The 72,089-nt window shown below is 35.8% G+C and overlaps 4 protein-coding genes across 5 annotated transcripts in view; 2 read left to right on the forward strand and 2 right to left on the reverse strand.

Moving 5' to 3' along the window:
• Positions 1-8,241: 8,241 nt before the first annotated feature.
• mblac2 (metallo-beta-lactamase domain containing 2) lies at positions 8,242-14,789 on the reverse strand. Its single transcript, XM_073840595.1, has 2 exons — positions 14,250-14,789; positions 8,242-11,465 (listed from the first exon to the last, which is right to left on the reverse strand). Exons 1-2 carry the CDS (start codon positions 14,689-14,691, stop codon positions 11,080-11,082), a joined length of 828 nt encoding a protein of 275 aa, XP_073696696.1. The 5' UTR covers positions 14,692-14,789; the 3' UTR covers positions 8,242-11,079.
• Positions 14,790-17,334: 2,545 nt separating this feature from the next.
• On the forward strand, positions 17,335-20,788 carry polr3g (polymerase (RNA) III (DNA directed) polypeptide G). Its single transcript, XM_073839328.1, has 7 exons — positions 17,335-17,445; positions 17,594-17,723; positions 18,062-18,130; positions 18,655-18,714; positions 18,794-18,855; positions 18,973-19,101; positions 20,702-20,788. The coding sequence occupies exons 1-7, from the start codon at positions 17,335-17,337 to the stop codon at positions 20,786-20,788; spliced, it is 648 nt and encodes a 215-aa protein (XP_073695429.1).
• A 1,126-nt stretch (positions 20,789-21,914) lies between these two features.
• Positions 21,915-31,442, reverse strand: lysmd3 (LysM, putative peptidoglycan-binding, domain containing 3). Its single transcript, XM_073841086.1, has 3 exons — positions 31,334-31,442; positions 30,233-30,502; positions 21,915-23,198 (listed from the first exon to the last, which is right to left on the reverse strand). Exons 2-3 carry the CDS (start codon positions 30,494-30,496, stop codon positions 22,548-22,550), a joined length of 915 nt encoding a protein of 304 aa, XP_073697187.1. The 5' UTR covers positions 30,497-30,502; positions 31,334-31,442; the 3' UTR covers positions 21,915-22,547.
• A 38,635-nt stretch (positions 31,443-70,077) lies between these two features.
• adgrv1 (adhesion G protein-coupled receptor V1) overlaps positions 70,078-72,089 on the forward strand; it is a 153,736-nt gene continuing 151,724 nt past the window's right edge. For both annotated transcript variants that reach the window (XM_073839689.1, XM_073839690.1), the window contains exon 1: positions 70,078-70,263. In XM_073839689.1, the coding sequence (XP_073695790.1) occupies positions 70,078-70,263 (186 nt within the window). The remainder of the gene's footprint in view (positions 70,264-72,089) is intronic.

The following is a 72,089-nucleotide window of genomic DNA, read 5'->3' on the forward strand; positions in this document are numbered from 1 at the left end:
GGTGACAGAAAATTTACTTGCGATCGCTGTTTGTGGCAAAACATAAGCGTAGTTGCGGCAGAGAGTGCGACCTGGACACGTCAGTGAATGGTGAGATATTTTACCAAATAAAATGATCCTGCCAGAAGAGGCTGTGTAGACATGCACAGTAAAGAGAATTCAACGTTTTCTGACGTTTCAGTGTGGATGAGAAACTTTCGGAAAACGCTTGAAAATGTTAGTGTGGATGGAGAGCTTTTTAAACGAAAATGCTGTTTTCAAAAGTATCCAGACATAACCAAAGGGAAAAATCTGTAAAAGATCTAACTGGGCACTTCATGTACTTTTACAGTAAAATACTGTTAAAAAGGCAAATCAAATGAGATTTTACAGTGGAAAAACTGCAAACTGTCAAACCCACCGGACATAACAAGTTTGCTCAGAAGCTGTCAGCATAGAATAGGACTTAGGATGCAGAATTCCTGGGGTTTATTCCCACTTGAAAAACATGACTCACGATTAAAGAGCTGAAAGATGAGAGATTGAAAAACTAGCTAAAACGGCATTCTTGCGATGGCGATTTTATCACATTCACTTTTGTTTATATTATTTAGGTACAATGCAGATGATATGTTGTTTTAAAACGTCACAGAGAATTACAGTTATAGCGCCACTCAATGGACATTTCAGAACTGCAGTGACACGTACAAAACCAAAGTCACATAAAACGTACCATATCTACGTTCATCTGTTCCGGGGGGAAAATACTAACACTCTTTTAGCACCACTTAGTGGACAATTCACATCGAATATGCCACGAAACACTACGTTTTCGTCATGAGATTTTCTTATTTATTTATTTTTTTAAATGTAAGGGATATTTTCAGTTGTAGTAGTTATTAAAAATGTAAACATGGGAAATAGTCTCTTCTTAACTCTGCCTGAATCTCAGTGTCAGTAGTTCCAGGCTTTACTAAATAAATATTGTGGTAACCCAATGGAAATAAAACAGCAAATTGTTATTTAGACTCCACAGGGCATTGACCAAAGGAACTTTTTTTATTCTTACTTGTCATGTCCCAAATGATGTCCCAAATGATCCATTTGGGCTGTTATGTAGCCAGACTGTACCAGACTCAAAGCAAATATTGTACTTCTCTCCTCTTTTTTCTTTTCTTTTAGGAAATCTTCTAAAGAGAAAAAGGCAAAATGTACTCAAATTAGCAACTTCTAACATTCCCCTGTGGTTTCCAAATGTGAAGATCCATCCACAATAAAGCAAAGATTTAATCAGAAGAGGGAATCAGACACATTTAATCAGAAGAGGGGAAAAAAAGGTTTTGTGCTCCAGAAACAAGATGACGTGATGTCTGATGGCGACAGTAGAACTGGTATCTTGAAAGAAAAATCCCCCCTTATGGAAATCATGTCAGAAAAATCCACAAAATGAAATTGTGGGCAGCTTAAACAAACCATATTTCCCTTCTTCCCTTTGTTCTTCACTCCAAGAGAGAATGACTGTTTAATCCTCTAGTCTCATTGTTCAGCTGTGTCTGGGTGGTTGAGGGAAATTACTTTTTCACGGTGATGGTATAGAGTGTGATTTGCCAGAGAATGTTTCAGAACTTATTGCCTCGGAATTTAATGTTCATAATGAGGCTCGTCTCTTTTGTCACGCCACTTTGTCATTTCACTTTCAGTTAATATCGTCTCATCAATAAATACGCTATAAATTGTAAGACAACACTAATAAATCTGTTCATAAAAAAAAAAGATTTAGAGGGATCAGTTTGCTACGGTAAGCTGCCAAAACTTGGAAGGACTTTGAGTTTCAGTTCACTGGGTTGTTCAATGATTTGGTCCAATGGCAATAATGCCACTTGGCATTCTTAATAAAATCACTAATGTATTAATGTAGACAACAAAAGCATAGAGACTATTCAATTTCCCATTCCAGGCGTTCAAAAGCAAAAATGCTATTTAATCAGTTCAGGACAAAAAGTCCTAGTTCACTGCAGGAAATTGTTGGTGAGAGATCTACACTGAGAGGTACAAGTGTAAGTCCAACAGCATGAAGCAGGATTCCTTGTACCCTTTTCATGACATGTTCACACTCCTAACTTCTGGAGCGAAGCTAAAGAGAATCCAGGCTAAAACCACCAGACTATGGAAGTTTCTTGTCACAAGCTGTCAGACTACTCAAGTCCGCCTGACAGAAATCCTCCCGTCACCCAATACCCGACTTTCCAAATCTGCTGCCTGAACCCAAGGCTCTGTTTAACCACATCAACAGTTTATGCTTCACTAGAGTCACACAAGAGAGGGGAAGCCATTCCATTCCAGGATAGCCCGTCTACTGCAGTGACTAGTGTCTGGCATTGTTCGCTCTGTAGGTTTTCTGCATGTTCCTGCTGGAAACTGGGCTTATTGGGCATGCTTTCCTTGCATATCTATATCTCAGTATCTTGATATTAGTGAAGGCCAGTTGAAAGATTCCTATTTGATTCACCAAAAGCAACATTAGTCTAACTTATCCCAGCTTTCATCTTGACTTTGGAAAGAGAAACGGCACTGTTTTTCTCAGTGAATTATTCTGGACAGCTCTGCAGGCAGATCAGACACAACAAGCCATATCCCAAATCCCATTCAATTGTTCTTTGACATAATGCCACATACTACAGGGTATCAGTCCAGTGCAAAACAATTTTCATAAATCAACTTTTGAGGAAGGCCTTTATAATTAGGTTGTATGAAGTCCAATTAACCCCCATCAGACATGTTTCTTCAAAATATGGATGCAAAGTATGGGTAACTAACATATAACATAAAAATAAATAAACTGCAAGACTCCAATTCAGAGCACAAAACTGCTTATGCTCTTTAGTGTATCCAAAGATCTTTGACTTACAGGACGATTCCTTCCGGTGCGCGTTCTGTCTCACAGTGAAAAAACAAAACAAAATTTAAAGAATATGGGTGATGAATTCTGTTTTCGTGGCATTTTTGTGGCTGTCAAGTTTCAGCTATAGAAGCACGCAACATCTGGTAAGTGGCGCTTGCTCGCTCTCATTGGCTATCGCAGGCATCACGTCAGAGGCAGCCCGATCAAAAATCATAAATAACAATCAAAAATGTTTGATATTTACAATCTGAGTTCGGGAACGCTCTTGATCGGGAGCAGTTAAATAATTGTAATGACACGACACAACAGAGGATTTTTTGGACCAAAAACCTTTTGCGACAAGCCACGATCCCCCAATAGTTCAAGGATGCAAATCAGGCTTAAAATCGGGCTTAAAATCGTCTAGTGTGCAGCCAGCTTTATCCACCAGGACTGGTGCCAGAGCCCAATTGGGAATCAGGCTGCGCTTTTCCACTCCAAAAAATCCTGGGACGTACCCAGATGCAGGTTTCAAACCAGCCCTGAAACCTGGTCTTAAGAGAACCTAAGACGTCCATAGGAGCTTCCGCTACATTTTAAAAAAGTACAGGTAAATTAACAACATTAACAACAATTAAATCAGTTCAGCAGTGGTCAGTAGAAGAGTTCAACGCTCTCTTTCTACAAGAGAAAACAAACAATTTCACCACCTCCATCTCAGTCACCAGATCCGATGGAAAAGCGGTAGCAGACATCCAGAGCAAGTATCACACCATATAGCAGGGGTGGGCATCTTTGGTCCTGGAGGGCGACTGTCCTGCAGAGTTTAGCTCCAACTCTAATCAAATACACCTGCCTGTAGCTTTCTTGTGATCTGACTGGAAGACATTGATTAGCTTGTTCAGGTGTGTTTAATTAGGGTTTGAATCTAAACTGTGCAGGACAGTCCCTGCGTTCCATTCGGAAGGGCTCATCCCTGTGCCCTAATCCCTTCAAAGGGTTTACTCTGGTTGAAGGGTTGAAGGGTGTAGGAGACCAAACAACTGTTTCTTAAAGCGCCCTTCTGCATCATCATCCTGTGACCACATGGAGGCGCCGTCACACATCATGTTTTCACACAGTCAAAAATACATTTTAAAGAGTAAACAGACAACAAGCTGACAGACAAGACTATTACATCTGGTATAAAACAAAGTCTTAAATTTTGTAATTTAAAAAAAAAAAAATTAAACAATACATAGCGTTTTGTGGCTCTTTCATGTGTCGTGACAGACTGCTGTAGCACCTCAGTTCAAGTGGCACGTGAACCAATCGTCTCTTCTGCTTTTTTAGTTATAGCATGAACATGAACATGAATAAACACCAGAAGGTATCTTGTTTCAACTGCAGAAACATGTCAGTACACATAATTTTCAGGTTAAAGTCCAGCAATGTTAATCTACTCCCCTGTCTGGTTTGTTGGACAAAAATGGCAGATTCTGCTTTATGATTGGTCAGATTGCCCGTCAATCAAACTCTCTGTGAAGGGTCAATTGTGTCACTGCTAAACTTTATTAAACTAAATATTTAAGGACACTACTCAAACAGTCAAGCATCCTTACCTCAATGCAAGAGCACACAACAGTCACAAAGAGGGTGATCACAAGCAATAAAAGGAAAGTGACTTGTGACACAGGCCTATAGTTGAGGTCAAAAGTTTACACCCCCCTTTCAGAATCTGCTAAATGTTAATTATTCTACCAAAATAAAAGGGATTGTGTAAACTGCATGTTATTGTATATTAGTACTGACTTGAATAAGATATTTCACATTAAAAATATTTACATGTAGTAATAATAGTTGAAATTATAAAAATGACCCTGTTCAAAAGTTTACATACACTTGATTCTTAATACTGTGTTCTTACCTGAATGATCCACAGCTGTGTTGTTGTTGTTGTTGCTGTCATGAGTCCCTTGTTTGTTCCGAACAAATTGCCCGCTGTTCTTCAGAAAAATCCTTCAGGTCCCACAAATTCTTTGGTTTTCCAGCATTTTTTTAATTTGAACCCTTTCCAACAATGACAATATGATTTTGAGATCCATCTCCTCACATTGAGGACAACTATTGCAAAAGGTTCAAATGCTAACTGATACTTCAAAAGGAAAAATAATGCATTATAAAACTTTGAATTTAAAGATCAGGGGAAATTTTACTTCTTTCGTCTTCTGGGAAACATGTAACTACTCTTCTGTAGCCTCTGAAGGGCAGTACTAAATAAAAAAATATGATGATACACGTCTTCATTCTGTTCAAAAGTTTAAACCCCCACCTCTTAATGCATCGTTTTTCCTTCTGAAGCATCAGTGAGCATTTAAACCTTCTGTAATAGTTGCATTTGAGTCCCTCAGTTGTCCTCGGTGTGAAAAGATGGATCTCAAAATCATAGTCATTGCTTGAAAGGGTTCAAATACACAAAAATGCTGGAAAACCAAAGAATTTGTGGGACCTGAAGGATGTTTCTGAAGAACACCAGCCAGTTTGTTCAGGACAAACAAAGCACCCATGAACAACTATCACTAAACAACCAAAATAAAACACAGCTGTGGATCACTCAGGTAAGAACACAGTATTTAGAATCAGTATTTTGAACAGGGTAATTTTTATAAATTCAACAATTATTTTCTCTTGTGGACTATATGAAAACATCTTTTATGTGAAATATCTTAATCAGGTCAGTACTAAATGTACAATAACATGCATTTTGTATGATCCTTCTAATTTTGGTAAAATATTAACATTTTGATTGACTCTGAAAGGGTAAATTAAAAGTAAATTTTTTACCTCAACTGTATATCCGAGTAAAACAGAATATAAATAAATATATATTTAGCTGGCAAACAATTGTAAGAAAGGGATGGTTTTAAGCAGTCTAAATGACTGAAGTCTGCCATACATCACCAGAGAGAAGTTTTATAAAAAGGTTTAAAAGATAAAACATTTGCATAGAGGAACCGTTTGCAATTAAGACCATGCATTTTAAAATAGACTGCAATTTTTGATTTCATGCTGACTTTAAAATGACAAACAGAACACCTTATGGTCTTGTAGACCTTAAAGACATGTGAATGAGAAGGCCATCACACATCTAAAAGCCAAAACACAATGAGTTTCAATGAGTATTTGTGTAGTAATTTAGAAGAAGAGGTCATCACACTGGTGCTGTTGCACCGCCAACCATTAACCCACAAAACCTGCAGCAGCCAGGTCATATTAAGGCTCCGTTACCACCCTTTCGCTCTGATAATCTGTGGGTGATTGGCACTTCCCTATTCTCCCCTCACCTCGGCCCTTCCCACACGTGTCATCTTGGCTCGCCGGAGGGCAGATAGGGGCTGTCAATTAGCAGATAATGTAGGGAGCAGCTGAATGTCAAACAACGCTTCCCCGGCGGCGACCACGCATCAAATGTCCGTCTGGCTGCCTGCGGGATACAATGTCTTGTTACTGAAGTGGGGTTAGAGGGAAAAACAGCCAGCGGGAGGGGAGAAAAGTTGACGAAATCTGGCACGTTAGTTACAGGCTCTCTATCACTTTCACTAATGCAAGACGACATTATAGTTCAATTGTAGGTCCACGAAGAGACGTGTAAAAAACAATGTGGCATTTGTTTGGGTTTTCCTTCCCATATTTACAGTTTCGGTTCTTTCTCATCAACACTTTTCATTATTTTCGAGCCTACATACATAAACCATGCGAGAAGCCTGCTGTGACTATTCCTCTCAAAATCAGTAACTACGCTGATATATTACAGCAAATCTTGACCAGCTTTAATATAAACCACGTCAAACATCCACATTATGAGAATTCAAGCCAAGAGGACATTTTTCTTTCTATGTCCGTCATGTAGGCCGACCAAAATCTAATCAAGTCTATTCCCGTTTTCTCATGGAAACTCCTTCATCATTTCATTTTGAGCCCTATCACCTTTAAAAATAACAGTAACCACCTCTTGTAGGTCAAGTCAGACAAATAGTCCCCTGGATATAATTAGCCATCTGTCAACAACCATCAATTCGCCCTGACTGAAAGCCGTGTCAAACAGTACTTTGGAATTTCAACCAGATCCATGACTGCCAAACGTATGTATTTCAAAAGACACACTGCCAGCACAAAACTTGGCCCAAAAAATATTTCAAGAGATTTGTAAGGAAATTAATGTCACATCTAATCCATCAGGACTCGCCTGTGGGGATAAGGCTTGCGGTTGGTGATATGTGAGAAAATGTCAAGTTTTCAAAAAGAAGGAAGTGCCAACTTATTTGGGGAATTTTAAAATGGAGGGTTTGCTGCCAAATATCACTGACTTTCGTTGGATGCTCATCTACTTCAGCTCTCCGTTTCCAAAGCCAATGGAAATGTGCCGGCATAACAGGGTCAATGTCTCCATCTTGTGGTCACACCACTTTTGCTCAAATGGGTAAAAAACCAACATCACAGTGAAATTCTCCAGTCAAAAGTTTTTGAACAGTAAGATTTTAAATTCTCATCAAGCCTGCATTTATTTGATCCAAAATACAGCAAAAGCAGTACTACTATTGCGAAATATTTTAATTATTTAAAATAACTGCTTTCTATTTGAATGTATTTTAAAAATGTAATTTATTCCTGTGATCAAAGCTACATTTTCTACATCATTACTGCAGTTGTCAGTGTCATATGATCATTCAGAAATCATTCTAATATCCTGATTTGCTGTTTAAGAAACATTTATTATTATTATTATCAATATTTAAAACAGTTAAGTGCACATAGGATTATTTGATGAATAGAAAGATCCAAAGATCAGCATTTATCTGAAATAAAAAGCTTTTGTAACATTATGCACTATACCATTCAAAAGTTTGGAGTCAGTTTATATAGAAATTAATACTTTTATTTAGCAAGGATGCTTTAAATTGATCAAAAGTGATGTTAAAGATATTTATAATATCACAAAAAAAATCTATTTCAGATATGTTCTTCTGAACTTTCTATTAATCAAAGAAACCTGGAAAATTTCTACTCAGCTGTTTTCAACACAATAATAATAAGAAATTTTTTTAAACAGCAAATCAGAATATTAGAATGATTTCTGAAGGATCATGTGACTGGAGTAATGATGCTAAAAATTCAGCTTTGAAATCAGGAGTAAATTACATTTTTAAAAAGTTAACTTAAATAGTAAAAATATATCAGAATTTTGCTATTTTTGCTGTACTTTGAATCAAATAAATGCAGGTTTTGTGAGCAGAACAGACTTCTTTAAAAAAAACTGTTCAAAAACTATTGACTGTACATTTTTTATCATAAATAATAGCAACAAACACAGAAAGAGAAGAATAACACAGAAACCCAATGTATACAGAATCGAAAGTGAGTATATTGTTAAACAGGTGCCTGGGTATTACAACAGCTGTTGTCACTGCGGCATTGCGAGGTATTGGTTTGTTTACTCTCCAAGAGGCACTAAATATAGTGTTGCAAGTATAGCTCTGCTCATTTTGCCTGGATTCAAGAGATCCCTGAGCAGAAACAGTGCACATATACTGTACAAGCTCACTTTAACTGTAGATCCATAATACATATATTATATCTTTGTCCATCACATTCACACAAACACATTCTAGTCTCCCATTTATGATGTGAAAATGACATGTCAGCATTATGAAAATTACATCAAAAAAGTCAAGCAGCATATTTGTAGTTTGGCAACATAAATGAGTGACTTAATGTCAGTCATTCTTATCACTCCAACAACATCTCATTTCATTTCATACACTCACAAAATGTGGCATTTTCACATTTAAACACTAGAGAAGAGGCCCTTACAATTATGTCAGATTAAACTAAGGCAGTGAATTACTAAGAGGGAAAAACAGCCTTTGGCCTTCCACGAACTACCCACCATCACCCACATTGACTCATGTGCTTTAATATAGAAATTACTAATACAAATAAATCATTGTGCAGTTTGCAAATAAGCACACAGCAAAGATAACTAGTATGGAGGCAGTGTTATGGAACCAAACCAAACCAAAACCACTGTTCAGGCATCTTTCAGTCAAGGCTAGTCATTTTTCCTGCCTTATATGACTGCCGCTGAAAGACTATGATTTTGTTTGTAAGTAATGCACTTGGATCACATACACAACACAATTCACTCAGAGTCTATAGAATAATAGAATGACGCTGCGTCCATGCTGTGCTACATCAACATCTCATGCAGATACTGCCAGTTTGCTACTAATTCGTCTCGTCTCCCATTTTAACTAACACATCGCTCTCTTCAAAGATAATTCATCTGAAAAAGAAACAGATCAGATTACTTTAAGAGGTGACTGGAAGATTATGTCAGCTACAATGTCTCATGTGGGAAGTCTTTAACTTGCATAAACCGTACAGTTACCAAATGTTTATATAATTATATTATTTATTAAAGGTGCAGTGTGTAATTTCTGTATTACTAGTGATACAATTAATTTTTTTTTCCTTCCGAGTTGGCACACCCTCCAACAAAAATAAAATTAGAAAAATAAAATGATAACAATAATATTTAAAAAAAAAATGCTATGATACCACCTAAAATGGAAATAAAAAAATAAATAAATATTTACTATAATAAACATACACACAGTCAAAAGTTTTGAACAGTAAGATTTGTAATGTTTTTAAAGAAATCTTTAACCAAGCCTAAATTTATTTGATATAAATCACAGCAAAAACAGTATGTTTGAAATATTTTTACTATTTAAAATAACTGTTTTCTATTTTAATATATTTTAAAATTTGATCATATTCTTGTGATCAAAGTTAAATTTTCAGCATCATTATTCCAGTCTTCAGTGTCACAATTTTTTATTTTTTTTTGGAAGGAAATTATAGAAATACTTTTATTTAGCAAGGATGCTTTAAATTGATCAAAAGTGATGATAAAGACATTTATAATGTTACAAAAGATTTCTATTTCAGATAAATGTTGTTCTTCATAACTTGAAAACCGGAACAAATTCAACATATTAATACTAATAATAAATGTATTTTGAGCAGCAAATCACAATATTAGAATGATCTCTGAAGGATCATGTGACTAGAATAATGACGCTAAAAATCATTTACAATTACATTTTAAAATATATTAAAATAGAAAACAGTTACTTTGAATAGCAAAAAATATTTCTGTATTTGCTGTACTTTGGATCAAATAAATGCAGGCTTGGTATTAAAAATATTTTGACTCGTAGTGTATATATACAGAGTATAACTAAATACATTAACTATAATAATAATTTAAAAAAAAAACTATAATAGTATCTCTATAATACTAAACACTGCCCACAAGAAATTCATCACGTCAATCACAGTGCTAAATGACTACACAATGCTAAAACAAATGCTAACCCTTAACCTTTTACCCATTTTTACCTTAAATATATAAGACTTTTGTTGTCAGCCACTTTGATTTATTTTTTTAGTACAAAAATGTCAGTTATGCTACTTGTTATTGCAAACTGATATTTGTTATTATTTTAACTATTTAAAATCAATCAAACTGGTATACAGTAGTCAACATTTGAAGTGGATCAAAACCTAAAACTATAAAGAAAACCCGTTCTTGCCTTAGGACTTTAATCACCTTTTTTTTTATCCACTTCAAATGTTGACTACTATATAGAACCAATAGTTTGCTATTCCTCTAGTTATTCTATAGCAGCTAATAAATCAAAAACCTTGGACCTTGACCGGAAATACCTTACCTTGTGCTATAAAATAAGGTGGTAATATCGATTAAACATTCTGATAGATAGCATTACCATTTGTCGCAACCGGATCAATCCATAATTTTTCTTAACTCTAAAATGAATCTGTAAGGTCTGACCTTTTCCTGACAGGTGACTGTGCTGTGGTTCTGGGTTTGCACAAGTTAAATTGCTCAACAATTTAGTTGTTTTTAGTAGTCCTACAGATGCCTCTACACATTAGCGTCAAAAATTACAAACAGCACCTTTAACATGACAATGTCTATTATTCTTCTGGATGCTTTGATGGATACTGTGCAGCATTTTTTTCATTATTTTGAACTGTGAACACAAATAATACTGTATATCATTAGCACACTGTATTGCTCAGTGTTTTCCGTGTGCTCAATAGTGAGGTCTGCGATGACATATGTTGTTGCATAGTAGTCTTTATCATAACTACTAGCAGGCACTTCTTGAGTTGGAGGCTCGAAGTGCCAGGCTGGCAATGGACTTCACCACGCAGGTAGAGGCTCTGTGGCAGGTGCCGGCACTAGCGATGTAGTTGGTGGCTAACCGGTGTAGCCGCTTGCTCCCAAAAGTGTTATAATGGCCAGGCATGACCAGGTCAATCTCATCTTTATCAACCATTTCTACCAGCCTTTCGCAGCTACGGATGTAGTCGCTGATCCGGCTGTAGGGAAGCCAATCGATCATGGAACCATCATAGACCACGTCTCCACTGAACAGCATTTTGCTCTCCTTGTCATGGAGACAAATGCTGCCTCTGGAGTGGCCCGGCATGTGGAGAACACTAAGCTGCCGGTCCCCAAGGTTGATAACGTCCCCTGGAGAAGGAGGAAAAAAAGGAAATGTGGGAACTGGATATTGTCACTGCATTGCAGCACTGACACAGCAGAAGCTGTATCGACTGATGCACAAGTTATGAAACGGAGAGGGATCTGTGAGGAAGATGTAAGGGTTAGTTTACCTTTGCTACCGTTGAGATATCCTGGTCCAGGAACAAAAATGTTGAGTTAAAAGGTTTTAATCACTTGCTTCTACTTTATAAGGCTGCGTTCACACTGCAAGCAAATGTGGCCCAAATCCGATTTTTTTGCTCATGTGTGACTCAGATCTGTTTTTCTCATGACAGTGTGAAAAGCACAAACCACATGGAATCTGATCTTGATTTCAAATCAGATCTGTGCCTCTTCCATATGTGACCCTGGACCACAAAACCAGTCATAAGGTAAAATTTGACAAAACTGAGATTTATACATCATATGAAAGCTCAATAAATAAGCTTTCTATTGATGCATAGTTTGTTAGGATAGAACAATATTTGACCGAGATACATCTATTTGAAAATCAGGAATCTAAGGGTGCAAAAAATCTAAATACTGAGAAAATCACCTTTAAAGTTGTCCAAATTAGGTTCTTAACAATGCGTTTTACAAATCAAAAATTACATTTTGATATATTTACAGTAGGAATTTTACAAAAAATCTTCATGGAACATGATCTATATTTAATTTCCTAATGATTTTTGGCATAAAAGAAAAATCAAAAATTTTGACCCATTGCAATATATTTTTGGCTATTGCTACAAATATACCCCAGCGACTTAAGACTGGTTTTGTGGTCCAGGGTCACATATGTGGTACTAAATCCGATACAGGACAGACTGAACATTCATAATCGGAATTCATGCGACTTTTGCATCACTCTAAATCAATATTCGTCACGATTCTGCACTCATAAGAGTCTCTTCAAAGATTTTACATACACAAAGTTATCAAGAAAGTTGTGAAAGGTAGTCAGAAGTACAGTGATGTGTCAGAACTCATATGTATTACAGGGACAACTCTACAAGCAAAATGAGGGCTTGTATCATGATGAAACCTTCCAAACTCTGCTTTCTTCTGTCACATCCTTGTCTTTATTTTTTTATATTGCCTGCACATCATTTCGCTGGCTTCTGTGGCAGATCACACAATAAATAAATGCAAAAATGCTTACTTTATGTTTTCCGTGTTTACTTCTCCATGCAAGTGTTGCCACAGTTTTCCTGCAGAATTATGCTTCTTTTTTACTGTTGCCGAGGGATGTATTTTTAAGTGACCCCACTAATTTGACATTTGTGTGTGTGCTAATTTTTGACTAGTTTTGAGAAGCAATTAGGCAGATTTGGTTGTAAAGTCCTGGCAACCCTGTTCATATTGTGCTATTGCACATGCAAGTCAGTTCAGAACCATTATCTGTTTACACTGGAAATCTGATATTGGCCACATTTAAAACAATTTGAACAGCTTTACAAAAAAAAATCTGAACGGAACTGAGCACTAAGGCTAAATCACTGCTAAATAAATACAAAACAATAGTCACTATAGACAGTCTGTGTCACCTTCAAGGGAGAATTTTTGTCACCCAAAAATGAAAATTCTGTTGTTAATTACTCACCCTTATGTCGTTCCAAACCTGTAAAACCAGATTAAATCTGAGAGCTTTCTCACCCTGTATAAATAGCAACGCAACTACCATATTCAAGGTCCAGAAAGGTAGTAAGAACATTGTTAAAATAGTCCATGTGACTGGTTCAACCTTAATGTTATGAAGCTATAAGAATACTTTTTTTGCACAACAATTTCTTCTCTTCCATGTCAGTCTTCGCCACGTGTTCATGACAGTAACAGCGTTCTGATGTAGAACCCAGATGTGTCGTGGTACTGTTGTGAATGTGCATCAAAGACTGACAGGAAAAAGAAGAAATTGTTGAATAAAGTTGTTTTTGGTTTCTTCATGCACAAGAAGTATTCTTGTAGCTTCATAAAATTAGTTTAACCACTGATGTCAGGTGGACTATTTTTATGATGTCCTTACTACCTTTCTGGGGCTTTAACTCAGGCGTCTCAGTTGTGTTGCTGTCTATACTCGGATTTCATCAAAAATACCTTAATTTGTGTTCTGAATTGTCTTGACATGAGGGTGAGTAATTAATGACAGAATGTTTTTTTTTTTTTTACTGAATTACCCTTTTAATATCCGAAGACACAGTGAGGTGAAAAAAGCAGGCCTAATTTGTTCACTGACAGAAAATCTATTCATATGCAGCAGTACAACTCACTGCATAGTAGTCCATACAGCAAAAATTATGGGGAGGAGGTCATGTGTGGTTTCCTCAGAGCTTTACTCTGATTCTGTTGGGTTTCCGCCAATGGTCCACTATAATGGTTTATATCTCCACCATCAGGGAGATTATGAGGCCACATTAGACAGCGAACTTGCTTTTCACTAACCACTGACATGCCTCTCGTGAGTCTATCATGATGTGATTTGTTTCGATCTTTCTCTAGAGCTCTTTAAAGACATTATGCAAGGCTGGCCAGAATGAAGTCATGCAATTCAGTGCATTGTTCTACTGTCTTTTGGAGTAGATAATGGAATGGTGTGTGTGTGAAGATAGATAGATAGATAGATAGATAGATAGATAGATAGATAGATAGATAGATAGATAGATAGATAGATAGATAGATAGATAGATAGATAGATAGATAGATAGATAGATAGATAGATAGATAGAGTTGCATGCATAATAGCATTCAAATCCTGCAAAGAGTATAATAGCCCACCTTCTTGTAATATATGTGTTGGCGTAACCGCCTTGACTCTGTACTGTCTTGCTCGCCATCCAGGTGCTGGATTCTCCACGATCTCTCGATCGGATAACCATGTCACGGTCTCGAAGTTGTCACCGTTAGCCAGAGCATCCACCTCCGCCTTGTGCACGCCCACCTGTTGAAACTGATGCAGCCCACCCGAATGATCAAAATGCACATGCGTGCCAATGGCTAACAGCGGGTTCTTGCGCTTCGAACCTTCCCCTAGCAGCTCTTTACTATTGATGTATTCAGGCAGACTTCGTAAACCCAGTCCGGTATCTATAACGACGTCCTGATGGGACCCGCGTATGAGCCAGATATTCGCCCTATTCCCCGATTCATAAAATCGCTCCTGGATCCAGAACACGCCATTTTCCAGCGACTTGTGCGCGTACCAGTCAGTCGCAGACATCTCCAATACATTCAAGAAGATATTATTGCATACAAAGTTAAATGTATGGCTGTTAACCTATAATTTTGGTTGCAAACCCTAGCTGCTGCAGTCGCAGAAAGGACGCTGACACCCTGTTCCGCAAGCGTAGCACGTCATCGAGCGTAACGACATGACGTGCTGGACCGTCGAAATACTATTGGTCAATGCGGTAACAAGCACCACCCAACTCATGCATATTAATAATCTAAAATGGCATTTAATTGCCTACACAGGTACTCATTAATACTCGTTTAAAAGCTGTTACGGAACAAGGTAAGCAGTCACAGCTTAAATAATTGCTGCATTGCGAGCAGTTGCCTTTGTGGTGCATTATTTAAGTTACTCACCCACGTTTCAACGCAGTGGAACTTCATTTTAAATGTTCCAAAAACATATAGAAGTAATCCATACGACAATATTTTGAAACAATCGTTGCGTCCCAATTCGCATACTTATACTATGCCCTAAAAGTATGTACTCTCTTTGTGAGGAAAAAGTACATACTTTGAGTATGTAGCAGAATAGTAGGCAGATTTTTAACGGACGCCCTGTTGCTTAGTTACGTGAATCCTGTCACTGTTTAAACTACCCTGTCAGTTAACATCATCTACATTTCGTTTAATTTTATTTCCTACCATATTAGAGAGAAATGAGGCACTTTCTTTCGGGAGTCTTTCATGCCGGAGAACTCTGCTCGTGTTTGCATAATGATGCATTTAAAAAGTTAATGATCAAACCTATCATTATAAAATTTAATAATGTTGCTGCACATGAAATATAACACGGATACCATTAAATGCAAATTTTTTTATTATGTCACACATTGATTATTTATCACTCAAACCCTTTTCTCTACCTGTCCGTTGGTCGCGCATATCCGCCATGTTTGTAGTTTTTTTAACACTGTTTATGCATGTTTGTAGTTCTAATCGAATTCTGGTTCACCGCAGCAGTGTGCTGTGGGCAATATTTGTGGTTAGAGTGCGCATTGATCCTCACTTCGAATTCTGAAGTAGTAGACCATCCGGGAAACTTACTAATTATATTTTCGAATACTATTTAGGACAGATAGTATGCGAATTGGAACGCTGCACATATGATTGCTTTGTGTGATGACTAGACTGATTTTAGAGTAATTATTCAAAGATAATCGCCCAGGGGAGTTTTTCCTGCAATATCATAAGCAGTGGCGTTTAATGGTTTAACTTAATAAAAAAATGGCGCGATTTAGGTTTAACGCCATTGGTTCTGGCGTGTCACGTGACATATCGTGACATATAGTGACATATCGACCAGTGGTGGACAGTAACGAAGTACTTCATTACTTCGTTACTGTACTTAAGTAAATTTTTCAAGTATCTCACATTCCCCGCTGCTGTAACGCTTTATTAAAATGCCAAGCATTTAGCCCTATGTGACGTCTGTTTTTATATCGTTTATTAACGGTGTCAGTTTTTTTGTTGTTTGGATCAACTAGCCGAGGAGACAGATATGAATGTTTATTCATAACCATACTAAAAATGAGTGAATATTGTTAGCTGATGCTAACTGTCTAGCTAAGAAGCTTGCTGGTGCTAAGTTGAGGTAATTTGCAGATATGAAGTCCAAATGTTTATAGGGGAGAGTGGGGTGAGTTGTGCCAGTTTTTACTCAAAGTGACTTTATAGTGAAGCCATGACAGTAATCCCTCCAATTTAAGCATGTACATACATTTCAGGATGTTGTGCATCCCTGGGAACAATAACATTGGATCTGAAATAAACTGCTTCAGAATTATAGCTTTCAGAAAAAAAGTGGTCTCGTGGCACAACTTGCCCCCGGTGCGGGGTAAGTTCCCCCCTGGCACAAATCACCCCACTCTCCCCTAATCAACCACATCTGAGGAGAGAAAGAAAGGATGTGATGTTCAGAACATGGTAACTACAGTAATTATCAAAGTCAGAAGTGATGCCCTTTTACACCACAGACAATGAAAATATAATTATACTTTCCTTTAAATGTTCTTCCTAACTTCAGGCCTTACTCTCATATCATTTATAACTGCGACGTTCTGCAAAACAACAAGCTTTAAAACACTTTTTTCTTACTGAAAATGAGATGGTCAAATCAGTTTTCTCTCAGGTACATCGCAATGTAAGCTTCACAGTGAACATTACTACATCACTCTCGTCAACGTAGTCCATATCAACAACAAAAATCTATCTTGACTCCATATAGGCTAGTGGTTATTTTGGGAAAATCCAACGCATTTTGAACAGTGAGATTCTAAAAAATATATGCTAATATAAAATTTAATTAAGTAGCGTATATAAAATTGCAAAATAAATCTATCGGTACTTTTTTACTTAAGTACACAAAAAATGTAGTACTTTTGTACTTTCACTCGAGTAAAATTGAAAAAGGAGTACTTTTACTTTTACTGGAGTAATATTTAATTCTACGTATCTGTTCTTTTACTCAAGTGCTTGATTTGTGTACTTCGTCCACCACTGATCACGACGTAATGCGTTTACGACGCAACAGGAAATTATGAATGAAAAATTACTTATATTTTGCTCATTAGATGCTTTATCATATATTCATCCACCCAGGCAATTAGGAATATTTGACTGAGGAAAAAAAATGGCAGGAAAAGGTAGAGGAATAGCAGCATTCTCCTTCAACATAGAGGCCCTCGGTCTCTCCAGAGGGTCCATGCCTGAAACCCAGAGAGGGCCAACTCCACTCTTCCCAGTGAGCTGTTTTCTTCATATTATTCTATTTTCCTTCTCTGTACCTAAAATCTGCTAGATAGTCATTATCCAGAAAGCCCTGACTTCTTTCTTCAGTTTTAGAGAAATGCATTACACCACCTAGGACATAATTCTGTGCTCTTTTTCAGCAAATTGAATATAAGCCAGGGCCTTTGAAAGCTGGAGAGGATGAGGACTATATGAGAGCTTTGAAACAAGAGATGAGAGGACGAATGAAAGACCTCCCATTTAACATAAAACCCCATGCAGGAAAGGGAGGTGAGTGGTAGCCTTATTTAATTTTGGTAACATATAATACCTATTGCTTCCTACTAGGATTTCTGAGATAATCATATTGTAAAAGTAGATGACTGTGAGTAAGAGCACTGAGGGCAATGTTGTGCTTTAACACCGGCCTTAAGACATTATATCTATTTAACTTTATGTTTAAGTGAAATAGTATAACTGATTAGGGATGTAGTTTAAGCTTGAAAAGAGTTGCTATTGTTTTTAATTGATTATTTTATAATTGTTGTTTTTTATTTATGTTACAGTGTTAATTAAAGTAAAAAATGTTTTAAAGTGTTTGCCAATGTGCTCATCAGTATAATTCACAGATGTGGAGAGATACAAGGAAAAATACGCAAAAGAAATTAAAAGAATTGAAGATGAAAACTGGACACCAGGTATTATAGGAATCGCGTATGATGAGTACCATTTAAATTGGCTGATTTCATACAAATATGTGACCCTGGACCACAAAACCAGTCTTAAGTCGCTGGGGTATATTTGTAGCAATAGCCAAAAATACATTGTATGGGTCAAAATTATTGATTTTTCTTTTATGTCAAAAATCATTAGGAAATTAAGTAAAGATCATGTTACATTAAGATTTTTTGTAAAATTCCTACTGTAAACCTATCAAAATGTAATTTTTGATTAGTAATATGCATTGCTAAGAACTTAATTTGGACAACTTTAAACGTGATTTTCTCAGTATTTTGATTTTTTTGGACCCTCAGATTCCAGATTTTCAAATAGATGTATCTCGGCCAAATATTGTCCTATCCTAACAAACTATACATCAATAGAAAGCTTATTTATTGAGCTTTCATATGGTGTATATATCTCAGTTTTGTAAAATTTAACCTTATGACTGGTTTTGTGGTCCATGGTCACATATATAAAAAAACATAAACCTTTTTTGTAGACTGGAACCGAGTTCCAAAGGAGCTGAAGCCACAAAAGAAGATAATTAGGAAGAAACGAGGTAATTTCATAAAATGCTGAATAACTCTTTAAACAAACCGCCTTTTTAAATAACCTGGGAATAATTGTAATATTTACAGATACTAAGAAAAATGCAAAGATCTCAAGTACGGAAAAGGAGGAATTGCTGAACAAACTTGATGTGAGTTTACGTTTTAGGTCATCGCATACTAAACTTGTTAAATTGTCTGCATTACACGTGTATTTGACAGATATATTTTTGGATTGTACCATTGTCTCACTTTTGCTTCTTTTTCAGGCTCTTGAGAAGAAGGGAGATGTCAAATCAGATGAGGAGGATGAAGCAAAGGGAGAGAAGAAAGAAAATAATGAGGAAGGGGAGGAAGAAGAACTTGAAGAAGCATATGATGAAGAAGAGATTGAAGAGGTAAAAGCTTTTTCTAATAGCAATATATAATTCTTCATCAACGGCTTCTGTAGCATGAAGTACATTTCCACAGAAGTTAAAATGTTTCATTTAAACTTAGTCACACTAGTATTTTCACCAGCTAAAAATGACTTTAAGTCAGTTATTTCTGTTTTGGTGTAGTGTGTTAGTGGGAAATATCAGTTTACATTTCCAGATATTAATTTTGCCATTAATTGAAATCATCCAGTGAGAGTTTTGTTTGCACAAAGAGTCTGACAACAGTTAGTGCTCCACACATGAAAGACAAAACAAACTGAGACAAACTAAATCCAGAAGAACTGTGGCAATGTCTCCAAGATCAGCCAAGAGACCTATTTGCAAAGCTACCTGAAAAACAATGCATAAGTGCACCTATTAGAGATGCGCGAATGGGCTCAAACATCACCCGCATCCGCAGCTTCAAATAAATTATCCAACCCGCACCTGATTGCATGTTATACTTTTTATTTTTATTTTTTCATTCTTAGTTTTGCATGATGATATGAGGAATGGATGGTTCATTTTAACATGGTTCAGATTGATTCGTCTGATCTGCACATCGCTGTGCACTCAAATACGTTTAATGAACCTTTGAAGGAATGGTCCTTTGTGGAACCAAAAATGGTTCTTCTATGGCATCACTGTGAAAAACCTTTTAAAGCACCTTTATTTTTAAGAGTGTAGGGCAAAAGCTGCATAAAATACAAAGGATGGTCACACCAAATGGTGATTTAATATAGTTAACATAAATTAATTGATAAATAAAATCTCTTTATAATGACATTATTTTTGAAAGCATCCTCATTTTACAACATTTTTACACAAGTATCTAAAACTTTTAACACTACTGTAGCTTTGCAGGTTTTTTCATGTCATTCCAGACAGACAGGATGACGATGAGATCAGATCTCTGTGAGCACTGGCTGTTTTCAGACTCCTTGTGCACGCAAAAATCACACTGGATTATTACAATTAATGGCAAAATGAATGTTTGGAAATGCTGCTTAAAATACCAGTGTTCTAATAATTTTGGCCACCACTGTACTTAAATAGTGTATGCTTAAGCATGAGATTGGTGTCATAGTATCAAATAGTACCAAATATGCTTGTGCAAAGCTATAAACTGCTTTTCAAATTGCTATTACATTTGTATTTTTTTCCTCTTTTGCTTGTCTTTCAGTTTGTAAAAACAGTTCTAAAAAATCTTTAATCCATGGCACTATATTTTCTTATTTATTTCCTAATATTTGTATCTGATGCACCTCCTATTCAGGTGTGTTAGTGGTGTTTATTTATTCTTCTGTGGTATTCATTTACCAACATAACATAGATGCTTTTAACATGCCTTATGGCATTTCTGTCACGCCATCAGTCAAGTATACACCCAAGTACCTGCTCGCATATATATGTGTATCTGTGGTTTTCAGTTACTGGGAAAACTATTTTAGTGCAACTGTTTTGGCAACACAGAGTATTTTAGAACATGACATGTCTTAATTATCAATAACAAATGTACTTGGAATTCCAGAGCACTAAAAGCACTGAATGCATGATCAGATTGTTTTTTTTTTCTCTATAGGAAAATGACTACATAGCAAGCTACTTTGAAGACGGTGATGACTTCGGGGGAGGAAGTGATGACAATATGGATGAAGCCACTTATTAGCAAAAAAAGGCACTTAACATTTGAAAAAAAATCTATCATGCAAAAGAATTAAAGTGTGTAAATATGCATGTATTATACAAAAGCACTCAATTTTAGTTCATACATGTCTTCAAAGAGCACAGTGTTTCATACAGTTGAGGTCAAAAGTTTACATACACCTTGCAGTATCTGCAAAATGTTCATTATTTTACCAAAATAAGAGGGATCAAACAAAATGCATGTTTTTTTTTTTTTTAGTACTGACTTGAATAAGATATTTTCCATAAAATATTGTTTCATGTAGTCCACAAGAGAAAAACAGCTGATCCACAGCTGTTTTTTTTTTGTTTAGTTGTTCATGAGTCTCTTGTTTGTCCTGAACAGTTAAAATGCCTGCTGTTCTTCAGAAAGTTCCTTGGTTTTTCAGCATTTTTGTGTATTTGAAAGCTTTTCCAACAATGACTGCATGATTTTGAGATCCATCTTTTCACATTGAGGACAACTGAGGGACTCGTATGCAACTATTACTGAAGGTCTAATGCTCACTGATGCTACATAAGGAAACACAGTGCATTAAAAGCAGGGGGTGTAAACTTTTGAACAGAATGGAGAGGTGTACATTTTCTTCATATTTTTTTCATTAGTACTGCCCTTCAGAGGCTACAGAAGCTAGTTAAATGTTTCCCAGAAATTTAAGTTTACACAGATCTTTAAATTTCAGTGAGTGTTTGAACTTTCTGTAATAGTTGCGTATGAGTCCCTCAGTTGTCCTCAGTGTAAAAAAGAGCAGCAAGCATTTTAACTATTCTGAACAAACAAGGGACTCATGAACAACTACTAGTATTAAGAATCAAGCGTTTGTAAACTTTTGAACAGGGTCATTTTTTATAAATTCAACTATTTTCTCTTGTGGACTATTAATATGCAAATGTCTTTTATGTGAAATATCTTATTCAGATCAGTACTAAATAAAAAATAACATGCATTTTGTATGATCCCTTTTATTTTGGTAAAATAACATTTTGCAGATTCTGCAAGGTGTACATAAACTTTTGAACTCAACTGTATAAAGATTGTCTAAACTAGTTTAATTTAACTATTACATCATTTAAATATTAAAAGACTAAAAATAATTAGGAGATTCAGATACTAAAATATAATTCCTTTATTTTCAGCCTGCATCTACAGTCTACAGGATGAAGGCACATACTGTTCAAATGCCAATCACTGTACGCCATGTTTCATAGAAATCCTTACATCTCTGCTACTTAAATGGAATTGAACATATTTGAGAATCTTACAAATCATCCCTGTGCTCTTGCTAGAAGAAAAAACAGGAAGCCATTATGGTTCCATTAGGTTTTGTTTTTCTTTTTACAAGCAATGTTTAAAAATTAAAACCAGCAACCTTATTACCACCAGTTGCAATACTGAATCCGGATTCTACAATTGCTAAAATAAATTACCGTGTTTATTTCCCTGACGACCAGACAGTGGCAGCAAATATCTTAAACAATATATATATCAGCTGTTTGCCATTGATGCAAACTACAAGCTTAATAGAGGTACAGAGATATACACTGGCTCATGAGTGACACACACACAACAAAACCAGCAATCAACTGTGCAAAATGCATCAAGGAAAAATGCTGACAGGATTGGAATCATGTCTTGATTACTCCATCCTCTCACGTTTCAGTTAATCATTTTTAAAATGTGGTTCCGCTTATACCTTCCATTAATGCCTCCGAATTAATTCCCTGGTGATTTAAGTGCCCCTTTATGCGTTCTCTTCGTGATTCGCAAAATGTTGCTGTTTAGCAGCAGCCTGTAGGTGAGAGTCTTGGTGAGAGGCAGCACTAGGTGGTGGTAACCCAAACTTAGGAACAGCTGGCTGTGTTGGTCCAGGCCTGATAGAGTCAATGGTTGTGTGATGGCTAACATCTGCTTTCATCAAAACTTCATAGTACAACAGATAAAAAACAGGTGTAATAATGCCCACGACCAACATGATGGCAACTGCGGTCCACCATCTCATTCCCCAGTCAGCACCATAGTATGGGTCTTTCTTGTGGACTGGTCTGCGCTCAGAATCTCCCAAAAGCGGCTGCTCCAGTGAGGACACAACCTCGCTCAGGCTGCTCCTGGAAGGGGCAGATGACTTGACAAGAAGTTGAATGTCCTTGTCCTTCTCCTGAAGGAAGCACTCCACACTGTCTACAGATGAGGAAGAGGATGAAGAGTCCAAGGAAGCTCCAGAAACGGGGATCTCCGAGATTCTGCGAGTGCCGCCGGGTGAGCTGCTTTTATGGGGAGCAGTGTTGTGAGTTTCTGTGAATGAGCTGAACTTTCTCACAGGGATCCTTATAGACCGCAGCGCAAAGAAGTCCTGTTCAGTTACAAGATTGTTGGCCCGCTTTATGTCTGCAACCTGAAATGAGACGAATGAAGATCAGAACAAGAATAAAATCAATACATTAAGTTCAAGCCCTGACAACAACCTTACATACAACAGATGTACTTGGGCAGCTATAGACCAATTCAGTGTTTGCAAACAGTGATGATTTTTTTTTTTGGTGGGTGGAGCCTATCTGGTGGCAGAAAATTACAGTTTTCAAGTAGTGGTCTATGGAAGCCACGGAATAAAAGAATGAACAACAATAAAGTTTGACTTTATATTTCATAATTCTAACTTTAATTCTCGCAACTTTTTCCCTCAGCTCAGAATCATGAGTTCATTGCCCACGTTTGTTTTTTTCCCCCCCTCAGAATTGACAAACTTGCTAGTGTGGAATTAATTTGAGTTATTAAGTCTGAACTCCTTTTTTTGAAGGAGATATAAGTGTCAGAAGTGTGAGATAAAATAGGTACATGTTATATAAAGTAGTATAGGTTTAAGCAGTATTTTACACTGTAACTGTAATACAATATGTCCCCTATGAACTGCATATGTGAATATTACAAACTAATTGTTTACGTCAAATTTATGCTTTGAAAGAAGGGTAAACATAATAGGTTTCATCCATAGACTGTTCGTTTAAACATCTGCTTTAGCTTCAAATGGCGTCCGTGACGACAGTATTCTATAAAAATTGTTAAAGGCATAACAAAACATTTTTTTTCTCTCATTCCATGGATTTTGCCTGTTTCCCTCCACTTGTTACCAGTGTTTTTCTGCTACCACAATGCACACACAGCTGCCGGTGACGTAACTGTGACGTCTACTCCAAGTTGGTCTATTTGGGGGCAGGACTGCTTTGGGTTTTTACATGTCAATAAATCTAAGAATCATGGAGTACTGGGAAAATACAGAGGTAGATGTGTCCAAAACAAGATCCGGAAGAACTTCTTATTATGATGTGTAATATGAAGCAGAAATTTGTTTACAGCAGCAATGCAACATCATAACTGATGTTAATGTAGAATTTAACTTGTGGGTCGTCACAGGTAAGTCTACAAAGAATATTTTACATCAGCTTTTAAACACATAGTTCACCCAGAAATGAAAATTGTCATTAATTAATAAACCTGTAAGACCTTTGTTGATCTTCAGAACACAATATTTTTGATAAAATCCAAGAGCTTTCTGACCCTACATACACAGCAAGAGCCCTACCATGTTCTAGGCCAAGAAAGTTAGTACGGACATCGACTAAATAATCAATGTGACATCAGTGGTTCAATGGTTATGAAGCTACGAGAATACTTTTTGTGTGCAAAAAAAAAAAAAAGACTTCAACCATTTTTCTTGATATTTGTGGTACCTTTCTGGGCCTTGAAAGTGGTAGGACCCTTGCTGTCTATGAAGGGTCAGAAAGCTGTCAGATTTCATCAAAAATACCTTAATTTGCGTTCTGAAGATGAACGAAGGTCTTACGGGTTTGGAACGACATGAGGATGAGTAATTAATGATAGAATTTTCAACTATCCCTTTAGCGTGGCTCATTAAATCAGAATTTAGAGTGGAAGCTATCCATTGTATAATATTTTTGTTTTGAGACTTATTGTCACATCATGGTAACATGATAGTCATTATAAAACTTTAGTGTATAGTTCACAATAAGACTTATGCATTTAGACTACATATAGGGTGAGTTTTCATTTAATACGGACTGTGGTGAAAATCAAGTTTTTTAATATACTTAATGACAAACCAAATACAAACTCATCAGTAAACCACCAAGGCCAAGTATAACAAACAAGTGGCAGACACAATGAAAATAAGAGATGAATCGTGCAGTGTACAGCTTCACTTATTATAACAGAACTTTGTAAGATCACAATGAACTATATCAGGGGTCCCCAAACTTTTTTCTGAGCGGACTACATCATTTTCTTTTCTTTAATGGGGGGCCGGGTCGGTTTATAAAATAAAATTCCATGGCCCGGCTGACTACTACTATTATTATTATTTTATTATGATTTTACCTGTATTTATTATACCTTTTAATGATAGAATAGTTTATTATTTTTTATGTACCAGACAGACAAATGATCTTTTCTTTTCAAAAGATATACAGGTGCTTCTCAGTAAAAAGAATGTCATGAAAAAGTTCATTTATTTTAGTAATTCAACTAAAATTGTGAAACTTGTCTATTAAATAAATTGAATTCACACAGAGTGAAGTAGTTTAAGTCTTTGGTTCTTTTAATTGTGATGATTTGGCTCATATTTAACAGAAACCCACTAATTCAGTTTCTCAACATAATATAATGACATGCCAATCAGCTAATCAACTCAAAACAACTGCAAAGTTTTCCTGAACCGTCAAAATGGTCTCTCAGTTTGGTTCACTAAGCTACACAATTATGGGGAAGACTGCTGATCTGACAGTTGTCCAGAAGACACAAACATTGATTGCCAAAGAAGCTGGCTGTTCACAGAGTGCTGCATCCAAGCATGTTAACAGTAAGTTGAGTTGAAGAAAAAAAAGTGTGGAAGAAAAAGATGCACACCAACCGAGAAAAACTTTGGGTAACTGGGAGATAGGGCTGCAACTAACGACTATTTTAATAGTCGACTAGTCACCGACTATTGAAACGATTAGTCGACTAATCGGATAATTATTCAATTTTTCTCAAATTTAGCATGAGATTGCTTTAATTATGTGGAAAATTATAGTAAACACAAGAAAGAAGGGGGTACTTCAATAAAAAATGCATATTTTGCTGCTGATAGGCCAATTCATACTAAAAGTAAATAAAAATGCCCTGTCTAAAACCAATTAGGCACAGTGCTCGGTCAGTACAGACATAAATGCATAAATTAAGAAACTCTATAATTTTTTTAATGGACAGGCACATTTTTATAAGAAAAAATAAATTAAAATCAAGTAAACATTTTCTTCCTGTAAACCATCAGCAGCAATAAAACAGTAAACAAAAATGTATATCCAAAACAAAACGTATTGGCTTCCATGTTATTTAAATCTTACCGAGGCCAGCCAAACTCCCTTTCATTCAACTGTCCGACGTGCTTTCGCTTTAAATGTTCGTGCATCACAGAGGTGCTGCCGTGATGCGCAAGGACTGCTTTACAAACCATGCAGGTAATATTTTAATTCGCCGTAGCAGGCTAAAATGCTCCCAAACTTTACTCCTGTTTCATACATACTCAGTCTGCAGTGCGTCTACAGTCCGTGTGCGTTACGTATGCGGTGCAGAAGAAGCACCGACTCGTTTTGCTTTCACACAGAACGCGTTTGCAGTCCGTACATTGTGAACGTTCTAATCCGTTAACATGGGTGTGGAAAAAAAAAACGCACTGCAGACGGAGTATGTGTGAAACGGGCGTGTTTTGGTACGCGCAGCTGCTGCGTTGGACGCCGCCATTTCTGTATGTTATCGCTCAGCATAGAAGCTGCGTATGTGCGACTCTCGGCAGAAAGATGCCTCTCACTCGGTTGTCTGGCGACAACATCGACAATGAAATTCATTGTCGACTATTTCTATTATCGATTTTTGTCGACAACGTCGACGAATCGTTGCAGCCCTACTGGGAGATGAGTGAAGTTTTGCTTTTGCACTTGTCCCACAGCAGTGCTAGTTTCACCTCAAATGCTATTGAGTCATTTTGATTTTTCTAGTTGGCTCGCGCATCACCTGTTCAATTGCAATGACACATTATGTTGAATGTACCATTCTGTTAGTGAATTTAACAAATAATTATACCTAGTATGTTACTAACTAAGGGAAATTTTTGTTTGAAAGCCAACCTTTATTATCAAATACCGACATGATATAAGTAAAACATATTTAAAATTACATTTTCAAAATATGTCTCTGGCATTGTTCAGAGGGCCGGTCCAAATGCGGGGGCGGGCCGCATTCGGCCCCGGGGCCTTAGTTTGGGGACCCCTGAACTATATAAATGACAGCACAACTGTGATTATTAGGGAGTGCCTTTTTTGCACTTCTAGGCTACAATTTAAATACATTTACTCACGGATTAATTCTGAAAACAGCAATGGATTGCATAGCAGTAGCCATTAATCCAAGATTGCCACTGCCACTATGCAGTGTTCACAGCATTTACTTCTGCCAACTAAGGGAAAGTGGAGCAGGTTCAAGCTGGTGTAAATAAGCAGAGGCAGGAAATAATTTGCATATTCATAGACCCACCTATACCCAGTGAGGTAAGGGTGTAGAGTTACAGTTTTGAGACATGAATAAATTGCTTTCATGGGGAAAAGCATTTTAGTATGTCATTTTTAAGGAAGAAAATGTGTGACTGCAGGGGGACCTCAACATTTTAGTAGAGGTCGACCGATATTGGTTTTTACCGATACCGATAGCTAGGTTGGACCACACTGGCCGATACCGATTAATTAACCGATAGTTTTTGAAAATGGATATTGAAGGGCAACTAAAATAGTGCTCTACGATTTAAAAAAATAAATACTAAACCATACTTTGTAAATGAATAAAAATATTAATATTAATTATAAATTGATCATTAAAGTTATTTCATAGTTCATTAATGTTAACAAAATGAACTTCGAAATTTAACAATATATCAGTAAATGTTGAAATTAACACTTCAACAAGGAACAACACTTCTATTCTACAGCTTTCATCAATCTTAGTTGATGTTACAAATGGGCTCATTGTAAAGGGGTGGGAATCTTTAAATTTTAACATTTTTTTATTATATAAGCAGGCTACTTTTTAAAACAATTACTTATTTAAAATTAGTGTTCTTTAAGTGTCGGCAAGTTTACAGAAATAGTTATTGTTTTTTTCTTTTTCGTTTGATTATTACTGATGAGATCAGACAGTGGCTGCTTTAACAGGCTGCATTCAAACGAATGCAGATCTATTTCGATGTATCAGATATTTTGTCCTGCTCTGAAAACATAACTGACTGTGTGTACATCAGTTTCGTATAAAAGTATTTGAAAATCCAAGTGCATTTAACCGCATCTGCAATCAAGCTTTTTAGGACGAACAAACACAAAGAGCAATTGAAAGTCTGTCAGTGCATCTACTGCATTACAAACGGCAGAAATGAAGGCACATGTAAAGTCAAAAACTGCGATTGATAGCTCACACGGTCAAACAATACACACTTATTAGCTCACTGTGGAAATTCTGTGCAATGAAGCCAGCCGCGTTTCTGGCGCGCACGCGTGCCATATGCGGGAAAAACACACGCTCATTGAAGAGAGGATTGAGATGCGTCTGAGAATCTATTTTTCACCCACCCTTAATGAAACCGAACAAAAGTGCAGCGCTGTGTTGCGCGGACAACTTGCAGGTATCACACACACACAGGACGCGTTGTATAGTTCAAGCATAAATCTAAAACAGTTTATTTAATCACCAAACGGGCAAATGTTTACTTCAAGAATGATCAAAAAGCGGCAAAGGTTAGTTTAAACATGAAACGGAAAGAGAAAGTGCGATCTATATTGCAGCCATTTCAGAAACAATTTCTTTTCTGTTTTACATTTATGTTTAAATATGATTTGTTTTTGTTTTGTTTCAGTTTAATATGTTAATTACGAAAGAAGTTTGTGTAATTTGTAAATGTCATAAAGGACGTGGTATGAATTGGACGGCAATACGCCAAGAGAATTGGAGAGGGTCAGACACAATTTTTGACCACTTCGTACGTTTTTATTTGTGGAAAATCCCTTCTTTAACGAATTTCGTTTTGTATTATTTTTATCTTAATTTTTAATAGATATTTTTGTTGATCAGTTATTAAAATCAAATAGGAACAGGAAAATGGCATTGTGAAATAAAGTGCGTAACAAGATGCAAACTCACCATGCTTCAACAGCCTGAAGAAAAGGCTAAAACATAAATTATAGCTCTATATTAAGCATACAGACTTAATTAGAGCTACAGAAATACAAATAGTTTGCTTAAATGCACAATACTTAATTTTCCAGCCCAGGGTCAAGTCTTTATGAACGATGTAGGACAGATGTGTAATGTAAAACTAAGGCGCGCTGTGACTGATTTTGTCGGCTGAATGAACACAGTTTGCTTTCTCATGTCTTTAAATCTGCAACTTTGCTGGCTAAAAATATGAACAGCTGGATATAAATCAATACAAATATATGGTAACAATCCTGGCATTAAACATTGGTCTGGGGCTTAACCTCTCATACTCTATGACAGCAGAGCGTGAGCCGCTTCAGCAAAGAATGCAACCCGGAAAAACCATCGGCAAGGATTTTTGCCGATAACCGATAGTTCGGCCAATCAACTATCGGTGCCGATTAATCGGCAAAACCGATACATCGGTCGACCTCTACATTTTAGATAGTACTTCTATATACAAACATAAAGTTACACTACCAGTCAAAAGTTTTTGAACAGTACGATTTTTAATGTTTTGTGTAAAAAGTCTCTTCTGCTCACCAAGCCTGCATTTATTTGATCCAACGTACACCAAAAAATTAACAATTTTGAAATATTTATACTATTTAAATGAACTGTTTTCTATATGAATATATTTTTAAATGTACTTTTTTACTGTGATTTCAAAGCTGAATTTTTAGCATCATTAACTCCAGTCACATGTTCCTTCAGAATCATTCTAATATTCTGATTTGCTGCTCAAAAAACATTTATTATTATGTGTATATGTTGAAAACAGCCGAGTAGAATTGTTTCCGGGGTTTTTTTTATTAATAGAAAGTTCAGAAGAATATAAAATGCCTTTTATCATCACTTTATCAATTTAAAGCATCCTTGCTAAATAAAATTTCTATAAATTACACCGACTCCAAGCTTTCTAATGGTATAGTGTATAATGTTACAAAAGCTTTTTATTTCAGATAAATGCATATCTTTGGTGAGCAGATAAGACTTAAAATCTTACAGTTTAAAAACATTTGACTGGTAGTGTATACAATATTCTTTATATTCACATAAGGTTTTGGTCATACTAGTCATATTTCTATAAACATACTGAAACCAAAAGCAAGAGTACAAAGGGGAACTCTGACTTACTGTACAGAAATATTGCAGAGAAATACTGATCAGCGTATCTCCGTCTTTTATGTCCCTTATCAAATAGACGATATCATCCTTGCGATCTGTAGATGTGCTCCTGCGAAGCCTTTCCCTGCCTCTGGAACGCAGCTCAAAGGCCTCTCCGTCCTCCTCTGAGTAGTCAGTCTCTGAGTTGTTTCCATAAGCGGACATGTAAGCACCTGTGGGTGGCTGTACTGTGGTTGCAAACTGGAAACCATTGTGCTGGTTCCTTCCAGTCATTTTTCACTGTGAAAAGAACAAAAGGCAGGTGAATTAAGTTTTTGAGTAGTACAATCTACTCTATGTTTGTTGGTTCTGAGCTCACTGGATTATTTTTTCGATGTCAGAATAAAAGAACCCACAGTTCCTGTGTGAAAAAATGGATATCTTAGTAGCCTACTGTACAGACTGCAGTGTACACCAGCTAACACTGCTGATAAGACCAAATTCAACCTTGGCCGACGTTGACAGAAGCTATTTTAGGATTTCCACTAACTAATTTGTGTTGAAACACCAAACAATATTAACTAGTTTTTCGTGTGAACTGCATTGCTTAAATCGCCTGGCACACGTAGGTAAATTACCGTTAGCGCTAACTAGCAGCTACACATGCATTAGCATGTAAACAACTTCACAAGATTTATATACAAGTTGTATATTCAAAAAACGAACAAAGACATCTGTCCAAAGAGCTTTTAAGCACATGAAGTAAACGCTAAACTGGTATGTTTATTGAATAAAACCACTTAATAAGGTTTTTAAACGTAAAAGCTAAGTAGCTCAGTTAGCATGCTATTTTAGACATGAATTACGCAAAACTACAATATCTAATCTGGAAACAAAACCAAATAGTCTCTTCGAATGCAGAATAATACCGCAATTTCTGTAAACATATCACGGTGTGATTAAACAATCCGTAATATCTCGAAATCCTCTTTGGCAAACAGGGTCAATGGTCTCATGCTACTGATGCTAACCAAACTTTCTATCAACAAACGGTGATTTGTTATCCAGCTCGATTTCAGCTAATAAACACGCGTTCATTAATCTTCTGTGTATCAGTTTGTTGCGGTTTACCTGAGAAACGAGTGGGGTCCGCTTGACTTTAGTGATTATGGCATTCTCTAGTTTCCGCTATGTGCCTCATTACTCCAGCTGCTGGATTACTGGAGACAGAGAAGAAGCCACGTCAACACAGAGACAGCGTGAGCACGCACTGACATCATCGACATCGCTCTGTGTTTCCCTTACATCATCAATAGTTTCTGGTAGTTGTATAAAGATGATGATCATTATTATTAGTAGTACGTTTGCTGCCATATAACAAGAGCTATTATAGTTTTAAGCTCCTAATAATTGACTGTAATTGCACTAGTAAGTGCACTAGTTTTTTGTGCACATTCTAGTACAAAAATAAGCACAGTTGTATTATGCTTTTTTACAATTATTATTTATTATGAGGTTCAGACTTAAGGTTATTGTTATATTGAAATGATTTTCACTGTGGAATATATAAAAATGACCCAAAAGTTCAAAAGTTTACATACACTTGATTCTTAATACTGTTTTGTTACCTGAATTATCCATAGCTGTTTTTTAGTGATAGCTGTTCACGAGTCCCTTGTTTGTCCTGAACAGTTAAACGGCCTACTTTTCTTCAGAAAAATCCTTTTTTTTTTTTTTTTTAGCATTTTTGTGTATTTGAAAGCTTTTCCAACAATGACTGTATGATTTTGAGATGCGTTGTTTTCACACCGAGAACAACTGAGGGACTCAGTTGCAACTATATGCAACTATTACAGAAGGTTCAATAGCTCACTGATGCTCCACAAGGAAAAATGGTCCATTAAGAGTCAGAATGAAGATGTGTCCTTTTATCTTATTTTGCATAAATATCTTTTCATGTAGTACTTCCCCTTTAGAAGCTACAGAAGATACTTACATGTATCCCAGAAGACAAAATAAGTTACCCTAATCTTCAAATTCAAGAAGTTTTCACCCTCCTATGAGTCCCTCAGTTGTCCTCAGTGTGAAAAGATGGGTCTCAAAATCATACAGTCATTGTTGGAAAGGGGTCAAATACACAAAAAATGCTAAACTGCTAACAAAAAGAATTTGAAAAAAAAAAGAGAAAGAAACAAGGGACTCATGACTATCACTAAAAAACAAACAAACAAACAAAAACAGCTGTGGATTGTTTAGATAACAACACACTATTAAGAATCAAGTGTATGTAAACTTTTGAACGGGGTCATTTTTATCAATTATTAGTTTTATAAACTATTATTTTCTCTTGTGGACTATATGTCAACGTCTTTTATGTAAAATATTTTATTCAGGTTAGTACTACATAAAAATAACATGCATTTTGTATGATCCCTCTTATTCTGGTAAAATCATTAACATTAACGTTAAGTGTTCGACCTCAGCTGTATGGGAACATGCCTATGTCTAGTAGTGATTTTAGTTTTTGTATATACAATATGCATAATAAATACTATAAATAAGTTTACAAATTTATATATAACGTAAAGTAAAATAATAAGTTGTGATAAATAAAGCGCTTATTAACAGATGCCACTTACCTGTCCTCAAATCTGAGTGGCTTCATTACAACAGTGCTGGAGAAAGAATGCAGCCTTGTTGTATGTCTTTACTAATATTAAGCTATTACACTACCAGTCAACAGTTTTTTGACAGTAAGATTTTGAATGTTTTTAAAGAAGTCTTTTCTGCTCACCAAGGTTGAATTTATTTGATCCAAAGTACAGCAAAAACAGTAAAATTTTGAAATGTTTTTACTATTTAAAATAATTTTTCGATTTGAATACATTTTAAAATGTGATTTTTTTTCTGTGATCAAACCTCAGTTTTCAGCATCATTACTCCAGTCTTCAAATCCTACAGAAATCATTCTAATATTCTGATTTGCATTTTTTTTAATTATTAATATTATTATCAATATTTTAAAACAGTTAATTATTAATAATTAATAGAACAATCCAGAAACTAATACTATTATTTAGCAAGGATGCTTTAAATTGATCAAAAAATTTAGATAAAGACATTTGTAATGTTACAAAAGATTTCTATTTCAGATAAATGCTGTTCTTCTGAACTTTCTATTCATCAAATAATCCTAAAAAAACATACTCAGCTGTTTTCAACATAATTTAAAGTAGCTTGTTGAGTGTCTTACCTGAGAGGCCAATTGCCGCTGTCCAGAATCAAGTGGTTTGTCTTCATCTGGCATCTCATCTGAGACCTGTCCACTATGGGTGACCCTACAAGTACCTGCTGTGAAGTACCAGTGGTGTAGCTCTCAGCATCACTGATCCACACAAGCCCTCACAGCACGTCAAGCTGCAAACCATGTGAGGGACCCTAACCTAACTGTTCAAAAGCAACTGCATGCCAACCAACCACTCAGAACACCCTGACAACAATCCAGCAGTGCTCTAAAAACAATCAGAAGAGTCCAGCATTGAAACACGCAAACAACTGATCAGAAACCTCTGCAAATGCATGTTAACATACAGGAAACAACAAAACATCATAATAACCATGTAGCAATGGACTACAGTATATAGTATATACAGTATTTACGTACGTACTATAGGTCCCACTGTGATGACACAGTGTCTGGGCTTCCTTCTCTGGGGTTCCTCAGGAAGGGGCTCTTCACTGATGTCCACATGCACCTGAGGAGCGAAGCTTCTTCTGTTGGTTGTAGAGAAGCTCTCAGTTATGAGCACACGTCCATCAGGATGCTCTGTCTCCACCAGTGCAGGACAGTTGAGGGTCTCCCACAGGCGCTGCTTTATCTTGAGTCCCAGCTCAAGGCTGTAAGGATGGTGTAGCCCTCTGTGCGTCTTCATCATGTGCTACACAGAGCTGTAAATGCTCTGGTAGGCCTGCACACTGTCGCCGTGGATGGAGACGGGCTCCTCCTGCTGACACAGAGGTGATGGACTAACATCCACTAAAGAGACTGAGGCTGCTGTACGAATGTTGGGAAGGACAGCAGCATTCTTCAGGTGACGCTTGGCCAAACTGTTGGGTCTTCAAGCTTTGGCAGAAATGCAGCTGTAAGTGAGATCCAACCTGCTTATAGCTGCCAGCCTCAAAAGCTCACAAGGCTCTTGAGTGGAAGAGATGCCATCCACCCAGAACCCCCTGGTTCTTCTCGGGTGACGCTGCTCCATGCTAATGATTGAAGAAACACTGAATTAGACAGCATGTATGATCAGGCTTCAAAGCTTCAGGGACAGTTTGTTGATTTCAAATATAAACTCAAGCTGCTTTACTGACATGAAATGTTGACGTTCAATTAAATGTAACAACACTTGATATCAGCAGCAAGTCATCTGTGTGTTAAGCCCATCACTTATTAGAAACAGCTTGGAACTGCTTCATGTTTGAGGTTCATGCATTAATTGGTGTGATTAATGACTCTTTTAAGTGAATAAATAATTTTGATATTTTCTGTATTTCTTTTTCGAAGAGAACGGTCCCCTAGTCACGTGACTATCCCGCCATGTTTAGGACATTCAGGGAGGCAAAGAAATACCAGTAGCTGACAAAGTTTTCTCTGTGTGGTATCCCTGTTTATGTTAAATCTTTGTCTATGCGTTTTATATTCTACATTAATTTGCCCCGCAAACAATTGGTGGAAAAGTCACGTGATTGAAAATTGCACTTTTCTGGGTGGTAACGGAAGTGCTGGTTGTTGAAAATTTAATGGAAACTTGCTTGCTGTCAAGGTAAGTTTTTCTGAAATCAAAAATGAAAATACTCCTGTGATTTCTAAGTGTTACAGGTGAGGGCATACTTGTCAAATCTAAGTTATGCGCTGGAAAAAACATTTAGCAGCACACGCAATCAAAGCACGTGACAGGACAACTCACCTCAAACTACTTTTTATGAAGCATTCTTTTGTTTTGATCAGCTTAGCGTCCTGCTTTTTCCCCATGGCAGCTCAGTTTATATATAAGAAAAACGAATCTTCTCAAAATTACGAGTTAACTCAACCACTTTCTCCTAAAAAAATATCCACGAAGCGCTTGAAACACCAGACGCTACCAACACCTGCTGGTCAACATGGTGTAAGTGCAACAAAAACGCATAAAAAATACTTGGAAACCACATGGAAAATGTAATTAAATGCAATCTACAAATCAAATAAGATCGATTAACCAGTCCTTTTAATGTTTATTATTATACAAATATGTAAGTACAAATATCCACATTATAATGCCGACTATATTCCAAATTGAGTCGAAAAAGCAAATAGACACTAGTTTATGAGTTTACTGAGCTCGCCCTCTTGGTGGCGAACTCTTGAAACGTTTCGAAAGGACGTTTCGCGACAAAAGGAAGCTAAAACGTTTACTATCACGTGACTTTGGTAGTTCGATACACGCTCCGAATCACTGATTCAAAACAAATGATTCACAGAGGCTTTGAAGATTCACTAAGCAGTGTTTCAGAAGTGACCACCACTAGGTTACTCTCTTTTCGCTGCTTTTTTTAACGCGTTTTTGACCAATGAACAAATAAAACTGCTTTGATGCAGTGCTTTTAATAGTTAAGTACATTAAAGAGTAAGTACTTATGTTTTTTTCTGAAGTGAAAAGGAGTACTTGTCATTTTACTGGAGTGATATTTCATTAACTTAATCTTTAACTCAAGTACTTGATGGATGCATTTTGACCACCACTGGATATCAGCCATCACTGTCTGCCAAGTGTTAAAATCATGTGCTTTTCTCTTTATGGTCAAACACAGACAGCATATTAGCCAGTAAGATACTCAGTTTGGTCAGTTAGTGATTTTGCTTGTTCTAAAAACTCCAGTCTATTCATATAAGTGTCTTTCTTTGTCCATCTAGATGCCTGCTCGCTCCAGTCACTCTGTGGCAGCCACATCATTGATGACAGGTCAAGTCATGCTCTGCACTCTGCTGTTAGATGTTTTCATCACTAAAGGGGGTTCATGATTACTACACACATAGAAAGGCATCATCTTTTAAATGATTTGACCACCTGTTCATTTGACAGTCTGATTATATCTGATTAAGTGATAGGTCACAATCCTGAAAATGTTGTTCATAATTGAGTGTTGAATTCAGTTTGTGAGTCAAAAGCAGATGACTCTTTAAACCTACAGGACATCAAACTCAGTCTTGAAGAGCATCCAAAATGATATCTTGCCTTGTGGAAACCTTTGGGCTGTGCATGATGCTTAAATTGATAGTTCACCCAAAAATGAATTCGTCTTTGGAACACAAATTAGGATATTTTTTTATTAAATCCGAGAGCACTCTGACCCTCTATAGACAGCATGGGTCCTAGCACATTCAAGGCTGAGAAAGGTACCAAGAACTTGACACAAAAGTAAATGTGACATCAGTGGTCCAGTCGTAATTTTATGAAGCTACAAGAATACTATGAGAAAAAATAATTTAAATAAATCATTTATTAAAAAAAAAAAACTAAAATAACAACATTATAAAAATATCTTCATTTGTGTTCTGAAGACGAACAAAGTGTTACGGGTTTGGAATGGCATGACTGGTGAGTAACTAATGAAAGAATTTTTATTTAGTCCAGTTGCGGGAGCAGTAGCTGCAGTTCAGAGATGTTTCACTCCAGTAATTCTGGAATGTGTGGTGGTGAGGCAGTGGTCAGGATCCTTTCCCTCTCATTCTTGAGATTCATCAAGATGTTTCTCCTTTGAAGGTACTCGCATGCAGTACAATAAGAGATGCACAAATACTACCCGTATTATGCCATCCCCAATGTCTCCCTGGTCTTTCCTTAAGAAGGAGCTAAATGTATTTCGACATGAGCCGAAGCATGTAAAGAGTTAGAATTCAGCACTTTCAAATGGTTAATCAACAGATAGTACTAGTTTTTATGTTTAACATACATTCAGATTATAAATAAACGCATAAATAAACACACTACAGAGGGCTCCGTTTTATTATGCTCTGGTTAATGCTTTTCAAATTGCTGTGATTGTATTGACCTGTTAAATATAAAATTGTTTGTCAAAGTTGTACTTGTAGTCCACTGTATGAACTACAAGTATATGTCACAGTTTACTTTATTTTACTATCCTGACTTACATAAATGAGCTATAGTGTCCTGCACCCAAATATCAAAAATTATATCTGGTGTTTGAATAATTATTGGTTTTACTGTATTTTTATATTTCCCATCTCTTTGTGTAGAGCACATGCACAATAAGCACTGCCAATTTAAAGGCAGTAAACCAAGTCAAATTCATGTATAATGTAATATAAAATAATATCATTTGGAAAGAATTAAGTGTTTATTGACAAATACCACTTACCTCTCTTCTCAAATTTGATTTTCTGAGCACTTTTGCAACCATTCTAAAGAAATACACGGTGTTGCTATACAACTTTATTAATATTAAACTATTATGTGTTTCCTAGTTCTGTTTAAATGGTTTCTTTCATTGATTGATTGATAAATATAAAACCCATTTGGTGAAGTTATGTGATGGTGTTGTATATCTTGTAAAGTTTATTAACCTTTAGTCTAATTAGTTTTCATCTTTTCCCCAGTAGCTTATTCTTACCTGAGGCGCTTGTCTTCTATCACTATATCAAAAGGCTGATCTGTTGCTGTGGTTTGTCTTCGTCTGGCATCTCAGCTGAGACTTGTCCACTATGGGTGACCCTACCAGTACTTGTTAAGTACCAGTGGCGTAGCTCTCAGCATCACTGATGCACACAAGCCCTCACAGCACGTCAAGCTGCAAAACATGTAAGGGACCCTAACCTAACCGTTCAAAAGCAACCGCATGCCAACCAACAACTCAGAACACCCTGACAACAATCCAGCAGTGCTCTAAAAACAATCAGAAGAGACCAGCAACAGCATCAAAACACGCAAACAACTGATCAGAAACCTTGGCAAATGCATGTCAACACACAGGAAACCCAAAACATCCATCAATGCACTGATAATCAGCAAAAACTTGAAAACAACCACATAGCAATGTGCTAAAAACTACAGTATATACAGTATTTACATACGTACTGTAGTTCTCACTGTGATGACACAGTGTCTGGGCTTCTTTCTTTGGGGTTCCTCAGGAAGGGGCTCTTCACTGATGTCCACATGCACCCGAGGAGCAAAGCTTCTTCTGTTGGTTGTAGAGAAGCTCTTGGTTATGAGCACACGTCCATCAGGCTGCTCTGTCTCCACCAGTGCAGGACGGTTGAGGGTCTCCCACAGACACTGCTTTCTGTGGAGTCCCAGCTCAAGGCTGTAGGGACGGTGTCGACCACTGCGCGTCTTCATCATGTGCTCCACAGAGCTGTAAATGCTCTGGTAGGCCTGCACACTGTCGCCGTGGATGGAGACGGGCTCCTCCTGCTGACACAGAGGTGATAGACACACATCTCCTGAGGAGACTAGAGCTGCTGTACGAATGTTGGGAAGGACAGCAGCATTATTTAGGTGACGCTTGGCCGAACTGTTGGGTCTTCGAGCTTTGGCAGAAATGCAGCTGTAAGTGTGATCCAACCTGCTTACAGCTGCCAGCCTTACAAGCTCACAAGGCTCTTGAGTGGAAGAGATGCCATCCACCCAGAATCCCCTCAGGTGTGTAGGAAGAGCCCTGGTTCTTCTCAGGTGATGCTGCTCCATGCTGATGATTGAAAGCTTGTTTAAAGCTTGTAGCACGTATTATCAGGCAAAACTTCAAGGTCAGTTTGTTGATTTCAAAAGTCAACTAAGGGGCCGTTCACATGTCGCGCCTAAAAACGCGTGGAAAACGCTAGGTGCGCCGCTTTCTTCCTTATCAACAAAGCGCTCGGGCGCTTGCGCTCCGGAAGCGTCTGCCGTTTCTAAGCAACCATGAGCTGCGCTCTTGCTCCAAGCCTATGCGTCTCCATTTATTAGCGTCAAAATAATGGGGGCTTGACAAATCATAAAGTTCAGGAAATCCCTGGACCACAATGATGAGCTGCTCCTCCATGTTTCTGCTGAGGTTTCAATGTAACAGAAAAACGTGAGGAAGCTGATTGGTTAGTTCATGTCACATGACCTGCGGTGCGCTTGCGACATTCTGAAAAGTTGAGACCGCGTCGCTTCCAATATGCGCGCGCAAGCCGCGCGTCTCCATTTGAAATAACGAACTTGCGCGCGCAAAAGACGCTTCATGTGAACGGCCCCTTAAGCTGCTTTACTGATATGGAATGTTGAGGTTCATTTAAATGTGAACAACACTTGATATAAGTAAATTAGAGCAGCTTAAGGTCAATGTTATATGTACAATATGCAGCTCTATTACCATTGTCATATTATATATATGTATATGTATGTGTGTGCTGTGGTATCTGGCACTAAGATGTTAGCAGCAGATCCTATAAGTCCTATAAGTTACTAGGTAGGGCCTCCAACGGATCGGACTTGTTCGTTCAGCACATCCCACAGATGCTCAATTGGATTGAGGTCTGGGCAATTTGTCAACACCTCAAACTCGTGCTCCTCAAACCATTCCTCAACCATTTTGCTTTGTGGCAGGGCACATTATCCTGCTGAAAGAGGCCACAGCCAGCAGGGAATACCATTTCCATAAAAGGGTGTACATGGTCCGCAACAATGCTTAGATAGGTAGAAAACGTCATTCATCAGACCAGGCCACATTCTTCCATTGCTTCGTTGTCCAGTTCTGATGCTCACATGCCCACTGTTGGCACTTTCGGTGGTGCAACAAACTGTGATGCACTGTATATTCTGACAACTTTCCGTTGGAACCAGAATTAACTTCTTGAGCAATTTGAGCTACAGTAAGCTCATCTGTTGGATTGGACCACACAGGCCAGCCTTGGTTCCCCACGTGCATCAGTGAGCCTTGGCCGGTCATGACCCTGGCGTTGGTTCACCACTGTTCCTTCCTTGGACCACTTTTGATAGATACTACACCCACTGCAGACCGGGAGCACACCACAAGAGCTGCAGTTTTGGAGATGGTCTGACCCAGTCGTCTAGCCATCACAAAATTTGGCCTTTCTCAAACTCGCTCAAATCCTTATGCTTGCCCATATTCCTGCTTCTAAAACATTAACTTTGAGGACAACATGTTCATTTGCTGCCTAATATATATATCCCACTCACTAACAGGTGCCGTGATGAATAGATAACCAGTGTTATTCACTTACTACTAGCTGTGGATCATCCAGGTAACAACATAGTATTAAGAATCAAGTGTATGTAAACTTTTGAACAGGGTAATTTTTTTATCAAATCAACTATTATTTTCTGTTGTGGACTGGTGGAATAATTAACGTTTTGCAGATACTTGACCACAACTGTATATACAACAAGGATGTAAGGTCTATGTCCTAACTGCTCTATGTTTTTGGTTTATGTATTAATTAGTTTGTTGAATGACTCTTTTAGGTGAGTAAATCATTATTGCACTGACTCTTCTTTTCCTTCTGAGGCACACAACTGCTTTGGTGGCTTTCCTGCCCCTAAAGACTGACTATGGCTCAAGTGTCTGTGCAGCCTGTGAAGGATCTTTTCATTGGTGTGAATCGATGTGAATAACAGAGGAAGGCTATAACACTGTTATCTACTAGAGGAAGCCACGGGTAAGAAATGATTTTAAGTCTCATAATTTATGTCATAACTGGCACAAATGAAAAACTACAAACACACTCTTCTGAGTTTAAAACGACTTAGGTTGTGCTCTGTGATGCCTACCATTTTTTATATAATGATGATATACTTCAAGCTACTTTAATTTCTTTATCATGGAATTGTAAGAGACTTCTTGCATGTACATTTGAACCCTTTCCAACAATGACTGTATGATTTTGAGATCCATCTTTTCACACTGAGAACAAATGAGGGACTCATATGCAACTATCACTGAAGGTTCAAATGCTCACTGATGCTTCAGAAGAAAACATGATGCATTAAGAGCCAGAGGGTGTACATTTTTGAACAGAATGAGGATGTGTACATTTTTCCTATTTTCCTTTAATATCATTTTTTTTAATTTAGTACTGCCCTCCAGAAGCTACAGAAGATACTTACATGTTACATGTTTTCAGAAAATTTACCCTAATCTTTAAATTAAAAAAAGTTTACACCCCCCAGTGGTTTCTTCTGAAGCATCAATGAGCATTTGAAAATTCTGTAATAGTTGTATATGAGTCTCTCAGTTGTCCTCTGTGTTTAAAGATGGATCTCAAAATCATAGTCATTGTTGGAAAGGGTTCAAATACACAAAAATGCTGAAAAAAAAATTGTTGGGACCTGAAGGATTTTTCTGAAGAACAGCAGGCAGTTTAACTGTTCAGGACAAACAAGGGACTCATGAACAAATATCACTAACAGCTGTGGATCATTCAGGTAACAACACAGTATTAAGAATCAAGTGTATGTAAACTTTTGAACAGGGTCATTTTTATAAATTCAGCTATTATTTTCTCTTGTGAACTATATATAAATATTCTTTTATGTGAAATTTCTTATTCAGGTAAGTATTAAATAAGAAATAACATGCATTTTGTATAATCCCTCTTAATTTGGTAAAATAATGAACATTTTCCAGATTCTGCAAGGTGTATGTGAACTTTTGACTTCTGTATATGTTTAATACATTTCAATTTTGGCATTTTTCTAATAACTGTATTAGTGATCATTAAAAATACATCTTTTGTATTTATTCAGGGGGTGTATTCATTTATGCCATGCACTGTAAAAAATACATCCGTCTTAAAATACACCAGCCTCTAGTAAATCAAGGCTGATTTTACTAAAGTGGCACGTCAGAGTCCTGTCTAATCATGGGTGTTAAGCATATGAATCTTTTGTGGGAATCGCCAGAGAGCTGCAGTGTAGCGGTGCGCCACAGGTTGATTTTAGAAACGGCATTTGCCAGCCTCCCCAAATAGCCTCTCCGCCGGAGGAAGACAGATCGCTGGGTGGAGCTGTTCCCTCGATCTGTCAAGCCCGGAGGTTAATGAGATTAGCACATCCCTGCTCAGACAAGACAAGGCTCTACCCAAGTCCACTAGTTCAGACGGGACAAGCTCTTAACGGACTGCATGGCAGCGCATGTCGAGTGTTACGCGCATCCACTCTCACACCGCATGGACTGGAGAATCCACGCCAGCGACCTGTAAGAAAACCCTGCCTCAAACTGATTGAGCTGTTTGAGCAAGAACAACTTCTTCTGTGCAGGAACAGTGGAAGCGCAGCGCGATTGTCACGATGTATTTATCATCCCATTGACGGACACTGCGCTGACCGGTTATATTTACCCCGGACCTTTTGTCGTTTGCCTTGGAGTGTTACAACAAAGTGTTAGGTGAGTAACGTTAACTCAAATATCACATTACATGTTGGTCACTTGTTTTGTCCAACATTTTAGTGAAATAGCCACAAATTGCTTTAAAACGTAACGGTCAGTTTACAACAGTTCAATCTGCATGAGATATTTGATTTATACGATTGTTTTTTTATTTCTGTTTTGAACCTGACGGACGATTAATAAGATGTTTCTTATACAATGCCTGAAACATTACATTTAAACAGTTTATTAAGTTTATAATGTTCGTTTGCCTCTGCCACAATATTTGCTGTGGCTTTATGGTCACAACGCGCTGCTCTTTAAACTCGCGTACATATACTTTTCCTCGGTCCACAGCCAGTTATGACAGATTGGTGTGGTGTTTTTTTATCTTTCTCTTGTGATGGTCGTTTATAAACATGTTAATGTTAAATCAATTTATATCGGTTGCGGATGAGAGGCCATTCTCTTGCGCTTCCATGGTTACTGTGAGGGTCTTGAACGCGCTTTGTGTCTCTCCTCCCGCTCCCATTGAGATAAAACAACAGTCGGCGGGGCTCCTCCCCACACAGGGGCTTTGAGATGGGACGCGCTCGCCAAGCCCCCTGTCACCCAAAACTCAAACTGTGATTTCACTTCTCTTTACGCACTCCACTTTAAGTGATATGAGGGTCCCTTCTCACTTTAGGGTACCTAGTTTTGCATGTAGATAACACCCTGCGTGAGTCAGTCATGATTGATTACTTTTGAAATGTGACCCTGGACCACAAAACCAGTTGTAAGTAGCAGGGGTGTATTTGTAGAAATAGCCAAAAATACATTGCATGGGTCAAAATTATAGAAAGCATTAGAATATTAAGTAAAGATCATATTTTGTAAATTTCCTTCTGTAAATATATTAAAATTTTATTTTTAGTTTGATAATACTGTATGTATTGTTAAGAACATAATTTGGACACCTTTAAAGGCGATTTTCTCAATATTTAGATTCCAGATTTTCAAATAGTTGTATCTCAGCCAAATATTGCTTTATTCTAACAAACCATACATCAGTGAAAAAAAGCTTATTTGTTTGTCTTATTTATAATTCTCAATTGACCATTATGACCGGTTTTGTGGTCCAGGGTCAGAAATGTTATCTGGTACTGATTACCAGTCAGAATTAGTGACATAACCCAAAAGTGTCATATAAAAGTTAATCTAATCTGGCTACTTTTGGTATTTGTTCAGATGCAAAAATGTACTATTTTGACTAAAAATAAAAGGATCAATCAACAAATCAATAAAATGTGTCCTTAGTCAGAACTGGGTAGATTACTTAGAAATTCAAATCCATTACTGGTTCCAAATTACATGACAAAAATTGTAATTAGTAACGTAATCCATTACATTACACTTTTTAGGTAATGTAATCAGACACTTTTTAGATTACTTTTGACCTAACTTTAAAATTGTTCAAATTAAGCTCTTAGCAATGCATATTACTAATTAAAAATTATGCTTTGATATATTTGTGGTAGGAAATTTACAAAATATCTTCATGGAACATGATCTTTACTTAATATCCTAATGATTTTCGGCATGAAAGAAAAATCTAAAATTTTGACCCATACAGTGTATTGTAGGCTATTGCTACAAATATACCCATGCTACTTATGACTGGTTTTGTGGTTCAGGGTCACATATAATATAAATTATAAAAATATAAATACATATTTTTAAAAAATACTGTATGTGTGTGTTTTTATATATACATAATAAATACACACAGCACACAAACACATGTATTATATGCACAAAAGCTTTTATTTTGGATGTGATTAATCATTATTAATCGTTGCCTAGCACTAGATTTAATTAATTATTAGATTTTTATTAAACTCATAAACCCCCCTGCAGTTCCTTCACAAATGCCAGTTTGGAAAACCTTGATGTAATATAAACTAGACACATCCAACATGTTTTTATCCAGTCTTTCTTCTGTTTTATTGCGTCAACTGGCATCTTTGGTAGTCTGTTTTATACTGTTTCGTGTTTAATTCATTAGGGGCGCCCTTTATCTACTGAATAGATGCGCTGTGGACTCAATGGATTGAATGATCTTCTTGCACCCCCCTTATACAGCTTCAGTTGAGCATCATTCAGTGCATGTGATTCACGGCTGGGTGTAACATTTGCAGTGGTCGCCCCGTTTTTGTACCTCCCCTTAAATAGGGCCTTACATGTTGAGAAAACAGAGAGGATGTAATATAAACACTAAATCCATTGAGATGTGCGAAGGCACTGCTAGCAGACGGAGCGCTCTGTGATTGATGTCACAAGGGAACGGACCACACAGGGTCCCTCGTGATGAGACAGGTGGACTTAAGACAAAAGAACAAACATTTAAGCTGGAGAAAGCTACCTCCCTTACCACACAAGCCTAAGTCTTGTTTTATAGAGAAGGCTGTTGTTAGAATTGCCAACTATGCTGTGGAAGAGAAACATGTTTTAGTTGTGTTTTTCATTAAACGGCCTTGTTGTCTTAATTTTTTCCCAAGTAGCTTTTTCCTACTGCACTCTCTCTTTGTACTTCACCAGCTGAGTCTGTTCATTGACAACAGAAGCCGCCTCTTCTATATGTCCGAAGCACAATTGTGTTTTATTGCAAAAAGCGGTTGGCATGACTTTTAATGACTTTTTGTTCATGTATAGGATATCGGACAGGTACTGTACAAAATGGGACAGTTCACTTTTGGGAATAATATGTGATGCTGGACCACAAAACCAGTCCGAAGTGGCACGGGTAAATTTGTAGCAATAGCCAACAACACATTGTATGGGTCAAAATTATCGTTTTTTCTTTTATGCCAAAAATCATTAGGATATTAAGTAAAGATTTTGTTACATGAAGATATTTTGCAAATGTCCTACCATGAATATATCAAAACTTTAGTAATATGCATTGCTGAGAACTTCATTTGGACAACTTTAAAGGCAATTTTCTCAATATTTTGATCTTTTTTGCACCCTCAGATTTTATCTCTGCCAAATATTGTCATATATCGTCCTAACAAACCATACATCACTGGAAAGTTTATTTATTCAGCTTTTAGATGATGTATAAATCACAGTTTCACAAAATTAACCCTTATGACTAGTTTTGTGGTCCAGGGCCAGATATGTACTTTTAAGGCACTAATATGCATGCTTTAGCAGTAAATAAAGTACAAATGTGTACCTTTTGGGTTTTCAAGCATCAAAACAATAAAAGTACAGCTTTCTTTCTTTCTTTCTTTCTTTCTTTCTTTCTTTCTTTCTTCATTTAATTATGTTTTTATTTGATTGATTGATTGATTGATTGAATTTTTTTTACATTTTACATTGGAATGTGACCTGTTTGATTTTTTTATTATTATTTTTTTTTTTAGCAAAAAATGATGACGATCATATATATGTGACCTTGGACCACAAAACCAGTCGTAAGGTTAAGTTTTACAAAACTGAGATCATATGAAAGCTCAATAAATAAGCTTTCTATTGATGTATGTTTTGTTATGATAGGACAATATTTGGCTGAGATACATCTATTTGAATATCTGAAATCTAAGGGTGCAAAAAATCAAAATACTGAGAAAATCACCTTTAAAGTTGTCCAAATTAAGTTCTTTGCAATGCATATTACTAATCAAAAATTACACTTTGATAGGTTTACAGTAGGAATTTTACAAAAAATCTTCATGGAACATCTTTACTTAATTTCCTAATGATTTTTGACATAAAAGAAAAATCAATCATTTTGACCCATACGTATTTTTGGCTATTGCTACAAATATACCCCAGCGACTTAAGACTGGTTTTGTGGTCCAGGGACACATATTATTATTATTTATTTATTTATTTATTTTTTACCATGATGTAAAGAAAAAAAGTAATTCAGTGTAACAATAGCCAAAAATTCTTGTCAGGTATGTTTAGCATATAACAATAATCATTACATAACATTAAAATACTCTACTTAGGGATCACAGTGCAGCCACAAAATATTAATGATTGTCAGTCTTCATTCAAATCTTTACCAATCATTCACACTTTCAAATCACTAGGTTTTACCCATTTTACCCGCCTTGAAATTATAAGGTTCCATCTGCATTTAAAGTTTTTGCTTTTTCTATCTGTAGATAAAAAAAAGGCCCAAAATGTACTCAGCTTACAAAAGAAACATCACATAATGTAAAAAAAAGTTGCCACAGAATATGAATGTCAATAACTCAATTTTGACAAAATTGTCAGATAGAACCTTATAATTCTAAGGTGGCGATTTGTCAGGAAGTTTTTAATCATTTAAAGTACAATAAAGTTTAGCATGATCACTTATTCCTTTATATATTTTAACAGGTACAGGTCAGAACAAATATATTGTTTAATTTTTACACTATTATATCTGTTATGTTAAATGATGATAGAGCATTATTTCATCCATATTTTGACAAAGCTTTGTTTTTAACCCCAGTTTTCTCCAAATGGACTATAGCAAGTGCTCTGTAAGCTGCATTTAATAAGAAAATGTATTCTTTATTATTATATATTACTAAATAAATAAACTGCACAGAGAACAAAGAAAATGGCACAAAAAATTAACACTAAACCTGAAAGGGAAGAAGTAAATGGGTCTTTACCTTATAGGCAAAATATTGAGCAGTTGACAGTACAGTGGACTTAAATTATTAATGTTTTCTAGGTACAGTATGTATATGGACAGTTCTGTAACATTTTTTTCTACTTTTCAGTGTCTTATCAGTATGTTGTTTTATTGTTGTTTCAAATTGTTTTAGTATTTTTTTTTTTACATATAGTTTGATAAGGAATAATAAAGGGTTACGATAAGAATATTTTAATTGTTAAATTATTTCAGTTTGATATTATAATACTAACATTTATTCTTATACTTATTTGTTTTGACATTTTACAAAAGGTTTAAACTGTTTTTAAACATTAAATACGTAAAATGTTAAGCTGTAATTATTTTTTTGGGCACAGTATGCATTTTCTTATAATTTAGCATGTCCAAATTCAGCATAAACTGACTAATACGTTGATATTCTACAGCTGAGGTCAGAAGTTTATATACACCTTACAGAATCAGCAAAATGGTTATTATTTTATCAAAATAAAAGGGATCATACAAAATGCATGTTATTTTTTATGTAGTACTGAAGGATTTTTCTAAAGAACAGCGGGCAGTTTAACTGTTCAGGACAAAAAAGGGACTCATGAAGAACTATCACAAAAAAAACAAACAGTTGTGGATCATTCAGGTAACAACAAAGTAAGAATCAAGTGTAACTTTTGAACATTGTAATTTTTATTTTAAGTAATTTTACTCTTGTGGACTTTTAGTACAGTCTTTTATCTCATATCTTATTCAGGTCAGTACTAAATAAAAAATAACATGCATTTTGTATGATCCCTCTTATTTTGGTCAAATAATGAACATTTTGCAGATCCTGCAAGGTGTATGAAAACTTTTGACCTAAACTGTATACTTAATAAAAGTAGCTGTCATTAGTTAAATGGTGATTCAGAGGTCAATACTGTAAAATCACAACATACTAATATTGCTGGAACTTAAAACAAAACTACCTGCAAGTTAAAAAAAAAGATTGTATGCATCCACTTTCTTAGTTTTTTTTTTTTCTAGTGTATATCAATTTGAACAGATTAATCAACATGCTTTTGAAAATGGCTAGTTTCATGTTTGTTCAAAACCTGTCCTGTCTATTTAATGTCAGTTTAAAAATCTATTTAGAAACAAAAACCGTGTGAATTAGTAGCATTTTTTTCAAGTTTACATCACTTTTAATCAGTTTTATAATTTCACACCTTAGCAGAATTAGCAGGGTTCCCACCAGCCTGGGGCCTCTGCTAAAACAAAATCCCCACGCATGTCACCGAGCATGTGGAGAAACTGAATTCACTTCTGTAAATGCTACACAAAGACCCCAGACCCAAAGCAGTAAAAAACACAGTGGGAGTATGTCACTGGTGTTCGACGAGTGGGTTGGTAGTTCAAGTGCAGACAAGGCTAAATTCAATCTGAATTTTGATAAATGTGGACCACTTGACTCGTAGCAATCCGTCACTGTCATTTATGCAAAAGTTTTAATATAAAGAATCATACATTGCCATACAACGCAGTTCCCAGAGACCATTCATCTCCTCCGATTATTGTCTTTTGTTTTGTGGCTTATATAAACCCCACCCAACCAAGCGTTTTGTTCTGTATTATTTTGACTTTGATCGTCTAAATCTCTTTGTTGTACTATGTAAAGCTGTTAATAGCTACCAAAATGTCATATCACTTGAGTTTTTTGTCCAAACCGTTTTTGTTGTTTACTTTTATATTTTATTTAAACATTTTGGTTGTTGTTGTTGTTGCTAATTTTCCCTTTTTTTAAGGCGAATCATACACTACTGGTCAAAAAGTTTTTTAACAGTATGATTTTTAATGTTTTTTAAAGAAGTCTCTTCTGCTGACCAAGCCTGCATTTATTTGATCCAAAGCACAGCAAAAACAGTACAATTTTGAAGCATTTTTTTAATATTTAAAATAAGTGTTTTCTATTTGAATATATTTTAAATGCTTTTGTAACATTATACACTACCATTTAAAAGTAGTCAGTATAATGTGTGTTTTTTTTTTTTTTTTTTTTTTGGAAAGAAATGATAGAAATTAATAGTTTATTTATTTTTTAAAACATTTTGATTTTATTATTTTGATTTTATTCAAAACATTTTGGTTGTTGTTGCTAATTTTTCCTTTTGCAAGGTGAAACATACACTATCAGTCAAAAGTTTTTGAACAGTCTCTTCTGCCGACCAAGCCTGCATTTATTTGATCCAAAGTACAGCAAAACAGATAAAAAATGGAAATATTTTTCCTGTTTAAAATAGCTGTTTTCTATTTAAATAAATTTTAAAATGTAATTTATTCCTGTGATTTCAAAGATGAATTTTTAGCATCGTTACACCAGTCACATGATCCTTCAGAAATCATTCTAATATTTTGATTTGCTGCTCAATAAAGCATTTATTATCATTATTATTGTTATTATTATTATTATTATTATGTTGAAAACATCTGAGTAGAATTTTTAAGGTTTCTTTGATGAATAGAAAGATCCAAAGATTAGCATTTATCTTCTTTTTTGTGTGTGTGTGGGGGGGGGGGGGGGGGTTATAGAAATAAATACTTTTATTTAGCATGGATGTTTTAAATTGATCAAAAGTGATGATAAAGACATTTATAATATTACAAAAGATTTCTATTTATATTTCAGATAAATGCTGTTTTTCTGAACTTTCTATTTATCAAAGAAACCTGAAAAACATTCTTCTCAGCTGTTTCCACAAAATAATAATAATAATAATAGTAAAAAAAAAATATATATATATTTTTTTTTGAGCAGTAAATCGGAATATTAGAATGATTGCTGAAGGATCGTGTGACTGGAGTAATGATCACAGGAATAAATTGCATTTTAAAATATTCCGATAGAAAACAGTTATTTTAAATAGTAAAAATATTTCAAAATTGTACTGTTTTTGCTGTCTTTATGTCATTTTGCAATCATGAATAAAAGAGTTTGCTACATTACACGCTTCAGGTCATGTTGTATAAAAAGCGGACACTGACCTTTTTCGCTATGTTAATCAGTGTTCATCTTCAGCAGTATACGCTGACATATTACGCACAGCATTTTAGTATTTGTTTATTCTGGAGCCGAAAATGGAAGTATGGCAGGATATTCTGAAGCAACGGTCAAATCCAGCAGCAATCTTGAGGTCTCGTTATTTGTCATGGTCTGCCACAATTGTGCCATGGAGTTTGCTCAAGAGTTTGTCTTTGGTCAACATTCACTTCTGTTTGACCTTTCTGGAATAGAATATGTTCTTGTATTGGTCTGCATATGACTTATCCTCTTGTTCTGTGCTTTTCTTTCTTTCCCTGTCTCTCTAAATCTTTTTAAATGAAATTCTCTTGATTTTATCTTACTTGATGTTATTACGCTGTGGTCTAAGTGAGCATGTTCTTAAATATTTTTCTCCAAAACACATTTTCCATGTTGCATTACAAGCTTGATTCAAGCTATTTGTAATGAATATAGCGTGAAAATCCTTCATTCGCTCTGTAACTCTTGCATACATTCTCTCTATTGCATGCGGTTCTATAGAACAACTTTAAGCATCAAAAGAGAAGCTTTATCCTTTTTTTCTGTGGGGTATTGAACTTGAACTGTGACCTTCACTGTCGGTGCTTAAAACCATTCCATGGTGTGGAGTCACGCTGTGCCCTCTTACGCATGAACACTGTGTTCTCTCCGCAGGGCTTGATCGCTCGCTTCTGTTAAATGTGATTTATTGAACACGGATACATGGGGCATTGATCCATACCACAAGCTATTCTGTAGCCCTTTTCCAAAACTTCTGGCTGATGAATGATCTCTAGATGATTTCGGTCCAGTTGTCCACATAGCAGATAGTGTTACATAAATGGATAAAATAAACAGAAATGATCTGACACGTCCAAGGATTAATGTTGATTGATTTGTGGTGGGGATTTGAGACCCGTTGGAGGATCGAGACTGTTCCAAAAAGTTTGATGGTGTAATCAGTCACAATTTGACTTCATTTTTTTTGACTTTTCAAATGAAAAATAAATCTGTAGTTCTCCCTACATAGCCTAAATGTTTTATTTGTTTAATTGTCAAAATTCTGCTAAACCTTGGTTTATATCCTTAAAGTTGAAGTGTGTCATTTCATTAGTGACACCAAACTAAATCACAAAAATAATACAATTTCGCATATAATGGAAAATTATCACCATTGTTTTTACAAACAAGTAGTTAATGATTTTTTATTTTTTTTTATTTTTTTTTGAACATTTTTAGTCCAAAAATTTGAGAAGCTATAGTCTAATAATGATACAGTTGAAGTTGCAGAATCTGCAAAATGCTAATTATTTTACCAGAATAAGAGGGATCATAGAAAATGCATGTTATTTTTTTTTAATTATTACTGGCCTGAATAATATATTTCACATAAAATTTGTTTACATAGTTGAATTTATAAAAATGACCCCATTCAAAAGTTTACATACACTTGATTCTTAAAACAGTGTTGATCCACAGCTGAACCGCCTGCTCTTCTTCAGAAAAATCCTTTATGTCCCACAAATCTTTTTTTCAGCATTTGTATGTATTTAAACCCTCTCCAACAATGACTATGATTTTGACACTGAGAACAACTGAGGGACTATATGCAACTACTACAGAAAGTTCAAACGCTCACTGATGCTCCAGAAGGAAACAATGCTTTAAGAGCCGGGGGTGAAAACTTTTGGAATTTGAAGATCGGGTAAATTAAACAATTTTTTATCTTCGGGGAAACATGTAGGTATCTACTGTAGCTTCTAAATGGCAGTACTAAATGAAAAAATATGATATTTAGGCAAAATAAGAAAAATGTACACATTTTCACTCTGTTCAAAAGTTTACACCCTGGCTCTAAATGCATTGTGTTTCCTTCTGAAGCATCAGTGAGCATTTGAACCTTTTGTAATAGTTGCATATGAGTCTCTCAGTTGTCCTCGGTGTAAAAAGATGGATCTCAAACATCAAACATCATACAGTTATTGTTGGAGATGGTTCAAATACATAAAAATGCTAAAAAACCAAAGACTTTGTGGGACCTGAAGGATTTTTCTGACAAACAAGTCCCTTAAACGACTATTACTAAAAAAAATAAAAAAAACAGCTGTGAATCATTCCAGTAACAACACAGTATTAAAAATCAAATAAGCAAAGAAGCATAAAATAATTAACATTTTGCAGATTTTGACTTCACTTTTGACTTCAACTGTAAATGATCAGAATTTAAATTCAGTAATTGTTAAAAAAGATCAGTCTATTTTTTTGTTACTATTTTTACCTGACTACTTTAAGTACTTTTGCAATTGCTTTACTCCCTCTTGAGATGTGCATTTATTGATGCCTCATCCAAGATGCATTGACCTGTGTTTGGGGCATTAAGGACCCTCCTCCTGGCTGTTTATCTCCTTAGCGTTTATCCTAATACCCAGGGGGCCACAAATCTATAGAGCCCTGTTTCTCTTCCTTGAGCTTCCTCTCTTATCTTGCTATTGCCTGGTGAAAGGGTTTCCCTGCCACAATGCAGGCTGGTCAGGGATCATTTTTAGTTGCCACCGCCTACTCATCCACACTCGGTCTGTTTCTCTAAATCCATCATGCGTAAATGTAGAGCATTTGTACATAAAGAGGTTTGTTGATTCACAGAAGTGAAAGCAGTTTGAAGGCTGGTCGTCTGTTATCTTCAATGGGCCCTGAGGCGAGATGTCCTGCTGACCCTCACTCCCCCGTCCGTCTTCCCCCATGCCCCCCCCTCCAGTCCTCTCACTCCAGACTCTCGCCTGCTTTCTCTCTCCCTTTGCTTGCAAGTATTTACCCCATTGTGGTTCGTCATGGTGAAGGAATTTGTGAAGTGGAGGAATTGAACAAACTGGGATCGTGTCTGTTTCCCACCTCCCACCTGTTGATCAGGATCTATACTAGTGTGTACACAGGATCTCCACACCATTGTCTTACCTCCTCCTTTGATAATAAATAGATAAAAATATATATAATTTGGAATGTTTATGTATGTATTTATTTATTTATCCCTGATTTTTTTTTTTAGTTTTCTAACTTAATTTTATCGTGTTATGTCTAGTATTGTTTGAAAATGAAAATTGAAAATTACATTTTCTAACATATTCTATTTAGTATTAATTCTATCTAAAGGCATTCTTTCATGTTTACCGTAGGTGGTTTGTGAAGGTTGTAATAATATACCACGTGTCTTAAATTCTAAAATTCTAATTTATTTGTGGCTATTTTAGTTAGTTTTTAAGTCATTTAATTTTAATTGTATTTTTTTAATGTAGTTTTTGTTTTAGGTAAGCATATAGTTTCTTTAGCACCAGTATCATTAACAAATTTCGTGAAAATAATGATTGTTTTAAAAAAGGTTTCAAAAACACTCCCTCATTTGCTATTGGTCCTAAAACACACAGACCTGCTTAAAACTAACATTTATTTGTGGATATTCTAGTGAGTTTTTAAGTCATTAATTTATTTTGATGTAGTTATGGTTAACCATATCTTTTCTGCAGCACCAGTATCTCTAAGAAAACTTTGTAAAAATAGTGATTGTTTAAAAAAAAAAAAAAAAAAAAAAAACGTTTCCTGAATACTCCCTTATTTGCTATTGGTCATTAAAGCACATAGTCCTGCCTAAAGCTAAAATTTATTTGAGACTATTTTAGTTAGTTTTGGCATCCTTGCATCTTTTTATTGTAGTTTTGTTTTAGGTAAGCATATGATATCTGTAGCACCAGTACCACTAATAAATATTGTGAAAATAGTGATTGTTTTCAATTGCTATTGGTCATAAAAACATTCAGTCCTGCCTAAAACTAAAACTGATTTGTGGCTATTTTAGTTAATTTTGGAGTCCTTACATTTTTGTATGTAGTTTTTGTTTTAGGTAAGAATATAATGTCCACAGCTCCAGTATCTCTTAAGAATATTGTGAAAATACTGATTGTTTTCAAAAAGGTTTCCTGAACACACCAACATTTCTCACATTATCACAGTTTGTTCGCTATAGTTTAGAAAATGGTAATGAAATATGACAAGAACTCCGAGTTAAACTGTGCCAGAACAAATTCATCTTGACAATGTCAGATAACTTCGATAGAAAGGAATGTAATGAATTACCATTAACCAAAAATTCAGACAGCTGTTAGTATGACAATATTTACACAACTATCAATACTTTGTTGACCAATTACCAAGCAATGCTTAATTTTGTTCAGTCTGTGGTGTAAAAAGGTCACATTAGCAATTAAAGAAAATGAAGCAAAACATGGGCAAGTCAAAGTGTCTGAATAATTTTTGGTCCCAAATTATTTTATCAGTTTTACTGGTAGTTCACTGTATGAAGATTTTTTTGGGTATAATAAGTCACAGTTTACTTTATTTTGCTATCCTCATTTACATTTTAAAAAAATCTATTTATTTGTGGTTATTTTAGCTTGTTTTGGAGTCTTTTTTAATGTACTTTTTGTTTTGGGTAAGAATATAATTTCCACAGCTCCAGTATTTCTTCATAATATTGTGAAAATACTGATTGTTTTCGAAAAGGTTTCCTGAACACTCCCTCATTTGCTATTGGTCATAAAAACACATAGTCCTGCCCCAAATGTGCACCATTGGTTGAGCCAGTGTTGCTGTACTGTGTTAGTTGGTATGCAACTTGCCATTACCATAGAGTTTGCCATTGAATTTAAAATAGGATAGGATAATGTATTAACATGAACAGGTGTAAAATTTGAATGGATACATTGGACAATATTGTGGGAACCCAAACTTTACTGCCGACTCGTTGGGTCGGCAGCCACTGATTCAGAGTCAGTGAGGGAGCTACACTTGATCAGGGATTTGCTCTGTCCTCAATCCAGCCATCTGTCCTGCGGCTGCCAAACTCAGCAGATTGAAGAGGCCGGGACAGAAATTTCCCACATCTCTCGCTCGTTAAATGAGGAATGGGAGGGAAAACCCAAGGGAGAAAGAGAGCTATCTGTCTGAATGGGGGCTTGATTCGGTCTACTGGAAGGCTGAAGTACCCGCGTTTTTAAAAAAAAGAGTGGGAAAAGAAGAAAAACTAGAGAAAACAATGTTGCGCAAAAAAAAAAAAAAAAAGAGTACAACACCAAGTCTTCTAAAATCTTTAAAGAGTGTGTGCGCGTCTGTCTGTGAATCGTGAGTGCCCTGCCTTTCTCAAGCGCACACACCCCCGATTCAGTGTGCGAGGCTGAAAAGAAAGGCAATTAGCATTTCAGCCAAGGTCCGACTGGCTACATGCGATGAAGCAATAAGCTTTATAATTTGCTTTTCTTCTCTTCGCTGCCATTGAGAGGCTTTTCCTTGTTTAATCCCTTGAAAGTGCATTTCTCTTCACTCTCATCCATTGTTTGCTGCAGAAGCCCATCGGTCATGGAGTTCTGCGGCCTCGGGAACGTTCCCCATTTGAAATGGGATCTTTTCTCTGGTCCTCTACCCATATATTGAGAGGGGAAAGAAGTCATTGTGTTTTTTGGAACAAGGACGCAGGATGCAGTTGGCTCAAGTTAAAAGGGTCAGACGACGGCCTGAGGACAATACCTTTGAGAGATTTGCTTTCTTTCTCTTTACTCTCCGGCCAGCGTGGATTTGATTGGCATGTAGTCGCTCGACTCAAAGCTAATGTTGTGTTGAAAAGTAGCACACGACAATACGGAAACAGCTTTTGGACATTCTTGTTATTCCAAACGGATATTTTCTTATTCTCTGCTTTCATTCCTCTGAAGGAATGGCATCTGCTCGTACTCAGCACCCACTCACATGCACACTTTTGTGCACTAATTCTAGGTTCCCTGTATCTTTCAAAATAAACAGCAACATTTTGGGCAACGCTCACCAAACGAGTGTCTCGCCAACAAAAAGCTGTGGTCTTCAGATACTCTCTTCAAATGTAATGATGTATGTTTTAACCAGACTCAGTTATTAAATGTTTTAAGTTTCCCAACCTCGAGATGTTCAGGATATCGGCCCATCTAAAAATACTTGAGGGGCTACTACAAGTGGCAATTATTGGCTTTTGAGCTCTCCATATATGGGAGCCCTGAAAGTTCCCAGAACTTTCTGAATGAGCTTGGTTTCTGAGGTAACAGAGCGTGTTGTGGAAATGGCTGTGTCGAGATGTGTGTGTTGTGCTGTTACGACATATCAGTGTAATATCACCACACACTTAATGTGGTTTACTTCAGTTTATTATTCACATATGAGCCATTGCACCACAATGGATGGGCTATATTAAGAGTCTGGTTGTTGATGTGCCTTTTTAGACTGATCAAACGTAATTCGGTCGGTGTCAGATGGGTGAGGTTCTGTATCCTTCATCGGTTTTTAAAGTATAATGAAGCAGTGACTGAGCTTTTGGTGTTACCGCTACAGGAAGGTCAGTCTGCCAAGTTGCTGAGTCATAATTGATCAGCTTTGACCAGCATAACCCCAAATGACCTTCAGCCAAGCTGAAATGTGAGATACCTTGATATCTACTGCATACATAGGCATCATCTTAAATGAAATGGAAACTCATAAGTGAGCAATTTGAAATACTCTACAGCAAATTTAAACATCATACAGAAACACTTTTTGATGACCAAAATGATGATTTCATTATGAGGGACCCTCTTTTTATTATAAAGACAGATATGTGACCCTGGACCACAAAACCAGTGATAAGGTTAAATTTTACAAAACTGTGATGTGTATATATAATATAATAAATAAGCTTTCTATTGATGATGTATGGTTTGTTAGGATAGGACAATATTTGGCTGAGATACATCTATTTGAAAATCTGGAATCTGACGGTGCAAAAAAATCCAAATCCTGAGAAAATCACCTTTAAAGTTGTCCAAATTAGGATCTTAACAATGCATATTACTAATCAAAAATTACATTTTGATACATTTACAGTAGGAATTTTACAAAAAATCTTCATGGAACATGATCTTTACTTAATTTCCTAATGATTTTTGACATAAAAGAAAAATCAATAATTTTGACCCATGCAATGTATTTTTGGCTATTGCTACAAACATACCCCAGCGACTTAAGACTGGTTTTGTGGTCCAGGGTCACATAAATGTTTGTAAAGTAAATGCTGTTTAAAATATAAAGGATTATGTTATTAAGACATTGTGTTGTTTCCTAACTTAAAGGGATAGTTCCCCCAAAAATGAAAATTCTGTCATTAATTACTCCCCTTCATGTCTTTCCAAACCTGTAAGACCTTTGTTCATCTTCGGAACACAAATCCGAGAGCTTTCTGACCCTGCATAGACAGCAACACAACTGACATGTTCAAGACCCAAAAAGGTAGTAAGGACATCAATAAAAAAGTCCATGTGACATCAGTGGATCAACCCTAATTTTACGAAGCTACGAAAATACTTTTTGTGCACAAAGAAAACAAAAATAATGACATAAACGGCCTTCGTAAACATGTTTGAAGATTTCAACAGAGAGAATGAATTGCAATTTTCTTACTTAGAGTTGAGGTCAAAAGTTTACACCCCTTACAGACTCACATAAGATGTTTACATATAGTCCACAAGAGGAAAATAATAGTTGAATTCATAAAAATGACCCCATTCAAAAGTTTACATCCCCTTGACTCTTAATACTGTGTTGTTACCTGAATGATCCACAGCTGTGTTTTTTGTTTAGTGATAGTTGTTCATGAGTCCCTGGTTCATCCTGAACACTTAAACTGCCTGCTGTTCTTCAGAAAAATCCTTCAGGTCCCACAAATTCTTTGGTTTTCCAGCATTTATGTGTATTTGAACTAGTGGTGGGCCGTTATCGGAGTTAACGTGCTGCGATTAAAAAAAATATCGCCGTTAATCTATTCTCAAAGTTGGGTTGAGAGCTGGGTCTATACTACACAAGCTATGATGACTTTCACCTTGATATTTTAGCGCAGATGTATACCTAGTCGAATTGCACTGTAGGGGGCGAGAACGAGTCTTCAACCTGTGTATGCCTACTGTGAAATTACCACATCAAACAAAACGTGCTCACATGGATGCAGCTATGAAGCGTCGCACAGCCTTTTACGCAGAAGTACATGCAGTGTAGGAATAGTTGGTTACACAAGTTTGTATAGTTAATTGTGTTGTAAATGCAATTGTCAAGCAGTTTGTGATGCATTTTGGAAACAGGAGATGAGCCCCTGGTCTAATGCGTCACCTGGCTTGAGAAACCCGTTCTCAAAGACTTACTTTTAGTCATTATTTGGGTAGCACACATATTCTGAATGCCTTCGGCAGAATTCTTAATTAGCCGTTTTAATCTAGATTAATTCCAAGATTACAGTGAGATTAATCTAGATTAAAAAAATTAATCTATGCCCACCACTAATTGGAACCCTTTCCAACAATGACTGTATGATTTTGAGATCCATTTTTTCACACTGAGGACAACTGAGGGACTCATATGCAACTATTACAGACGGTTCAAACGCTCACTGATGTTCCAGAAGGAAAAATTATGTATTAAGAGCCAGGGGGTGTAAACTTTTGAACGGAATGAGGATGCGTAAATTTTTCTTATTTTGCCTAAATATCAGATTTTTTAATTTATTACTGCTTTTCAGTAGCTACAAAAGATACTCGCATATTCCCCAGAAGACAAAATAAGTTAAATTTACATTTTTCATTGAATTTTAAGACCAGGTAAAATGTAACTTATTTTGTCTTCTGGGAAACAATCTTCTGTAGACTCTGAAGGGCAATACTAAATGAAAAATATGATATTTACACAAAATAAGAAAAATGTGCACGTGGGATTCAAAAGTTTTTACACCCCATTTCTTAATGCATGCATCTAACATGGAAGAGAACAAAGCTCTTGAAATTCATCAAAAATATCTTAATTTGTGTTCCGAGGATGAACAAAGGTCTTATTGGTTTGGAACAACATGAGGGGGAGTAATTCATTACAGAATTGTCATTTTTGGGCGGACTTTCTCTTTAAACATGTTGCTTTCATATTGTCAAAGGGAATTCAATAGAGAACAGAAACAACAGTTTTTTTGTAATTAATTTTCTCCTTCTTGTGGCTTTTCTTTTTTTTACCATCTTGGACTTTACCATCTTGTTTTTTTTTTCTCAAGCTCTTTAGAGTTGAGTGGATTTTGCATGGCTGTCAATGTTTATTTGATTCATCAGCTGAAAGAAAAGTTCAAAATAGAATTCTGTGTCCTATTGTCATATAATTAGAACAATTGTTTAAACATTATAGTTTACACATCTTTGGTGTCAACAGACCTTTAGAATTGGTGTTAAAACTTTTTTTCATCCTTCGTAATATTGGCCCTTTAGTAGATATATTAAAAAAGGTATACATTGACAGTCTTTAAGTTGAAAATGTATTTATGTTGCCTTTAAATGCTGCTTGTGTAGTATGGTATGCTTTACTGTATGACATTTTCAAAATGATTCAGCTCAAAAGCTTTGTGTTTATGTGTGGTTTTCTCATTTTGACCTTCTTAATTTATACCATAGTGCACTTGGCTGGCGAACCATCAAGTGAAAGCCTTAAAAGATGATAACCACATGGGTTAAAACTGTTGATGGATCAATCGTAGCTTTTGTTGGCTAACATGAGCTACATGGGACATGTAATAAGTTTGCTTCTACTACCATGGCATGTGCTGTGATAAATGTGACTGCACATTACCGAAGCTCACCACAGTCTCATCAGACAGGTTGTTATAGAAGTAGACAGACCATTAGATTAAGTAAAGCCTGCAATTTGGATTCAGCGCATGCTGTTATTATTTTGAGCTCCAAGCAAAAGTGGCTAAAGTATAGGAAACTTTAGAGTATTTCTTCTCGAAAATAGTAATTAGAAATGTTACGAGAAAGTTTGAAAACACTGCATGTAGTACACCTCTTTGACTTCGCTCTGCTACAGGAGTCAAAGTGTGTGACCTCACCGAAGGCTTAATGTATTGCATAACACACACACACACACACACACACACCACTCTCCTTGTTGCTTAGTACTGGCTGTGAAGTCTTGCTGATTGAATAATTGATGTTAAGATTATGGATCCCGCTGCCGGGCAGGGGTAACACTAGAGGCGGCTGCTAGGCCAGCAGTGTAGACCCGTAACCGTACACTTTATCACATCCTCAGCCAGGCGATCCAGTGTAATTGCTGAAGTCTCAGTTACGTTAAGAGGCATGGCTGCCATGTGAACCCGTTGCATGAGGTGATGGGGTCAAACTCTCTTTAGGTCTCCCTTATCCAAATTTCAAATAGATAATTCATCCATTCTCATTTTTACGAAAGAATATAGATGATTAAATCTTAAAGAATCGATTAGTCAGTTGATGAAGTGAACATTGTAGCACACCTCCTATCCATTAAATTACAATAAGCTTTGTGGTTTGTTACGTTTGATATGAAACAAAGTCTGCAATTTTAATTTCTGCCTGTTTAAATGTCTTTTTGGTGCTGTTTACTGTGAAGTGACAGATCGCTGTAGCATCTCAGTTCAAGAGAAGCGGGAGAGTGTAGCGCACGTGAACTGATCGTCTTCTCTGCTTTAATACCCGTTTCAGCATGAAATAAACATGAATAAACATCTGAAGGTATGTTAAAAGAAAGAGTACTTTCAGAGGAGACAACTTTCTGGTCAATTAGTGTTTCAACCGTAGAAAGATGTCAATATAGCAGCTTTTAAACAGTGTCATGTAACATCACATTTACCTTTAAAAAAATAAAAATAAAAAAACTTGGACCATTAACTCACTAGTCAGTTAGAAAAACAAATTCTAGAGAGGAGCATTTTGCTAAATATATGCTCCATATAACATATTCATTATAATTTTCACTGTTCTGCAATGTTTAATTTATGTTTGAATAAATCCGTCAAGTTTTTATGACAGTCACTATTTAAATATTTATATTTTAGAAGATAAATCGAAGTAGAAATATAATTCTGTAATTCTAACTTTATTTTTATCAAAAGTTCACTGAGTGTAATTAAATCTTTAATATTATAGCAATGTAGTAAAGCTGACTCCAAAATAATCAATAGCGGATTAAATAGCATCAGAAATTGAATCGAAATGCAAACTTGTGAATCAGAATCAAATTAAATTGTGAAATTTGTGTCTAGTGTAATACAAAAGAAGATATCTTAATGAATGTTTCACCTTCTTTTGGTCATACAGTGGCAGTCAGTTGGTTTCATTTGGAGAAATTTGGGAGACATTGTATAAAATATACAATCGAAATTATTCAACCCCCTTGACCTGCAAGACATTTTGCTGCAGAGAACAACATTTTCTGAAAACAAACTTACAAAGGAGTCGGTACACTATTAGAGAAAGTTTATTGATACACATTTGAGTAATTCTGAGAATTGAAGTTGATGAATAATGAAAAAAATCTAATTCTCTCTAAATGTTCATGTTTAAAATTATTCAAGCCCCAAAAGTCAAATTTAGTGCAGAATCTTTTATTCTTCAAAAACCACTGATGAAGGCTGCTTGGAAGTGCTTAGAAGCTTCTGTCACTTTTTTTCTACTGCAACTTGGCCCATTCCTCACCTAAAAAAAGCTTTCAGATCACTTAAAATCTTTGGTTTTCACTTTGCCACTGCTTTTCTTCAAATTCAACCAAATATTTTCAATAATAATTAAATCTGGAGACTTAACAGGCCACTCTAAAACATTCTATGACTGATCCCTGAACCAAGCCTAAGTAGATTCGGATGTATACTTTGGGATGATTGTCCTGCAAGAAAGTCCATTGATCATTCGCTTCAGTCTTTGCACCAAAGGCATCACAGTTCTTGCCAAAATGGCCTGATGCTTCAAAGAATCCATGATGATTTTCATACAGTCATGATTTCCACTTTCTGTAAAACACTACCATAACAGCACTGGTCCACCTCAATGTTTGATGATGGAAATGGTGTTCTTCTGCTTATAAGCTTTGACTTTTTTTGCACATACCGCTGATCCATGGGTCCAAAAAGTTCCAGTTTGGTCACATCACTCCATAAAGCATTCTTCTAGAACTCCACAGATCTATCTAAATGAATTTTAGCATATTCATGTCAGCGTTTTATGTTTTTCTTGGTCAGGAGTAGCATTTGGAAAGATGCCCCAACATTGAACACATTGCCTTGTGTTCATCTTATAATCTGCATTGAAATGTTTTTTTCTCCTTTCGTCGGGTCATCTTGAAAGTTTTTGGCTGTACATTGCAGGTTTTTCCTCAGTTGTGTTGGTTAAACATTTTATGATATTGTGCTTTTTCTTCAACACCCTCAAAGGTTTACTGGTACAACACATTTTCAGGTAAGGAAGGCTGCCAGCTGTGTCTCTAGGAACTTTTAATGACTTGGAAATCTTCACATAGCCATAGACTTTCTAAAGTAATACAATTATTTATTCTCTATAGCTTCTCTAGCTTTTGTGAGAGCTCTGTTGACTTTGCCATATTTGCAACTCAGCACATGCATGGGCTGACTGTATGTATGTGTAACAGCTTAAGCTAATTCTGTTTTCTAATGGAGTTTCTAGAGGTTTTATTATTGGTTTTAGTGACTAAAAAACAGCAATGTTGAATAAGGGTTGAATAATTATGACATATCTGTTTTATTAAAAAAAATCCTAGAACTTAAAAACATTACATTATATATTGAAATCATCACTTTTATATATCACATCATATATATATATATATATATATATATATATATATATATATTAGGGCCGGGACTCGATTAAAAAATTTAATCTAATTAATTAGAGGCTTTGTAATTAATTAATCGAAATTAATCGCATTTTAATCGCATATAAATATTTGACCTGAGAACAGTGAGAAGTAAGATTTTTACATGGATTTTTAGTATACCATTGAATAATGACTGAATACATAAGCTTAAGCAACAAAATATTGTTTATTTTTGTTCAACCAAGTCCAACAGACCAGTGAAATATTGCCATTAAGTGTAGCAAGAGGTACGTTCTTTAACGAGTCTTTCATGCCGAGAACTCTGCTATTGTGTTTGCTTAATTATGCATTTAAACGTTAATGACCAAACCTATCATTATAAATGTTGCTGCACATGGAATATAACGCGGATAACATTTAAAAAATATTTTTTATCAGGTTACACACTGATTATTTATCACTCAAACCCCTTTCTCTACCTGTCCGTTGGTCGGGCATATCCTCCATGTTTGTAGTTTTTTAACACTTTGTATGCGTGTTTGTAGTTCTAATCGAATCCTCGTTCACGGCGCAGTGTGTTGCGGGCAATATTAGCCGTTAAGAGTGTGCATTGATCGTTAAGTAGTAGACCATCCGGGAATCTTTGGAATACCTTTTTAAACATACTACGATTTGGGACATACAATACTATTTAGGACGGACGCATCTTGTCTGAACGCTATTTGGTGCTCCAGTATTATCAGTCCGCGGAATCTCATCCAGTGAGAAACGTTCCGCGGTGCAAAACTAAGTGCGATTAAAATGCGTTAAAAAAATTTAACGCGTTATTTTTGTGTAATTAATTAATCTAAATTAACGCGTTAAAGTCCCGGCCCTAATATATATATATATATATAATACAGTCAAGCCCGAAATTATTCATACCCCTGGCAAATTCTTAAAAGTTACTTTTATTCAACCAGCAAGTTTTTTTTTTTTGAACAGAAATGACACAGGCTTCTCCCAAAAGATAATAAGACGATGTACAAGAGGCATCATTGTGGAAAAAAATATTACTCATCTTTTATTTACATTTGAACAAAAAGTGGCATGTCCAAAATTATTCCTTTTCAATCAATAGAAAAGCCTTTATTGGCTATTACAGCAATCAAACGCTTCCTATAATTGCCCTACCAGCTTTTTGCATGTCTCCACTGGTATTTTTGCCCATTCATCTTTAGCGATGAGCTCCAACTCTTTCAGTGAGCTCCTTTGTCTTAGCCATGACTGTCCACACACCAACAGCAGAGAGCTTCTGTTTTCACCTGTTCAGTTGATTAAAACAGCTGTTCCCAATGAATCAAGGTAATTAGGATGCTTTAGAACAGCTTGGACTATTTGGTATGGTATAGAACTTTGGATTTTCCCATAGACTGTGACAGTTTGCAAAGGGTATGAATAATTTTGGACATGCCAATTTTTGTTCAAATGTAAATAAAAGCTGAGAAATATTTTTTTCCACAATGATGCCTCTTGTACATTGTCTTTTTATCCTTTGGGAGAAGCCTGTGTCATTTCCGGTCAAAAAAAAAACTTGCTGGTTGAATAAAAGTAACTTGAAGACAGAATTTTCCAGGGGTATGAATAATTTCGGGTTTGACTGTGTATGTGTGTGTGTATGTATGTGTGCATATATATATATACTTTTTGTGTTCTACAGATGAAAGGAAGTTTGTAAACAGCATGAGGGTGTCTAAATGATAACAGAATTTATGTTTTTGGATGAACTATCTCTTTTATTATATTTTATTGTATTGTGTAAAGCGAACAATCCCTTTAAAGAGACCAAGAATAATAAATAAATAAATCCTCCAGAGTTACACCGAGTGGGCAAATATCCCACATGCTAATCTACTAATCTGACTGAATTAAGTAGCTTACTCAGCATCAACGATAAATTACAGAGGCCATTGTAATCAAGTTTCCTGGCATGGGCAGGCATGCATTTTTATTGTAATGAGTAATTCCAGAATGCTATCGGGGGAAACCACTGCGAAGATATAAATCACCCCAAGCGATTTTGTTTTTGAACGTAGAGTTGAAGTATGCTGAACGATTTGGTTGACTGAGCAGAGATAACCATATCGAATGAGAGAGAGACCACCTGAGGCTCTGTATTGACTTAACAGCACACTTCCAGTGCAAAAAGATGCATGTATCTCCCACTGGGAGCAGTTTTCTGCTGAATATTCACTCAAAATTCATGCCCTCTTCCATCTTTTTGACATTTTTTGGGCATTTGAGCCATCTCTGATACGCACTGCATGGTAAGCGGCTTCTGCTGCGGGCCTCCTTTGCGCTTGAGGGAAAAGAGAGAAGCTTGACCTCCTTTGCTGTGAAAACCATCTTCATTTTGTCTTTGAAAATGAGACATCTCCACAATAGACTGTCCTGGGGTCAGCCTAAGAGCCAAACCACCAGTGTCTTGGCGGCTCCGTGGCCTCCTGGTCATTGATAAATCGTTTGATGTTCTTGAGGCCAGCATGTCCTGTTGTGATCTGGCAAAGGGTGAGTAGCGTCTCTCAGTGTCTGTCTTTATCAATGTCAAGAGATGCGGCCAAAGAGGCCGTGGTAACCTCTGGGTTGACTGATGGCCTGAACATCTCCTTGAATTGCTTGTGCATGAGCCTCCCGAGGAAAAAATAAACAAAGGTGCTTTATCAGTTAGCCAGGCCATATAAGTCAGGTCAAATGCATTTATTTATAAGTGCATGAAATACTTTTAGGCTACTTATTTATTTAGTAGTTATATATATTTTTTGTCTTTTGGCCAATTTTTAACGGATAAAATGGTAAAAATTTTTGGTAACACTTTACAATAAGGTTTCATGATTATCATGAAGGTTTCAGTTATCATGAAGTGATAATTATTAATCTTCAAAGTTCATATTAATTTTAACGTTTACTAATGCATTGAAATTAGTTAATGCACTTTGAACTAACGTACTAACAATGAACGACTGTACTTTTATTAACTAACTTTAACAAAGATTAATAAATACTGTAATAAATGTATTAATACATGTTAATTTTTTGATTTACAGTAGGTTTAGGGGGAAATACATTTTTTTTTTTGCAATTTTTTTCTGAATCATTCAATTATAATTTCAAAATGCATACACATGCTTACACTTAATAACTAAAGTACAGCTCTTCTATATTGAGCATGATTTTAATTTCAGAATTTAAATTGATATTTTTAAGTGGCATAAAGCAAAAATGGTGTTTATATATATATATATATATATATATATATATATATATATATATATATATATATATATATATATATATATGTGACCCTGGACCACAAAACCAGTCTTAAGTCGCTGGGGTATGTTTTTAGCAATAGCCAAAAATACATGGTATGGGTCAAAATTATTGTTTTTTCTTTTATGCCAAAAATCATTAGGAAATTAAGTAAAGATCGTGTTCCATTAAGATTTTTTTGTAAAATTCCTACTGTAAATATATCAAAATGTAATTTTTGATTAGTAATATGCATTGTTAAGAACTTAATTTGGACAAATTTAAAGGTGATTTTCTCAGTATTTTGATTTTTTTGCATCCTCAGATTCCAGATTTTCAAATAGATGTATCTCGGCCAAATATTGTCCTATCCTAACAAACCTTACATCAATAGAAAGCTTATTTGTTGAGCTATACATATGATGTATACATCTCAGTTTTGTAAAATTTTACCTTATGACTGGTTTTGTGGTAAGTTTATATATATAAACTGTTATTTATATAATTGTTATTTAGTTATTTACTCATTTATTTTACAGCAAAAACAGTACAATTTTGAAATATTTTTACTATTTAAAACAACTGTTTTCTTATTGGATATATTTTAAAGTGTATTATATATTTAATAATTTATTCCTGTGAATTCAAAGCTGAATTTTTAGCATCATTACTTCAGTCAAATGATCCTTCAGTAATCATTCTAATATTCAGATTTGCTGCTCAAAAAACATTTATTATTATTATTATTGTTGTTGAATACAACTGAGTATAATTTTTTTCAGGTTTCTTTGATGAATAGAAAGTTCAGAAGAACAGCAAATCATCATATTAGAATGATTTCTCAAGGATCATGTGACATTGAAGATTGGAGTAATGATGCTGAAAATGTAGCTTTGATTACAGGAATAATTTACATTTTAAAATATATTCAAATAGAAAACAGTTATTTTAAAAAGTACAAATATTTCACAATTGTACTGCTTTTGCTGTATTTTGGATCAAATAAATGCTTGGTGAGCAGAAGAAAATTCTGTAAAAACATTAAAAATCTTACTGTTCAAAAACTTTTGACTGGTAGTTTATTTTTATGTTTTTATTATTATTATTTTCGTTCTTTCTTTCTTTGATAATTTACATGGTAAGAGAAGTGAAAATTGATCGCAAAAGTGTATCTTTATCAACATAAGAGTATTGTATTAACAGAATTTTTAGTGCATTTTGTGTCATTTACATAATTTATTTTGCATTCATTTGTAGATTGTAGATTCGTAGTACCTTAAATCTAATCACAAAGGTTTATTAAAAGCAGAAATTAGGTATTAGGTAGCACATTGTCATCAAATAATGTAAACCAACAAAAATAAATGAGAGAGAGGTGCTGGTGTGGGTGCCGTTGTGTGTCAGTTGTATATTCAGTCGGAACAAGTCAGGAAGTTCCCAGCTCTGGGGGAGAAGCAGGGCTGAATACCAGGCTTTCCCCTCTACTGTCCCAGCTTTATACCCTCACCCCAGGCCTCAGCCCGCCGGCAGCCGCTAATCCAGTTTTGATAGCATTCACGGCCCCCCCTCCGTGCCGCCCTGCCTGCCTGCCTGCCCGCCTCTTGTCATCAAGACACAACACACACACACTCGCAAACACTTGCTGATGATTTAGATGCGTACACACGCACATACACCACAGTGGGACGAAATTATACCAAAATACCTACGGTTGCATTTCTGCCTCTCAAACTTTTATTCTCACTAGCTCAATAGAAACGAACCCCTCAGTAATCTGAAATGGCACCTTGATTGATGAAAGCCGTCTGCTCCCAGTAACCTTGTGGCTAAAAAATAACCACATGATGTAGCAGAAGTGGAACATATGAAAAGCTGAATTTAACCAATGTCCAACTTTCCTTGGTAATCGGCCCTTCTAAGAAAAAAAAAAGAAAAGAAGAGGAAAAACAAGATGACTTCATTCAGAGCTTGTGTATTTACCGTGTAATTTAGCACAGATATAAAAAAGTGTGTATGCTTCAAAGCAGCAGATGACTAAATAGATGTCCAGACACATTCATGTTTTCTGTTTTGTTAGCCATGACAACTGTCTTTAAAAAAAAAACGAAGACTGTCATTGTCTGAGGTCGTAAAACTCAATAGTCTCTTTTTTCTTCAAAAGAGATGACCACAATAAATGCCTGTTTAAATGGTCTCCAATTGTAAGTGACAATAACTTGCATGTGACCTTCAAGGTCAGGAATCTTAAAGAAAAAGGGTCAGTCAAACAGTGATATTATATTGATTTGCAAGGTTTTAAAATGATACTTCACCATTAAAATAATTTACAGTTAAATGTCAAAAGTTTACATACACCTTGCAGAATCTGCAAAATGTTAATTTTACAAAATGCATGTTATTTTTTATTTAGTATTGACCTGAATAAGATATTTGATATAAAAGACATTTATATAGTCCACAAGAGAAAATAATAGTTTTTAGAATTTATAAAAACAACCCTGTTCAAAAGTTTACATACACTTGATTCTTAATACTTAATAGTTGTTCATGAGTTCCTTGTTTGTCCTGAACAGTTAAACTGTCTGCTGTTCTTTAGAAAAATCCTTCAGATCCCACAAATTCTTTAGTTTCTCAGCATTTTGTGTGTATTTGAACCCTTTCCAACAATGGCTGAATGATTTTGAGATCCATCTTTTCACACAAATGCTTACTGATGCTTCAGAAGGAAACATGATACATTAAGAGCCGGGGGGTTAAAACGTTTTGAATTTGAAGATCATGGTATATTTAACTTATTTTGTCTTCTGGGGAACATGCGAGTATTTTTTGTAGCTTCTAAAAGGCAGTAAAAAAATATGAAAAATAAAGAAAATAAGAAAAATGTACACATCCTCATTCCCTTCAAAAGTTTACACCCCCTGGCTCTTAATGCATAATTTTTCCTTCTAGAGCATCAGTGAGCGTTTGAACCTTCTGTAATAGTTTCATATGAGTCCCTCAGTTGTCCTCAGTGTGAGAAGATGGATCTCAAAACCATACAGTCTTTGTTGGAAAGGGTTCAAATACACAAAAATGCTGAAAAATGAAAGAATCTGTGGGACCTAATGGACTTTTCTAAAGGACAGCAGGCAGTTTAACAGTTCAGGACAAACAAGGGAGTCATTCAGGCAACAACGCAGTGTTACGAATCAAGCCTTTGTAAACTTTTGAACGGAGTAGTTTTTATAAATTCAACTATTATTTTCTCTTCTAGACTATATGTAAATGTTTTATGTCAAATATCTTAATCAGGTCAGTACTAAATAAAAAATAACATGCGTTCTGTAGTCTCCCTCTTATTCTGGTCAAATAATTACCATTTTGCAGATTATGCAAGGTTTATGTAAACTTTTGACTTTGTATCTTCAAACCTACATGCTGTTATTTTTTTCTGTGAAACACAAAAGGAAGGTTTTTGTGGAAGTTGCATGCAGCTCTTTTCTGTATAATATGAGCCCATAAATGAACAAAAAAACAAGGTTGTTTGTACCAAAAATCTGGTTATGCAAATGCTGCAAGAACCTTATAGTAATGTATACTTGCAATGCTCTAATTGTCTGCACACTCTTTAAAGTATGTATTTAATCCCTTATTATAGTGTTTGTTTGCCTTAAATGTGTGAGATGTTTGTGCAGGTACCATAAACGCAAATATACATGTCATTTTTAACTTATATTGAGCTTATAAATGTTCTTATCCAGATGAATGGTCACTAAATTATATATGTTGTTTGTTTCTTTAGGAATGCCAGCTGTTGTCGCTCTAGCTGGCCTGGTTCTGATGCTGCTCACCACTAGAGTCAGGTCTGAGTCGGCAGAGCTGAGGTTCCAGGGCCAGACTCAGTTTGTTGTGAACGAGAGCAGCAGAGCCATCGTGCGTCTTGTGGTGGAACGAGTTGGTGATCCAGTTAACGTCACTGCTCTGGTTCTGGTAAATTTACAAAACCAATCTGCATCAATGGTTAATCTGTTAATTGTCACTACCAGTGTCTGTGTTTTTCGTTTGATTTATTATACTGTATACACTGTTCAAAAAGTTTGGGATTAGTAAGATTTTTAATGTTTTTTTTAAGTTTCTTATGCTCATCAAGGCATTATTTGATCAAAAATACAAAAGAGTAATTTTGTGAACAATTACTATGTAAAATAATGTTTTTCTATTTATTATACAGTCAAATCAAATTTATTCCTGTGATCAAAGATGAATTTTCAGCATCGTTACTCCAGTCTACAGTGTCACATGATCCTTCTGAAATCAATTCTAATATGCTGATTATTATTAATGTTGAAAATAGTTGTGCTGCTAAAAATTTTTTGTAACCTGTGATACTTTTTCCAGTATTCCAGTATGAATAAAAAGAACAGCATTTATTTACAATAGTAATATTTTCTAACAATTTGCACTGCTGTTCAAAAGTTTAGGATCAGTAAATGTTTATTCTTTTTCTTTTTGAAAGAAATGAATACTTTTATTCAGCAAGGATATGTTAAATTGTTAAAAAGTGATTGCAAAGATTTGTTAGAAAAGATTTGCATTTTAAATATATTTTTATTTATCAAAGAATCCTAAAAAAGAAGTATCACAGTTTCCGAAAAAATATTTGGCAACACTACTATTTAGCTTTGCATCACGGGAATAACTTATATATTAAAGTATATTAAAACAGAAAGCATTATTTTATATTGTATAACATTTCTCAATATCGCTGTTGTTTTTTCTGTATTTTTGATCAAATAAATGCAGCCTTGATGAGCATAAGAGACTTCTTTAAACAACATTACAAGTCTTACTGATCCCAAACTTTTAAACGGCAGTGTATGTAGGTTTAATTCAGGTAAGTTGTTTTTATTTCTAAGTTTCTAAGGACTGAAATTGAACTTTATGCTTTCGAACCTTATGCTTATATTACCAGAACTACCAGTAATTTGTCATAGTGTGTGTGTCTTGTAATAAATATCACAATAAATAAATAAGTACCTACATAAAATAATAATTTCACAGAGCAAAATGCTGGGGACATTTATATTTGAGAGAATGCAAATACAATTTAGTTTAAATAAAAACTTTTTATAAAAAAAAATCTTTTTAAAATATTTTTTGTGAAACACTGGCTGACATTTCAGTGAAAAACTAAGTTCTTTTAAATCTTTTATCTGCATTGTACAGACTTAAATCTGTCAAATAATTTCACCAGTGCTCCTGTTGGCACTGTTCCCTGAAATCCAGCCACCTACAAGAGCATGATGAGGAAGAAATGCTCGTAGGAAGCAGAGTGCAATACATTTGATTTAGGCCTCACAGAGTCCTTTGAACTAACAGTGCTTCTTTACTGCCTGATGTGTTAATGCCTTAACAGCTGGTTGGGTCTCAACACCCAAACATCTGTCTGGTAAAAATCATAGCGCAGCACATATGGCCATAATTAGCATAGAAACACAAATATGCCTACTGTCAAAACAGGCCGGGCCTGTTTAGCATGCATGGCAAATGGGCAAGCATTGCTGGTTCATTGAATGGCATCCATGAATTCACAGCAGAAAGAAGGATCCAAGAGCCTGTTTTGTAGCGGCTTGCGGTGGGTGGCATCAAAGCGTGTGTTAGAGGTGGCAGTTGTCAACCAGATGGTACTGGTGGAGTTTAACAGAGGTCAGGGATTTCCCGTCTTACACTTTGAGATGTTTTGTATAAAATTGTTTACTCCCAAGCCAAGTGTTTTGTTCAACACATTTCAAAGTATATATTAAAACTCATCTATG

This window comes from Garra rufa, chromosome 5 (assembly GCF_049309525.1).
Source record: "Garra rufa chromosome 5, GarRuf1.0, whole genome shotgun sequence".
NCBI classification, from domain to species: domain Eukaryota; kingdom Metazoa; phylum Chordata; class Actinopteri; order Cypriniformes; family Cyprinidae; genus Garra; species Garra rufa.

Coding starts and splice junctions, on each gene's coding strand:
- mblac2 (XM_073840595.1), bottom strand. CDS start 14,691: ATGTCTGCGACTGACTGGTACGCGCACAAGTCGCTGGAAAATGGCGTG. Junction 11,466..14,249: donor AACACATATATTACAAGAAG/GTGGGCTATTAT, acceptor CTCCTTCTCCAG/GGGACGTTATCAACCTTGGG.
- polr3g (XM_073839328.1), top strand. CDS start 17,335: ATGGCAGGAAAAGGTAGAGGAATAGCAGCATTCTCCTTCAACATAGAG. Junction 17,446..17,593: donor GGCCAACTCCACTCTTCCCA/GTGAGCTGTTTT, acceptor GCTCTTTTTCAG/CAAATTGAATATAAGCCAGG. Junction 18,856..18,972: donor AATTGCTGAACAAACTTGAT/GTGAGTTTACGT, acceptor CTTCTTTTTCAG/GCTCTTGAGAAGAAGGGAGA.
- lysmd3 (XM_073841086.1), bottom strand. CDS start 30,496: ATGACTGGAAGGAACCAGCACAATGGTTTCCAGTTTGCAACCACAGTA. Junction 23,199..30,232: donor CTCTGCAATATTTCTGTACA/GTAAGTCAGAGT, acceptor GTCTCATTTCAG/GTTGCAGACATAAAGCGGGC.